This window comes from Thermobia domestica, chromosome 10 (genome assembly GCF_964235325.1).
Source record: "Thermobia domestica chromosome 10, izTheDome1.hap1.1, whole genome shotgun sequence".
NCBI classification, from domain to species: domain Eukaryota; kingdom Metazoa; phylum Arthropoda; class Insecta; order Zygentoma; family Lepismatidae; genus Thermobia; species Thermobia domestica.
Window position 1 is genome coordinate 33,642,329 of NC_137463.1, and position 60,948 is coordinate 33,703,276.

Genomic DNA, 60,948 nt, shown 5'->3' on the forward strand with positions numbered 1-60,948 from the left:
GCTGAATGTTTGAGGGAGAGCGGTCGTTCGAAGTCAATAGGTTTTATTTTACATTTATAATACAAAGGTGAAAATTCTTGTTATAGGTTTTGAGTTGAGTTGAATTTCAGTTTAGCGTCCCTTACAGCAGCGAGCCCATATGAGACATGGACCTACTGATTAACGTGCAATTCGAACCACATGAGCTCCCGCCGGAAATCGAACCCGGGTCTCCCGCGCCAAGGGCGCGTACGCTAACCGCTTAGACACGGATGAGCTGTTATAGGTTTTATTTTTAAAATAAAAAATATCCTATTGTGGAAGGAGGACGATCGAGTCTTGAAGCAGAAAATGTCTTACCATTGGTCTAATTCCTAGCTCTGTCTCTTTCGTGCACATGATCCCGTGTTCAATTTTCGACGGAGAGCATAAAAAATTGATTTCAAATCATTAACTTTCAATACTCATCTGTCTTCTTTAGCCTAAATTGCTGGAATGTTAAACTAATATTATTTTTTTTTTTCATTTTCGAAGGAAAAATCTTAATTTCAATCTTCTTTATAGTAGAACAGCAGATAAAAATACGTGGTTACTGAAAATGGACTCTGTCCCTTATATTCATACAAAGAAATGCTAACAAAATGCATATTGTCGGAGGAGAGAGGTCTTTCTGTACCTTAAAGAAAATAAGCAGAAAATATTTGCGGTAGCGATGCTTTCTATTCAGAAAAACTTGGCGAGCAGCATTTCAGATTTCAATAAAGTCATAGAAAAAATTGAAGCTCGAAAAGAACGAAGGAAGATCTTCCATTTTAAAATAATGCATAGTTTACTTAATTAAATAATTTTGTTTAACTGCGTGCATGAATATATGCAATTTTCTTGCTTTTTCTTCTTTTCGGTTTAACGATATTATTCATGGCTTCAGCACTTGCTATATATTCGATTTATCTCTTGTTCAATGACATGAGTGAAGAAGTTTTGTATATAAATAGAGTATAAACACACATTGATAGTGGTTGTTTGAAAAAAATGAAATAGCTTATATTAAACCAATATTAGAGAATACACTTGAATCAATAAATATACAAATAGAGCTTAAAAGGACTTTCTTCTTCATATTTCCTGAATATTTTTTGGATAAGACTCAAGAATGCTGGGGGAAGGGAACACTTGCGCGTACCTACACACCTTTGATATTGCAACATTGCAACCGATGTTTCTACAGACCACGAACCGCTACTGCTACATATACAGAAATATTTCCCATCAACCAACCGTTGCTTCTGTGAATAGAAATAACGTTATGAATAAAACAATGCAGCGAAATACACAGAAAAAATTTACTAGTGGTAAGTGCAAAAATAGTATAAAGGGAAAGATATTCAGTACTTAGTTTATGTCAACATGGATTACCCCACAGTAGAGTTTATATTGAGAACAATTCACATTCATTTCTACTTGATAGTTTCAGTGCTATGAATATACTTCCAGGCGATATTTTGAGTAAAAAGAACAAAATTGTGAAAGGCACGACTTTTATATACGTAACAGTGGATTCGCAAGAATGCGATCAAATTGCATTAGTTAAATTTAATTTAGAAGTCCAAAATTTCACACATCCTTTCAGAGTTTATAAAAAAAGTTTCGTGTAGCACTACATTGATTAGGATTTTAAAATATCTCACATTAATTGAGCACGACAAAAATTCGTTCAGTTTTGATAAACTTGGGAATCCTCTGAAAATATCATTGTTACTATTCTTATCTCTAGACGAAATTTCTAATCATACTGCTGTTATATCAACCTCAATTTTTAGTAGCACATTCTGTAGTTTCACCTAACTCTTATATGCAAGTAAAACTAAAGAAAGTGCATGACCTTATAGGTAATCGTAATTTGTTTATTTTCAACGAAGTAATTGATTTTCAAGCGGAAATTTTTGTTAACAATAGTAGGTGAAATGAATCCAATAATATCAATTTTCACTTCAACTAAAATAGTACTGCGGATTAGCTAACCTATTGTGCACTTTTTGAAAAAGCACCAAATTTGGCACAGAGGTAGACAGATATAATATGAACAAATTTGGATGTGGAGCCATCGGCCAACTGACCCCTGGCGGACGTGGTAGCCATTTTCCAAAATGGCCGCCAGTGGACACCCGAAAGACAACAGAAATTAGATAAAGTTTGGTGCTGAATGTTTTAGTGAACGTTTATTGAATGTTTTAAATAAAAACATGCCGTCTTGTAATATATATATATATATATATATATATATATATATATATATATATATATATATATATATATATATATATATATATACATATAGGCGCAACATCTACAACAGTAATACTTCACTCTTTCATTTCCATTGCATAACTACAGATACAACCACAATTTTGGAAAAATTATAAAAAACTTTCCCGGAGTGTCACTTGAGATACGATATTACTGGAGTGTAAATTTTGGTGCTTTTATCAGAAAGTGCATAATATGTTGAAATATCCAGCTAAACTGCCGGACTATTATAAACAATCACTAATTTGAGCTAGCTTTGAAATTCCCAAAGATGCTGCTTTTTAATGCTAATTTACATATTTATTCATTCTTCCTTCTCTGTTTCGAGAACAATATCGAAGGTCTTCAAACTCGTGAAGCCTCGTGGTGAAGAAGCAGAAGCAGTACAGTCTACCTCCGGCCGAACAGCAAGAACAGAGACAGACTGGTCATTATGCTTCATATGTCAAGAAGTGACGCAAGATATCTGAAAAGGTTCAATGACCTTGAGCTTCTTCCCAAATCATTTCTTTTTAGCCGACTAGATGAAGGAAGGATGCTTTTAGCCGGTGGCGTTGAAGCAGCATTGCTTGCAAACAATGCACGATACCATAAAACCTGCATCCTGAGGTATAACAAAACGAAGTTAGAGCAGAAAAGAGGCAGCTGAAAATAGGCGAAGATGACGAAGTACAGAAAGCTGCTGACCACAAGTGAAAATGCAGTCTGTCACGACAATCACGTACTCAGCCTAAACAACGAGAAGCGAAATGTTTCTTTTGCGAATAAACTGCTGGTTGTGCCCTTCTTCATAAAGCTGCGACATTCCAACTAGACTCGCGTGTCAGGTCGTGTGCAATGATTCTGGGCGATATGGACCTACAGCCGAAATTCAACGCTGGGGACATGATTGCACAGGATGCGAAGTACCACCGCAATTGTCTCGTGAATTTTTACAACCGCGTTTGGATGATAAAGAAATGTCTCGTAAAAGTTCAAATGATGAACAAGCAATAGAAGGGCTTGCCTTTGCACAACCGGTTGTGTTTATTGAAGAAGTTTTAGCGGAAGGCGAGACGGCTCCGGTTTTCAAACTTGCAGACCTAGCCCAGTTATATGTTTCACGGGTGGAACAAATGTTGGGAATCAAGTATGAAGGCAGAGTGCACACGACCCGTCTTAAACAGAGACTGCTTGCTTACTTTCCTAACATATGTATACAGCATCAGGGGCGCGATGTTCTGCTTGCATTTAATGAAGACCTCGGCGATGCCTTGGCAAAGGCTTGTGAACTGGATACAGATACTGATGCTGTCCATCTGGCGCGCGCTGCCCAAATTGTGCGACGCCACATCTTCGGAGATGATAATATGTTCAACGAATTTCCTCCAGAATGTCAACAGGATTCCGTGCTATCCGTGTTGCTTGCCCTAGTCACTATGATCTTGGAAGGATCAAGTATCGAAAACTTTAGAGAAAGCACTACACAAGCGGCACTGTCTATCATCTAACTCCTCAAATTCAATTGTGTGAAGCACCGAAGAGCCGACATAGGCAGTACATCTCGACCAGTCCGGCACGCCACCACGCAGGAGACGCCACTTCCCATTTATATAGGACTCATGCTACATGCACACACTCGTAAAAGGAAGCTAGTCGACAAGCTGTCACACATGGGAATTTCTATTTCCTACGACCAAGTCCTGTCCCTCTCCGCACAGTTGGGGAACAGGGCCTGCCACCTCTACCATCAGAAGCAAGTAGTCACCCCTCCCAAGATGAGGGGAAAAGTCTTCACCACAGCCGCAGTAGACAACATCGACCATAATCCAAGTTCTACGACCTCAAAACAGTCATGATCTTTCGCTGGTGCAACATCCTGCCTTCCATGGAGCAGGTGTTGACCGCTGCATCAGTATCGTCGGAGGGTCGAACGAAAGAGGCCTCAAATCAGTTGACCGTTTGCCACAATACTATACAGACGTTCCATCCGTCAACAGCAGAATCAAGAACACGCAGGTACCGGTTACCAACGTGACATCCCTGAGAGGCAGCAGCGTCCTCAAGCAACATATTGAAACAGAGTATCTTTGACTACAACACAACCAATTAGCCGTAAAAGAAAGTTTTCCATTAGAAACCACTTCATGGGCTGCATACCACGCAAGTCTACAGTCCAGTAACACAAGTCGGCCTATCTGCCCCACCTCACTACTTCCACTCTTCCTGGAGAGTGCCCATACCGTAGCTATGATCAAGCACTCCATGGATGTCGTCAGGAACGCAGTGGAACATCTTAACCCTGGCCAGATTCCAGTGCTCACATTCGACCAACCGCTTTTTGCACTGGCAAAGCAAATCCAATGGAAGTGGCCACAGGTGTACGGTGAAGAGAAGTTCGTCATCCTCTTCGGAGGTCTTCATATCGAGATGGCAGCGCTGAAGACCATTGGTGACTTGTTGCGAGGGAGCGGATGGGTGAAAGCACTGGTTGAGGTAGAGATCACCAGTACCGGGACTGCGGATTCCTTCTTGCGGGCATCGCATGTCACTTGAACCAGGAGAGCGCATCAAGTAACAGCAGCAGTCCTCTTCACCCTGCAGCAGAACGCATACAACCACTACATTGACCAGTGGCGTGACGCCAGCACCAAGCAACTTGAGTTCGCAGAGTGGTGCCAGCAAAAGGCGGAGACTTGCCTCCAGTTCCACTACTGGGCAACTGTACTGGAATTGGAACTGACGATCTTAGTGTAAGTGCGCTCTCTCCGCCACGCATAGTTTGCTATGTACGTCGATGCCCTCAAAGAACTAGCAGTGTGGTTCCATGCCTTGGATCACACGAACTACGCGCGCTGGATTCCTGTGCATCTGCGAGACATGGTGGAACTGCCGACTAAACACTCTGAAATCGCCGATGATTTCTTTGCAGGGAATTTCACAGTCCACAAAACAACTAGGCCGTTCTCTGCCATCCCTATCGATCAGATCGAACAGAACATTGCAGCCATAAAAGGCGACGGAGGTGCAGTAGGTCTGACTGACAATTCCAGCGCAATGCGACGGTGGATGGTGGCAGGACCAGAGGTTGCCAGGCTCATCGAAGAGTTCCAGGACTCTAACCAAGAACGATCAAAAGACACAAAATATCATGACCAGATATCGAGTGTGCAAACTGCTTTCCAAAAAGATGTACAGTCAATGATCAAAGTGATGGAAGACTTTGGGAATCCATTTGAAGAGGATAGTCAAGATCTGTTGGTACTTGACACCAGTGGCGAAGGGTGATAGTTTCAAGAGGGTAGGCCCAATGTTCTACTGCTACTACTACTACTAATAATAATAATAGTAAAATGAAACAGATTAGACATAAATATTTTACTACAGAAATACAGGAAGACGAATTCACGTAAATTTAATGCAATTGTAGTTCATCGACAGCACTTATTCGATCCGGAACTCAATTTTCATAATGATATTGACGTATGTGACTGATAGATGATCTTAATTCGCCATAATGCAATTTAATTGTTTTAATTGGCGTGATTGGGTGGGGAAGGTGGACTATCACATTATCTGCGCCTCACAAGAAACGTATGTTGTTTAGTCTACATGTACTGAAACAAACTCTGCTTGTAAAATTTTGTCTTTAATTATATTGTTCAAAACACACACACACACACACACACACGCACACACACACACACACACACATATATCACACACACACACACACACACACATATATATATATATATATATATATATATATAGATAGATAGATAGATAGATAGATAGATATAGATAGATAGATAGATAGATAGATAGATAGATATTTCTACCAATGCATGCGGAACTCTCTTTCTCTCTGTTTGTTCTATTTTCAACACAGGCGTTAGTCTTCGTTTCTTAATAACACATTAATTTTCAAAAGACCACTGACATAGAAGGTTCTTTAATACGAATTATATTACGTATATTCATTTTCTCCACTTACTGCACTTACTGACATTTTCTCTCATTCACTTTTGGAAATGAAAAAAAAAAAAACCTTTCTAATGAACTCAACGAGTCTGATTTCGTACAGGTTTGCGTCAAAGCAACGGAATAAAGTGACATTAATAGTTTGCGATAATAGGCGTAGCGCCTTTAGAATTTCTTGTTCCAGTTCTTGCGTTGCGTTAGAGTCTGCAAAATTAAGCAAAGTTGGAACGAAATGGAGCCAACGTTACCTTGCTCTTTATTTGTTTGATATATCGAATCGAAATCGAAGGTCTCGAGAGAAACTAGTAGGTAGAAACGAAAGTCGATAAGCGCTGAGGCCGGTCTCTTTCGCAGATTATACGCTGGTGAAGAAAACGTCATTTCCAACACGTTCTCTCGCGGGATTTTCTGAGTAGCTTGGCAGTAGTTCTACTGCCGCTTGAGACACTGCTCGGTGAGCCTCCCAGCAGTGGTGCCAACCACGATTTCTTTATCGAACAATTTTTTCAACTTAGAAAATATCTTGCATTCGATGCAAGGAAAATGAATTAATTATAAATTATAATTTCTGAAAGTAAATGGGTAGGCCGGGCCTCAGGGCCTCTTACCACCCTTCGCCACTGCTTGACACCAAGGAGATCGCACCATGTCGAGCTGTAGACGACCTTCGTCGTGCATATAAAGTGGGACAGGTGCAGTTTGACAAATTTGTCAGAGAACGCCTGGTGGAGAGAACGAAACCCATACATGATCCTATCAAAAGAAACAATATCAAAATATTTGGTCAACCTACAAAAAAACTCAAGCAGCAAATGAAATCCATCAGAAACGACGTGAACCTCTTCTCTCGTCTGTATATCGGATGCCAGAACCGGGATGGAAATGTAGACCCATTCTTCAAACATGAAAACCAAGCTTTCCCTCCTGCACTACCGGACGGCGGTGGCATCCGGTTTGGTGTAAAGAGTGATCTTCTCAGTTGTCTAGAAGACTTCAGTCAGCCTAGGTCTGAGGTTCCTCCAACAAGCTGCATTGTCCTAGATGGAGCAGTCAGCATCCAGTTGCTGAAGTCTGCTACGGCAAAAACCTTCAAAGAATATGCCCAACAAGTTTTTGTGCCTCACATACTCTCAAAATTTGATCAAGCCACGCGACTGGACCTGGTGTGGGTCCGCTACATAAGAAACTCGTTGAAAGGTGCAGCAAGAGCCAAGTGGGGAAAAGGAGTGAGAAAACGAGTGGTGGGTAATTCAACTATACCCGGGACTGGGCCAGCTTCCTCAGAGTCTTCGAAAACAAGACAGAGCTGTTCATCTTCCTCTCTGACATCCTCTACGACTCATTCCAGCTTGAAGATAAGGAGCTGCTCATCACTAAAGGAGATGATGTCTTGAGAAAGCCAGAGCTTTTGGATACTTCAGCCCTGGCACCTTGTAAAAACGAGGACGCCGATACCCGTATTATGTTGCATGCCGCACACGTAGCTCACAATGGTCACAAGAAGATCCTCATCTGCACGGTAGACACTGATATTGTTGTCCTGGTGGTGGCTCTGGCTGGGAGCTCGTCTCTTGCAAATGCAAAGACTGCATGAAAAAGTGCAAGTGCAAGAAGGCCAGTCTGGAATTCACACCACTGTGTGCTTGAGACGGGTAATGCCCTGAAATGTAAAATTATGAACTAAATATATATAGCTTACAAATTATCTGGCATACTTTTCTTCAAAGCATCTATTAAAACCTTCAGCAACAAACTTTATCTAACTTCTGTTGTCTTTCGGATGTCCAATGGCGGCCATTTTGGAAAATGGCCACCACGGCCGCCAGGGATCAGTTGGCCGATGGCTCCACATCCAAATTTGTTAATCTTACATCTGTATAGCTCTGTGCCAAATTTGGTGCTTTTATCAAAAAGTGCACAATATGTTGAAATATCCTAGCTAAACTGCCGCACTAAAAGCAAACTTCATTTTAAAACAATGTTGTTTTGGGTTCAACGAAACATTTTAAGAACAATAACATTCACTCGGACAGAGACAAAATAGAACGCACGAAAATGTACATCAAATAAACATCGTACACATAAATTCTTTCCCTGAGGGCTATGATAAATCGTGTGGACATAAATCCTGATTTAGTACCGTACCAAAAGGAGAAATTATATCAGTTAATAGAAGAGTTCTATTCCTGGTTTTCTAAAAGATATGAACATAAAATTGAACTAACTGATAATATTCCAATAAATCGTCATTAATTTCTGATTACTTTTCACTTTGAGATGAAGGGAAAAAACAGTTGACATTTTATTTTAAAAAAAAAATGATTATTGAGCCATTGGTAAATCCGTAAAATTTCCCATAATGTTAACAAGAAATAAATCAAATACCATATATATATATATATATATATATATATATATATATATATATATATATATATATATATATATATATATATATATATTGAAGATGTGTGTCATATCAATGTTAAAATCATACCAGACAGCTACCTGGTTCCACTTATACAAAAAGGATTAATCAGGATGTAAGTACGTATATTCGTCTGTGTTTATGGAGCGTTATTCCAAATTCTACTAACTGAAGAGTCAAGTTCTAGGCTTTGGTTAATTTCATTTTAACTTTCTCCCTTAAAGTTTCAAGACAAGCACCAACTGAATGAAGCGCTTAACGAAAGGTACCTTGAAGAGTCTTCCTCCACCAAGAGCTTTACAGTTCTTGATTTTTTTTCGAGGGGGGGGGGCGTCAGATAGTTTCTGTGAAATTATAGAATTAAGTAGAATGTTGTTTCGCAAAATACAAGAAAGAAATTTAAAACTTTCTCCTGAAAATCAATTTAGGAATTTACTTCGACATTAACTCGGTAAGCAGGGCCTGTCTATTTCAACTTGAATTGTTCTAATTGCTAAACTCTACGATCATTTAGATATTTTCTTTTGGATAGTCATTTTTATCTAAAAGCAGACAACAAAAGTTTGGTCTATTTAAGGCAGATGAGAAACGTAATTAAAATTTCAAGATGACTAAATTAAATCGAATCTTTTGACTCTTCAATATCACATGTAAGTGGGTCCTGTTTTAGAGCTCTATTTTTCTGGTGCCGAGTCCAAACTTAACAAAATCATTATATTATATTCTTCTACCTTGGTCTCCATTTTCATTTAAGATACATACACAAGTGAGCCGTCTGTTCCCTGAGCATGACGTGTATAAGGCCAATCCATTAATTGTTCGAAATAGTACCGTTATACACGCCCTCAAATAAAACAATCTATCTCTGGTACTAACTCGACACTTAAGAAAATCATTATTTTTTTACTAGGTCCCTTCTTTCATTGAAGATGTGTATAAAGGTGGACCTATGTTCTTCAAATACGATAGTACTAGAATTCTACCTTAATTTTGCGAATTATAATCAAGAAACTTTTCCTCATATAATGCTTTAATTCTCACAAGTAAACCTTACGTTTGGGTGAATCGAGTTGCTGACTGAGACAAATATGAGAAAGTAGTACTAATTATGGTCAGTATTTCAGTGAAGTTGTAGGTGCGAAGCTCCAGGGGTTTAGGAGATACAGCTACCAGAACATCACATGGAAGTACAGAATAGTCTTCATACAGTTGGAGGTAAAAGCCCTTTAAGACCTCTTGTAACGACAAAAGGTGAATAACAAATATATGGGTACATATTAGGGCTAGGGGGAAGTCATATAGTAAGGGTATACCTGACGGCGGACATCTTGAAATCCGCCATTTTGAATTAAGGTTAAGTTTTTAAAATAGGAATAGGGTCATGTGATACATGATTTAAGGCGCAAATTTAATCAGAAGAACAATGGTAACGACAATTTTGATTTACGCGCAATTGGTAAAAAGTTACAGGGAAATTAAATATTGTTGCAGCATAATTAATAAGGTGTCACTGTTATGCGTTTTGTTTAAAACGTTTGTCTGATTCAAAATGGTGGATTGGAACATGGCCGCCATTAAGGCAACTCTTACCATAGACCTAATATTTATCCACTTGCTTTTCATTTAATTATTATCATTAACACAAAATTTACAAGGTGGGGTAAAGGACTAATACATATGCTGCAACAATATTTAATTTCCCTGTAACTTTTTACGAACTGCGCGTAAATCAAAATTAATGTCACCATTGTTCTTCTGATTATATTTGCGCCTTAAAACATGTATCACATGACCCTATTCATATTTTAAAAACTTAACCTTAATTCAAAATGGCGGATTTCAAGATGGCCGCTGTCAGGTATACCCTTGCTATATGACTACCCCCTAGTCCTAATATGTACCCATATATTTGTTACTCACCTTTTGTCGTTAGAAGAGGTCTTACAGGGCTTTTACCTCCAACTGTATGAAGACTATTCTGTACTTCCATGTGATGTTCTGGTAGCTGTATCTCCTAAACCCCTGGAGCTTCGCACCTACAACTTCACTGAAATACTGACCACATTTAGTACTACTTTCTCATATGTGTCGCAGTCAGCAACTCGATTCACCCAAACGTAAGGTTTACTTGTCAGATGGTAAATTTTGTTCTATCTAGTCTCCTCTTACAGGAAATAAACAAAGGAAGAATAGAATTTTTATTAAATCAGTCGAGAGATTATTGAGCTAAAAAGAAAGAAAACAGAACATAAAGCTACACCAAATTCTTGTTAGTCATTTTAATAAAAATAGCAATAATTTCTTAATACTTAATTGTTGATTACTTTTCTTATTGTTGTTATAGAAACATCATTACGGCTAAGACTACATTGAACGCCATGCAGGCGTTTGATGCTTGTTCAAAATTTACGGTATAATGTTGACATCATAACAATAATTACTTATGCATAACATGATGCTCTTTTAATAGTAGGGACAAACTTCGGGAACAAATGTTCCATTCCAATGAATTCAACTACTTTTTGCCACACGATGATCCTGTTTTAAATTTGATTTCAATCTCACAAGAAATAGCCTGACCAAAAGAACAAAACATAATGGATCCACTAGATTTCAATTTCGATTTGGGTTTTGAATTTGATCCGATTCCTAAAAAGAAAGCTGCGAACATAAATTTTTCATCTCGGGAAGTGATTTGTATGGAACCTGATAAGCGTCTAGCCTTACTGGAGGAGTTTAGCAGATCTTGCGTAGCAGATAGAAATATTCATCCTCTTCGCTATGTGTATGAAATATTAGAAATGGTATCTTTGATAAGAATTTTCTTGCTTCAAAAAGAATACGAAAATGCCTTCATTCTCTCCTGTAAAGTGCTTGAACTTCAAGACAAACTTAATAAACATCCATGTTTTGAAGATAGTGGAAAAATACAGTCGAAGATTAATCCACCGTTGTCTGCTCTTGCAGAAGAGTTAAAGAAGTCACTCCGAGGAACGTATGAGCAAGAATATGAATCTTGTACATTCGGAAAAGATGTCAAAACTATCCTTCAGAGTAGACAATACCAGGATGTATCATCTGAAGTAGCAAATAAATTTGAAACCATGTTTCGGAACTACATTGCTGGTACCATATTCAGGACAAAATCGTATGGGCGGATTCTGGCAATACAAGCAAATCCCAATTACAACAAAGAAGCTTTATACTTGGTGCATGGGAAAGATGAAAAGCTAACTCTGAAAATTTCATCTAAACTTCTAAAACAGTTCTTGTTGCATGCTGCTGAGAGTACTCGAAACAACTTGAGAACTATGGCATATTTATTTGGCACGAAAGACAATTGCGGTTGTCAGCCTACAGTTGCTGTCAAACATCTTATGTTTCCCCCACAAGAACAGACGCCCGAATATTTTACTCTGCTTGAAGAATCAGAAGAAACTGCAGAGTTTTTCGGTCAAAACAGTCAAACTAATGTGGTGGGTATGATCTACACCTATCCTGGAGACGCAGCGTACATACCAAGCGATGATTTACATAAGTTATACAACATTCAACAGCAGTGTCCATCTGCTATCGCTATAGCTTGTGCTCCTAAGTTCAACAAAGTTAAAATCTACAACCTAACTCAATACGGAATGGACGTTATTGATAAATGCTCAAAACCAAGCATTAAACATCACCATGACTCCAAAAAGCCGTTGACGGAAGAAGCAGCACATTGTGTCCTGGATAAGAAAACGCCAGTGAAAGTAATGGATCTGCGTGTGCCAATTGAAACAGGTCTTACCATAGAGGAAGCGCAAAATTAAGTGAAAAGCTGTGCGATATTCTAGTACATATTCATGAACTTTAGTGCTTAATAGGTAATACATTTAGTTTATAATCACAATTTATCATTATCTTTGTAAACATCCACATTCCGGCAAATAAAATAATTGAGATTTGAACTTCTAAAATGATTAATAATCCTTTATTTATCCTCAAGTGCAAAGAGGTATTTACAGGGGACGAACCCTTTCCGAAATACCTTTCATAGTTCTAAGAATTATCTCTTATTGGTAAATAAAAGAATTTTTGCTAGTCCGCTATAAACATATTAGTTGAAAAGAACTCTACTCAAAAATAAAAGACGGAAAATATGTTTCTTGTTGAAGTTTGTTGTGTTATCTTATGGAAAAGATTTCCTTTGCTATCACGATATACACCTGCAGGACCCGTGTTGGCCTCAGTTATTCTTAAACTTTTCTAGAAGCGTAAACACGTTACGAAGCGATTATGGAATTTGGTCAATATTTCATTGCGTTTCATCATGTCTTGTTTAAAATTGATAATAGGAATTTCTTCTTTGTGGCATTTAGAAGATCCTTTTTGATTTCGGTAATATCAATTATGCTAGTTGATAATGACAAGTCTTATGGATCATCAAAAAGATTTCTTCAACTGCTCTCCATTATTAAAGAAGTGACTGCACATCCTTTTCATATTTTTGTATCCTAGGAGGTTCGAGATCAGCATGTGATAAGCCCCTCTTTTTATATCAGTCATTATTCTTATATTTATAATGCACGCGCGCCTGGATTCTGCTGTTACGTAATAGCTGGTCACCGCACCTGGACGAAGATTATACCCAGTCACTCCACCGGCGGTTCGAATGTTTATGTTAACTGTTTCTTCTATGGCGTGGTCAACTGAAATTCTTGCAAATGGATTGCTTTCTCTTAGCTTTGTAGAGAATCCTCTGTCGAAGTGATCACACAACTGAGTGTGGTCAATTTGCATCCTAATTATTTCTAGGTAGTAAACTAGTAGGTATCTTGAGTAATTTTCTTATCATGTGCAAAACAATATTGTGTTATCTCCTTAATCATATCAATATAAAGGAACTAGGTTTCTTCTCTCGAGGTTCTGACTAGGCCCAGGACAATATCACATTACTATAGCTAATCCAAAGTGATAGTAAATCACCATTTTCGTTTCTAAGTAATTCTTGCTGGTTCTAGAAGAGATACAATTTCTAATACACCTAGTAACTACTCATGACACACATGATCATGAAGTAATTCAATGTGTGTAATAGCGTTCTTAAGTTGCGGTATTTCTTTTTCATTTACGAAAACCCTTCCATGTCCAGTACATTCTCGACAATGAAGCAAAGATTAAGTTTCTATCTTGCAGAAAAGTGGAGTTATTACCTTTTAAAGTCGCTATTGTGAACTCAGTAGGCGGCCATATTCATGTCGTACTTGGCACAAAGCTATACCTGACGGAATTTTGAACCAAATTTTCAACCAATTATTGTTACCAAAATGTTGTCTGGCTCATGGACTACCGGTACCAGCCAATCAGAGAACGGTACCTCTCGGGGAGTAAAGAACTAGGGTGTAATCTAAAATCTCTCATTATCGATAGCAAGCAAATTAGCTGTAAAAGCACGAGTTAAAGTGAGGTGAGTATTAGTATAAGGTGAACCAGGGAAACAAGAAATTTGGAAGTACCGGTAATGTAATTTGAACGAATAAACACAGGAAAGACATCTTTTATTGACGAAAGTACATGTATATAGTATACGATTTATGTTTTCAAAATGTTATAAATTGTCTCTTTACTTCTTAAAGATGACATCGGAAAGATGTACTCCCTTTCAGTGTTCACATTCTAATAGCTTGCTATGGTCGGTGTAGCATATTTCGGGGAATAGCAGTGATTTCGTCTTTAATCTTCTGTTTAAGTTTATGAATAGTTGCAGGATGTGTGCGGTACACCTTGCTTTTAAGATGTCCAAACAGGAAGAAGTCACACATTAAGATCAGGAAATCTTGCACGCCATGAAATGTCACCATTACGTGAAATGACGCGCCTTCCAAACAATTAGCCAACGGCTTTCATCGATTATCGAGCAGTATGTGACATGGTTCCGTCCTGCTGAAACCATATGTTTTCGATGTTAAGATTAAGATCGTGGAATCTCGGTGTAAATAATGTTCAAGCATATTAACATACCGAGTGGATGTTACTAGGGTTGCAATGCCATCCTCATGTTAAAAAAGAGTAAGAGCCCATGACACCATGACTTAATACAACCCATCATACTATACCGCTGACCAGTGGCGTAACTACTATGGCGCGAAACCCCGCAACTTACAAGGGGGCCCTCACCCTAGTCTCCTAATAGGTCGAATCGACATGCTTTTTAGTTTTGTATTAGTCGTTAACGTTCCTCCACCCTCCCTTTTCTTCGGCTATCTTTGGCAGGCTTGACGTGTAGGTGAAGCACCGCAAACAAAAAGGAGGGAAATTCGGTTCGGTCGGCTTTTATAGGCTCTTATATTTTTGTTCGGGAAATATTGAATCACACTTTAGAATTAACATCTATATTAAACTATTTGACATACTAAATTCACAGTTCCATTGTCGTTTTACATCTTTGCGTGATACAGTATCCAAATTTTCTTTTTTGTTTCCTGCCAATATAATTTATCTCACCGATGATGAAAAGAAGGGCGCAGATACTTCAAACAACTTACAATTGTGATATTGTTTCTTTGTTTCCGATGGAAGTAATTTGCTTTGTGAAACAGCTGAAATCTGAAGTACGTGCTCTGAATTCTGTTTGACCTACAAGGCTTTTAATTGTGAAATATAAGTCATTGGCCTCTAGCTTTTCAGAACTTATTGCCGCGTATTTGCTGTTTTTGACGCTCCCTGTCTCTGTTAGTTCTGCGGAGAGGTAGTTCTCAAAATTGAAATTGATATAAAACGATGTGAGAAGCCTGTGAACATTGCAATTAAAAAAATAACGAAATAGACTTTGTAAACTCAACTAGGTTCTTAGGAATTTGGATAGATAAAAATCTCTCCTGGGATGTGCAAATAATTAAGCTTAGTGAAAAATTAAATCAAATGTTTTTCGCAAATAAAGTACTTAAAATGTTTTAAGAGAGTCTACTTTAAAAACAATTTACTTTGGATTATTCCAGTCGAATTTAACATATGGTATTATATTTTGGGGAAATACACACAAGGCCAAAGTAATATTTACAATACAGAAACGAATAATAAGTGTGATGACAACTGCTAAACCAAAAGATCACTGCAAACCAATATTAAAAAAAAAATCGTATACTTCCAGTACTGTGTTTGTATATTTTAAATCTATTGATATTTGTAAAGAGACACTTACAAGGTGTTTTTACGCGAGTAGAACAACATGATCATGATACAAGAAACAAACAAAACTTTTCAATTGTAGAACACAGAACAGTATTATATGAAAAAGGGTGTAAATACGCGGGTATCATGGTTTACCATAAACTTCCCAAGATTTAAAGACTCAGGACTCTGTTGCTAAATTTAAAAAAGAACTCCAGAAATATTTATTACAACACTGCTTTTACTCGGTAGAGGAATACATGAATTGCAAAGTGGATAAAAATATTACATGATGTACAGTAAATCAGTGTAATTACTTGCTTTTAGCATTAAATATTTGTTTGAGGATTTATAAATACACTGCGAGTAATAATTGCTTACTCTAACTTTATTTTTAATAATGATGTCATGTAAAATGTAATGTGTAACAAGTTGTATATGTAAGGCATAATTATTAACCTAGTGTGTGTAATTTTCATTATTACTGTTTCCTTTACTTTCGTATTTATATATAAATGACGTGTCCACTTCAGATGCATCGTAATACAGTGCTAAATGTATGAAACATGGATGAAATAAATACAACACAATACAATGGGCCAAAATAGCTTAAGTAATCTAGCACTGCTTTCAATAAATGCGGACGAAGCTGATAAAATGTATGTACGGGAAATAGTAAAGCAAGAAGGAAACCAGTCAATTACTTCCTGCTACTCTTCATGATGACAAACGTCACTGACTGCAAAGAGGAAAGTCCATCTGTCATTGTGAAGCTTATTGAGTAAATTACTTGTATAGCAAAGTGGTTTCCATTTATGAATATTTAAGTCTAGTAGTTACATGCATTTAACTTATTATTCACAGATGCAGGAAAGTATCTATATATTAATAGCGGTGTCTGTGAACCAAAAACTTCAGATCCAAATTGAAAGTGACTATGTTTATGACTCTTAATCTCTTGAACCACCCGACCGATCTTGATCAAATTTTTTACGTAGATACGGTTCTGGCCTGGGGGTGATTTTAGCTATTCACTTTGACAGTAGAACTTAGGGGTGAGGAGGAGGAGAATTATAAAAAGAATAAAACTTAATAACTCTTGAACCAAACGACAAATCTCGATCAAATTTTCAACACAGATGACGTTCATGCTTGAGATGGATTTTACCATTTCACTTTGACGGAACAACGTAGGGGTTGAGAAGGAGGGGGAGATATACAAAAAACAATAAATATAAAAATAAAAGTGACTATGTTTGTGAGTTAATAACTCCCAGACAACACGTACGTGTACGACACATATGCACTATCCGTGCATAAGCCGTACATTTGCACATGTGCATTTGTGTGGATGATGAACACATACATAACCCGTGCATAAGCCGTACACGTGAATTTGCGTGGGTGAAGCACACATACATAACCCGTGTATGTGCACATGTGCATTTACGTGGGTTATGCACACGTACATAACCAGTGATTAAGTCGTGCATGTGCACATGTGCATTTGCATGGATAAAGTACACATTTACATAACCCGTGCCTAAGCCGTTACATACACATGTGCATATGCGTGAATGAAACACAAGTACAGAACCCGAGTTTAAAGCAGCTATGTGCACATGTGCATTTGCATGGATGAAATACACATTTATATAATCCGTGCTGTAGCCGTTATATACACATGTGCATTTGTGCGGATGCAGCGCACGCACGTAACCCCTGCTTAAGCCGTTATGTACACATGTGCATTTGCGTGAATGCAGCGCATGTACGGAACCCGTACTTAAGCCGTTATGTGCACACCTGCATTTGCATGGATGAAGCACACATTTATATAACCCGTGCTGTAGCCGTTATGTACACATGTGCATTTGCGTGGATGCAGCGCACGTACGGAACCCGTACTTAAGCCGTTATGTGCACATGTGCATTTCCATGGATGAAGCACATATTTATACAACCCGTGCTTAAGCCGTTATGTACGCATGTGCATTTGCATGAACGCAGCGCACGTACGTAACCCGTGCTTAAGCCGTTATGTGCACATGTGCATTTGCATGGATGAAGCACACATTTATATAACCCGTGTTGTAGCCGTTATGTACACATGTGCTTTTGCGTGGATGCAGCTCATGTGCATAACCCATGCTTGAGCAGTGGATGTGCACATGTGCATTTGCGTGGATGAAGCACATTTAAATTACCGGTGCTTAAGCCGTTGTGTGCACATGAGTATTTGCACGGCTACTGCACGTGTGTATGAGACGTCCATAATACCCTGCAAGTGTATAGTTTTACTTTCATTCTTTTACTCTCATTCTCATCAACAGAAAGTAACCTCCATTTTTGGTAGGTGTCGTTTTCCTCCAAGCGGTGTTATAGAGACTTTTCGACGAATAACAGCTGAATGATTGTAAAAAGTCCATAACGTCCACTGAGCTAGGATACAAAATCAACAGGTGGCAGCATTGTACTGATGTAACTAGTGTCAGACAGTTCATAGGTTTACAAAATTATTTTCGTGACCGATTACAGTAGAATATGTTGCGTTATTTGTTACTTGGCAAACATGTCAAAGATACTACCTAAAGCTTTGCTCGTTGCAAATAATAAACTCCAAAACTAAAATTCTCACTGACAATTATTAGTTACTTGTTATATACTTTGAAAGTGATGTTTTTGCAATTATAGATTGTGTTACTGCTAAGACACCAAATACATAAACTTCTTTTTTTCGTTGCATCTCGAATTTGCTTTTACATCACCTCTGTACTACGAGGAAATCACCTGTGCACTACATGTAAGTCATCTGGGTACTGTTTCAAATCACCTCTATCGTACATGTAAATCATCTGGGTACTGCATGTAAGTCACCTCTGTCCTACATGTAAATCACCTGTGTGTTACGTGTAAATCATCTCTGTCTTACATGTAAATCATATGGGTACTGCGTGTAAATCACCTATGTGCTACGTGTAAATCACCTCTGTCCTACATGTAAATCACCTGGGTACTGCGTGTAAATCACCTTTGTGTTACGTGTAAATCATCTCTGTCCTACATGTAAATCACCTGGGAACTGCGTGTAAATCACCTGTGTGTTACGTGTAAATCATCTCTGTCCTACATGTAAATCACCTATGTGCTACATGTATGCTACGTGTAAATCACCGCTGTCCTACATGTAAATCACCTGTGTGCTACGTGTAAATCACTGCTGTCCTACATGTAAATCACCTGTGAACTACATGTAAATCGAATACGTGCTACTTGTAAATCACCTGCGCGGTAGGTGTAAATCACTTGTGCAGGACGTGTACGTTGCACATGTTCTGTGCACGTGAAGATGTTGAATAGGACCTGGCATGTATATGTGCATCACATGTACAGGCGTGCATTTATACAGATGATGCACATGTTGCATCCGTGCAATTGTGCATGTACTATACGGATACTGTACGTGCATTGTGCTGTCTGGGCTCTTGAACCACCCGATCGATCTCAATCAAATTTTCAACATAGATGAAGTTCGAACCTGCGAAGACTTTATTATTTCATTTTGATGGTAGAACTTAGAGAAGGGAAGTCGAGGAGGGTAAATATATGAAAATGAATAAAACTTAATCACTCTTGAATCACCCGACCGATCTCAATCAAACTTTCAATTTAGATAAGGTTCGGACCTGGGATGTTTTCGTCATTTTACTTTGACGGCAAAATGTAGGAGAGGTGAAGGGGGACATATATGTAAAAGAAAATAAAAATAAGTGACTGTCTTTTTGACTTCATCACGCTTAAACCACCGAACCGATCTTAATCAAATCAACATAGTTGAGGTTTGGACCAGGGTTGGTTTTCGTCATATCTCTTTGCCGGTAGAACTTAGGGTAGGAGGACGAGAGTGGAGAGATATATGAAAATAAATAAAAAAATAACTCTTGAACCACCTGACCGATCTCGATAAAATTTTCAACATAGATGACGTTCGAGCCTGGAAAGTTTTTTTAAAAAATATTTTCACTTTGACGGTAGAACCTAGGGAAGGGGAGGAGAAATTAATATATAAAAATAAATAGAACTTCACTCTTCAACCACCCAACCGATCTCAATCAAATTTTCAACATACATGACATTCGGGCCTGGGATAATTTTTATCATGCCGTGCCGCGTAACATGGGGAGGGGAGGGGAGAGGGATATATAAAACTCATCGAAAATGACCAATATCAAAGAGGGAACATATATAATAGTAAAAACAACATATTACTATTTTTCCTTAATTTAACCCAGCGAAATCCAGGTGCGTCTTAGATTCGAAGACGTCTTAAATTCGAGTAATTATCGGAAATTCTTAATTAAAGATATTCAGAAAACAATAGTGTCCTGCCTTGCACAGGACGTAAGGCTTTGTTAGTGGTTATTTATTATGTTATCTATCATTCCTAAAAATGTTATTGAGGCGGGGGCCCTGGGTATCTCTTGTGGGGGCCAAAAAACCTAGTTGCGCCACTACCACTGACTCTATGTAATAGACGCTCATGAAGCTACAAGAATTTTCCTGTGCACAGTAACGGAAATTATGTTTGTTAATGTATCTGTTAAAATAGAAGTATGCTTCATCTGACATCCATGTGTTGTTAAGGAAATTGTAGTATTCGTTGGTCTTACAAGGAGAAAGCAGACTTTGGTAAATTAACTTCGGGGCCAGTTTTTACAAGGTGATAGTGCACATTTAAAGTGTTCATATTACAAACTGGGGGAGCGCAATGGCCTCATATAGCACAGAAAAAGCGTCTTAAAGTTTTCGATTCGTCGCATATATCGTACGTTGCGCAAATTTATTAAGTGACGGTGTGGCAGAATCGGTAGCATCTGTGACTCAGTTGAGAAAGGTCACGGGTTCGATTCCCACTGGAGTCAACTTTTTTGTTTTTTACTTCAACCAAAAAATAGTCACTTGTAGCTACAAGTAAAATGTTACTTCACCAAATGTTTATAATGAATTAAAAAATAAAAATATTCAAAGCAGTTGTAAAATCTTTCAATGTTCTATGTTAACTAGCAACGAAATGTAATCTATTTCGTAAATATATTCATATTACGAGTTATATTATTGTTACCATAGTCGTTGTGTAAAAAAAAATTCTTGACACTTCGTATCTACATCTGTTGACAGTGTGAGAATTACAAGGGGGATGAGAAGGAAATTCCGTTTGGTAATACTGGATATTACTATAACCAAAGTAATTTCCCTGTTATTCCCCTTGAATCTGTCTCCAACATTGGAAGGGGAGGACGGGTAAGACCGTTCCCATATTTTTTTTAAAGCGATGTTCAAAATATTTATGAAGTTGATAAACAATACTATGTAGGATCAGAGTTGTCTTTAACATTGGGAGGCGGGCACATTTAAGGCTTATTCTGGGGGATATCAATTTCATCTCACTTTCCTTTGTGGCAATCGGACACAAATCACCACATTTCTACCCCAAAAAAACATTTCAAATCGGATTATTGGGAGACAGTTCCTCAATTCCAAAATTGGAGGGGACATATCCTCCTCATCCCCTGTGCCATTTGCGCCAGTGCTTGTAATACAAACACTGTCAACAGATGTAGACACGAAGCGTCAAGGTCATTTTTTTTTTTACACAACGACTGTGGTAACCACAAGATAACTCATGAAATCAATATATTTACGAAATAGATTACATTTCGTTGCTAGTTAACAAGGAACATAGAAAGATTTTACAACTGATTTGAATATTTCTATTGGTTTAATTCATTATAAACATATGGTGAAGTAACATTTTACTTGTAGCTACAAGTGACTACTTTAAGCAAAAGACAAAAACAAAAACAGTTGGGAATCGAACTCGTGACCCTTCACACATGAGTCACAGATGCCACTGATGCTGCCACGCTGTTACTTCATAAATTTGAGCAACGTACGGCATATACGGCGAGTCGAAAACTTCAAGACGTTTTTTCTCTTCTACATTAGGCCATTGCGCTCTTTTAGTTTGTAATATGAACACTTCAAATATGCACTAACACCTTGCAAAAACTGGCTCCGAAGTTCATTTACCAAAGTCTGCTTCGTGCAGTATTCTTTGTACACTTCGTTGCCCAATCTCTAGCGCAGATGCATTGTCGAATGGAGCGACGAGGACTCTTCTAGATGGAAACTCAAACAGCTGCATGTTTTCTGGGGTACGTACCGTTCAAACGCCACTTGAGGCACCTTGCTCAAGGCTGAACCAGTTTCTTCAAACTTACCCACCCACGTTGTAGTCGCATGAGCAGATGGGACACGTCCTTAACGTGCTAGCTGGATGCTGTAAAATACACTTTGCGCAGCAGTCACACTATCACTCTGCTTGTAAAAGGCTCTCACAGTGATAGCACGTTTTGCATCACCATAATGGTGCGTGACCACTAAATAGCAACGTGTTTTCAACAGCCTCGCATTGGTTCTGAACAACTGCCGGCACTACAGTGTTGCAAACTATAACGTTCAAAATTTACTATTTCCCTGCGCCACTCTGTATAACAACATATTAATGAGAACTGAGAAACTACTCCTATCGATGTTGGATGCCCCCAACCTAAAGCAAAATCTAAAATGACATTACTGCTTTAAAATATGAACAAAAGTATACAAAACAATGGAAAATGGACCCCGAATTCAAGGATTGATTGTGTCCTGTAGACCGAGGCATGCCTAAAACACATTTGATGCAATACTAGTAGCAGCAGTAGTAATAGTATCGAATACTAATATTTATATACATTGACATATTATATACATATATAAATTTTTATATACATTTATATTTATATATGTATATACATTTATATACATTGTAATATTTATATATACATATTGTTGAAAACATAAAAGCCAGATAAGTTACACCTGAAAGTTTAAAACAGTGCATATAGGCATGGAATTTCACTGATGATTCTTTAGCAACTTTTTGTGTCGTCGTTTTGACAACACTGCTGGGAATAACGAAGAGGCGTTAGAGCTCTCGTGCATGGTTTCAATCTCAAAAGAGCATATATATGATGTGTGGAATGTTCTTATTTCTATTGATGCAAATCGCTAAAGTCATATATAACAGAATTATAAAATTGTAAATTAAATTATATTCGCAATATAAAAATTTCAACGTAATCTTTTCTAATAACTCAACTTCTAAAACAACCCCTGCCTCCTCAAAAAGCAATTATGATGTATTTCTAATTTAATTCACCACATTAGGTGAATTTTATGCTTATGCTTCCCAGGCATTTTACTCTTCCTGGGTTCATATCAATTAAACATGTCAAATTAACATATACTTGCATTATTGTTGATAATAATAATAAAATATTGTACATTATCATGGAAACAATCATAGGCTCTACAATGATTTCAAAATTTTCAGTGTTAAAATTTCTTCTTTGTAGTCATGTGAAATGTTATTTGTGATTTCCTTCAAAAATGTTGTATATAAGCAAATAGAAGAAGTCTCACTTCTTTAAGAATTGACATTATAAACTATTTATAGGACAGAGTTAAGTTTAAAACAGAAGAAGTGAGAATAAATTCCTCACCAAAATGAATAGTAAAAGTGTTTCCAGTGGCACCAACACCAACTACAGTAATTCGGCAGATATTTTGAAAGTTAATTTTTCATCTCGCAATATTGTTGAAATGATGCCTGAAAAGAGACTCTCCCTTTTGGAAGAATTTAGCCACAGCATGAGTGTAGATGATAACATCCCGATGCGCCGTTATTATTTCTCAGGGGCTGAAATGATTGCTTTGGCCCGGATCTACTTACAAGAACTAGAATATGATAACGCGTACATGCTGTTTTCAAGATTTATAGATATATTTAGGCACAAACTTCGACGGCACCCAAATTATCAAGATTATACATTTTCAGACGAAGTCTTCCTTACTATTGATGCTCTGTCAAAGCTTTTGAAACACGTTCTTTTACGAAACTATGAAGTAGAATACTTAAATTTCTGTAAGTTGGGCGATGCAAATTTTTTACAAGAAGATAAGTTACGTGTACCAGTAAAAACTATGGAGAGATTTGAAGCCATGTTTCAAAATCATTTTGCGCCTTTGCTTGTGAAGACGTTCACACTTGAACGAGCTAGAACTTCGCTCTCAACTTCAGATTACAAGCTTGATACTCCTTATCTGACCCACGATAAAAATAAAAGATATCCAATCATTATTCCGGCCAAACTCTGCAAGAAGTTTTTGTTTTACGCTGCAGAAAGTACAGCTAACAATTTAAGGACAATGGCATACATATGTGGAATGCTACAAACCGACGAGACCATTTCTGTGAAGAATCTTCTGTTTCCACCTCAACAACAAACAGACAAAACTGTTCACATTGATAATGATAAAAAGAAGATTGTGATTAAGTACCTCAGCGTCAGCCAAACTAAGATCCTCGGCTGGATTTATACTTTCCCCACTGATATGAGCAAAATACCAGGGGAAGACATACATTTTCAATGTCATTTGCAGCAAATGTGCCCTTCTGCTGTTGGAATTGGATGTACTCCGAGATACAATAAGACCATCTTCAATGTGTTGACTACTCACGGGATGAAGGTGATTGGTGCTTGTAAGAATAGAGATAGAGATCATTACCATGAAGAGAACGAGATCCACCCTTTGATCACAGAAGCAACCCACTGCAAAGTTTCTCAAAAAGATTTCTTGCGAGTAATTGATATTCGTGAGTCAGTGTCGCGGAAGGCTGCATTGCATGAAGGAGTACCATCTTTCGCCTAACAATAATTTTTGTACCTATTAATTGACACTGTATTGACATTTAAAAAATAGTAAATCGTTGGACAATCCCGTACACTTGCATTCTATTGTTTTAATATTACTTTTCAAAGTTTATAGTTAGGTTATAGTTTATATTAATTAGGTATATCAATTAGAAAAGGATTTATGGTAGTTACTGCTCATGTATATTTTTCTATCTATCAATAGTGTTAAATTAATAAATTTATAGTATTATTAAGTTGCTCCAAATAAAATATTCGCCTTGAAGTCTGGTGGGAAGCTCACCTCTGCAATACAGGACAGGAATAACTAACTTCAAACGCAGTGGCGGCGTAAGGCAAACTGGGGCCCGGGGCCAGTGAAGTAGATCGGACCCCTTCTCGAACAATCATGATTTATGCATTGCTATTTTTGACATTCATTTGCATACTTATTCTTTCTGTTTATTCCTCCTCCCCCTTTCCCGTTGGTGTGTGTGTGATTAAACCATCTTAATTTGAGATATGTTAAATAAATGGGGGTGACATTCAGCATATATATCATATATATACAGTATATATTCATTTTTAAACAAGGGGCATGACAGAAAAAGGATTAGTATAACGGATTATTGTAAAGGACGAGTGTAACGGAAACTACAACCCATGACAGAAATGACATAATCTTAAGAACAAACAAAACATAACAAAGAATCCAGAATTTATCCGACACCTAAGTTATACTATTCTAGTTTAAAAGCGTATTGTAATTAGATAGAATAGTTTAAGTAATGCTCCTAATAGTATATTTAGAGACAAATTTATGTACAAAATGTAACAATGAGCTGATATTGAAAAATATTCAAATAATAATATAACCGATGAGGTTTCTAAATGTAAGTTCTCAGTTTTCTATAGAATTTTCTTCTTCGGTTCTCGGCTTTGGTGTTTGTCCTGTGCAATTTCTCATGTGATAAGTTTATTCATAGTCTCTCACCTGCAAGGGCGCTCATGTTGTGGTTTCCAAGGGGGGAGGCAAGTATAAGCGGCGTTTCAAAAATAGTTTCAGAACTAACTAATGTGAATAGATTTTGCTGTAACTAATGTAAAAATTCTATTGGATTTTCAATATTCTTAAGCCCAATTTCCTTTAGGGGGCGAGCGCCCCATCTTGCCCCCCCCTGATGGGTGCCCTTGCTCACCTATCTGAGTTTACGCTACATGGGCTTTAGTTGATTAGATTTTTCTCATACAATTAGCCCCATTCACTTTAACATTCGTTTCCTCTCCAGTGATAATACATGATAATTAAACCATTTTTTACCTAGATTTCTCTCTAGTGCGTGTCTTCTTCATTTATCTTTTACTAGATTTCTCCCCAGTGATAATATACGATCTATTTAGTGCTACTGCTTTTGCCGAAATATCAATAAATAGTTAAACATTAGAATCTTTCTCTCCTGTTTGTTCTTTTAACTATTGTTTCCAGATTTCACACTTGTTTTATGATTCCATTACGAGTATTTTGTATTTAATAATTCAGTCATATTTATATTCTGCCACTTATGACTGTTTCCATTACCACTTACTAACACACTTAGTATTAGAATATACTGTAACAAAAAATCCTGAATGTATTGAATAATTGGGGATAGGGCTACATCATAGATTACATATGTAAGCACTGAATTCTACCATCCTACTTTTCATTATCAACCATTACCAGTCAATTGACAGATCTTGACGACTTTTTATTATTCTTTTGCTACTTTTGTATTTTTATTGTCTTAAGTTGAAACCTGAAACTACTTTCGGCAATAGTTCCACTACCTTAGCCTGTGTTCCGCCAGCATTCAGAATGCTACCTTCCTTGCTTTAGTAGCTGCGAAAGTATAACTATATTATCAAAATCCAAAGTAGATGCTATTCCATTATCGATAGAAAGAATGTCCGGATTCGTGTCTTTCTTGACTCGTAGTGGAGCATAAGTATGGTCTTATCAGCTTCATTTTGCTGAAAGACCTTTCAAATGATGCGACAAATACCGGTAGTGTTATCAAAATCTGAAGAGCGGTTACCAAACTTTTGTAAGCTTCAAGTCCCATTGAAAATACCTATTTCAGTATATCTTGTGGGGAAAAGTCAAGTTCTTCTTTAGGTTTCTAAGCACAAACTTAGTGAACGGATTATATATAAATAATTCTATGTAATCCAGATCATTCGGTTAGAACAAAGCCAAATCAGAGCAACAAACATGGTTTTAACCTTTCCTCGCTCTCATCATTTAGCTGCTGCACAAAGTTGGCAAAGTAAGAAAATAGTTCTATTTTATTTCTATCTAAATATAGAAGGGAGCAATATAACATAATTCACGTTTTTTTCTTTTGAACATTTGAACACTTGCTTTCTTATTGAACATCTTATTCACTCTAAATTTGTGGGCTGAAGTGTAAATTTATACGCCAAGAAACAAGAGCAAAAAAAGAGAAACCAGCTAAGCAAAAGGGTTTCGCTCGCTGAAAATTCGACTTGTAAAGGACGAAAGAAAAAAGACAGAAGGAAAACAAGCGAATCAGCAACTATAGCGTCTGCACCAAAGAGCTTTTAGTTAGGAACAGAATGCTAGTACCCTAATATAAAGGTAACCAAGAAAGTTCTGTCACTCTTTCACCAACCACACTGAACATCGATATGTCACCTAAGACGTACCTGGAAAATCAAAAATAGTCCCCATCAGCATTGACGACCTTCTGCCAACGTTTTGGAAGGCCATGGATTTCGTCGCGGTAGAACTTGGTGGGCCGTGCAGCGAAGAAGGTATCAAGTGCATTTTGCACCTTTACTAGAGATTTGAACAGGCGTCCTCTAAGGTGATTGTCCAAGGAATGGAACAAGTAATAATCGGACGATCCAATGTCCGGGGAGTGTGGCGGATGCAATAGTGTTTTCCATCTAAGGCGTGGAATGGTGTTCAGGGTCATCCTAGCCACGTGGAGCTTAGCGATGTTCTGTAACAAGGAGAAAACCTTTGCGATTCAGAAGTGCTTTCTCCAGAGTTTTGAGTTTTTTAAAACACTTCTCAACTGCTGACAGTACACAGTTCCGTTGATGCTTTGACCAGCTGGTAGCATTTCCCGATGCGCGATGCCGCGAGCAGTCCACCAAACACACAGGAGGACCACTTATTTTTCACCTACATTTAGCTTCTTTCTTTAATTATTTTGGGGGACCTCCAAGAGAGTAAACGTTTGTATTATTATTTTTTCACCTACATTCAGCTTTTCCTTTAAATTTCTTTGGGAGCCCACAAGATAATAAAACTTATTTTTAATCTACATTCAGTTTTTCTTTAAATTTCTTTGCAGGTCTCCAAGAGAGTGAGGCCCTAACCTATATGTTGTTTAGCTTATACGGAAATCCGGCACTGATTAGTTTTATTAGACAGATGTTTTTGTTGTTTCATCTGTTATTTGCTGTAATATTGATTGACAACTAATCAATATTTACCTTTACTTTTAGGGAAGCTGTGAATTATAAACCTTGACGGCCCTTGTACCTCACGCTAACAAGTTTCTTCAGTAATTATTTTTTACCTACCGTCCGGGGCCCCCACAAAGTGGGGCCCGGGGCGGGAGCACCGCTCGCCCTGCCCTTACGCCACCACTGGTCAAACGTTTAACATTAAACTTTGTGCATATCTAGCAAACAGATCGGGGTACCCAGACAAAGAGAAGGCGTGTTTCGTTGAACAGGGTCATGTGCAGGGACGGATCTAGAAGGTAAAGACGCAGGGGCACCCAGAATCCAAACTTAACAACAAAGAATAATAATTGTTGTTTTATTGAAAAAACTGGGGGGCCTAGGACCCTGGCCCTGTGTTAAATCCGCCAATGGTAGTATGTAAGTGCATCATGAGAATACACAATTGCTAATTACATTTCTTTATGAATTCAAACTTGGAATATTCAGCACAGCAAACGAAAAAAAAAATTAACAGCGCATTTCGTTGGTTTATCAAATTTCGTTCGTGCCACACAGCATTGCAAAATGAGCCCCTTGGGTACTGTGTACCCATCAAGTACACTGTGAAAGTGGATCCTTAGGAAAATGTTCGTGGAAGAGATTATGTAATATCTTTCGGGACACGGTCCTTTTAAGCCACACGTTAAGAGACTAAATATCGATAGTAATGACCGTGTGAATGTGAGAATATTCAGTATTCACAACATATTGTATGGGATTGTGAACTATAGAATCGGAAGAAATTAAAACTGAAAGGAACAGACTGAAGGTATTGAATTTGAATAAAAAAGATTTATTTTTAATAGACGAAAACATATTAAAACTATAACAAGAATAACATAGGAGAAAAGGAAATACTATCCACAAACTGAAACTGATTGTTAAGAAATTTTAGTGAAGTCGTCATAAGTTCCAGAACAAACAAGAAAACATTTCTGATAATAATCAAGAGTTCGATGATAAATGCTTTTTAAGTATTGATAACTGTCTTGTAAAAAGAATTTAGAGTTTCTGTGTTATGTATGATCAGTGGTGTTTGCTTTTGAATTTATGTGTGAAAAACTAGAAATAGAAAAATGGAATGCTGGTGGAAAATAAGGTCCTTTCAATGATAATTTTAAGGGTTTTTGTCGTTGAAAAATTTGCGAGCATTTACCTTACAACACTGTCAATTTCCGTTATTATGTTGACAGACGTGGATGCACGGACGCAACGCAGCATATTTGCACTGGCTGACTGACAGAGGGCGCATAGCGCAACTTAAGACATTCATACCGGGAGTGAGAACATAGTGTTTACGGTAGTATTTTTGTTTTTATTAAAAACTATTTTAACGTGCTGTGACATTTAAACTAAAAGTGAATGTTAGTATTAAAGCTTACTGCACAAATTAATTATAATCCGTAGTTGTAACATTTTTAATTATAAGAAATTTATTTTGAAAATGACGTGGATCATTAACATTGGTAAAAAATAGCTTCACAACCTGCTAAAGTAGATATGTTGCCAGTTGACCGCATGAATGTAATATTGATTTACCAAAATTTGGTTAGTTGTACAGGTAAAGAATATTGGTGTAATTACATCATAAGTTCAAATGTGGTGCCTTTGGATAAAATCAACTGTAATATTTTAACAGTTAATATTTTGATGCAGGTGTAGAATAGTCCGTCAAACAATAATGATAATAAGAAAAACTTTCCTTGCTTTAGATCATTCCTTAATACGTTAGGAACTGTTATTATTCTGACGCACTCCGAAGTAATTACATACATATTGATTGGTATTATTTAGTTCCTCCCTCAAATCGTTTGGTAGTGGTTCTGGCTCACTTGGTAGTGATTACGGTTCGTTATTTGTAACTGTGATGAATTGAACGTATAACATAAAAACTACAGTTCAGTAGCCAATTTGTGCTAGGTGGCCACGGAAAATCACGAATGCTATCTAACCGTGTCAGATCAGGAGTACAGCAGGGGAGCCTGAGTGGCTGCAAGGAGGTGCGTCCATAGGGAATAAGTGTGTCAGCCATTTAGTTTACAACGGCTCACTATAAGTCACAGTACGGGTACCGGCCCCCGAGCCTTCGATGGTTTGGGAGATAATGCTAAATGTCATATTGATAATATGCGCGCAAACTGATGTGCTTTCCCTTACGAGCATAAGTTTGCATCTCACGTACGCCTTAAAAACTATGTGCAAAACATACAAAGCAACACGTGCTAGGTTGCCCCTTAAAGAGAAAGCCCGGCAGGGGTTTGTTGGGTTCTGTTCTCTACATAAAATGGACAAATTAAAGACTTCCCCAAATTTCCGTACACTTTACAATCTGTGGATCCGTATAGTGAAACTGCAGCGAGAATGCTATCTAACCATCAGGGCACAAGCGCAACAGAAAGGCCCGGGCGGGGGATACGTTCGTAAGGAGCAAGCACATAAGTGACGAAGGCTTTGCATATAAACGAGGATAGTCTAAAATCATATGATACCGTATTAAAACACATACGTTAGATTACATGTAACGGTTTCACACTAGTGCAGGAAGCAATGGCGTAACAATAGCCTTTGGCTCCCCTAGGCAAAATCCGTAGTGGCACCCCCTCAACCATCGAATGACCATCTATTAGGGTTGGCTGGTTTAAAACATATTTTAAACCAAAAACCGAAAAATGTTCGTAAACGTGTAAGTGTTTGTAAGATCTTGATGAACACACATTTGTGGGTTATCACGTTTCACTCCCGTATATTATTCGTATTATATTCAGACCTAAATTCCCCATTCATTACTCAAAAAGATTATACTACAAAAGCAACTTTTTATATATATATATATGTATAAGTTTATGAATGTATGTTTTGTGATTTTTTTATAGTTTGTTATTGTTGTTATGTAATTGCAGTCAAAGAAAAATTCTAAATATTGTTTCGTTCCAATAATGTTTACTATTGATACTTTTCTTTTTTGGGTGTATGGGTCATACGAACCCCACGAGAGGCCTTTAGTGAAATGAGAAGTATCTTTGGTATCTATTTATGTATAAATGTCTGAGCCAAAGTGGACTCAAATAATTCGTATCTTTATTCACTTTTCTTACTGATATGCAAATTAAGTCTTTTTTTTTTTTTAACGGAGTAATAGAAGTCGTTGTTAACCAGGGTTGGCAAAAGCCATGGTTTTTATTGAAAAAACCAAAAAACCCGGGTTTTTTGGTTTAAATAATTTGCATTATGTATTTATATCACATATGGACAGAAATAAGTTCGTTCCGCTTTGGTGTTATTATGCAACAACCGGGTTATGCTGGAAGGGGTCACATAAGCTTAAAGCGGAATCCAAACCGCTTTTCGGCTTACATCCAGGAAAAATTGTCCTCCATTTGAACTCGAAACCGGGAGTATTTGGCCACAAATGCTATGCGTCTGCTGACTCACTCACGAAGGATTCCTGATAAAAGTACGTTGTATTGATCTTTACATACTTGTTAATATAATTGTTAAGAGTCATTTCAGAAGGACAATAAGATAAACTGTTGCCCAAGTTTCTAAATACTGCAGAGTACTAAAGAACTAAGTTAGTCCAAGTTAGTTCACTACAACTTTTATTAGTACAAGTTAAAAAATACGACGACTTAATTTGCATATGAGTAAGAAAAGGACTAAAAATACGAATTATTTGAGTCTACTTTGGCTCTGACCCACTTATACATAAAGAGATACCAAACAAATATTTTTGATTTCAATAAATGCCCCTCGTGGAGGTTTGTATGACCCCCTCCCCCCAAAAAGTACATTTCCATGTATTTTATCAATAGCAAACATGATTAAAACGAAACAATATTTAGAATTTTTCTTTGCAGTTGGATAACAATAATAACCATAAAAAAATCAGAAAAGAAACATAAAAAACACAGAAGTTGCTTTTGTAGTATAATCCCTTTGAGTAATGAATGGGGAATTTAGGTCTAAATACAATACAATTATATACGGAAATGAAACGTCATAGCCACAAATGTGTGTTCATCAAGATTTTAAGAACACTTACACTTTTATGAACATTTTTCGTTTTTTGCTTTAAACCATTTTTTTTTTTTTCAAACAGCTGGTGTAAACCAGCCAACCCTTTTGTTAACTAACTTGGACAAAATTAGTTCTTCTGTACTCTGTAGTACTTTGAAATTGTCCATGTGTAATTCTGTATAATGGTTTCACTTCTGCAACTCTTTGTCTTTTTGTTCTTTCATTTATGGATGCCTTAAAATATCAGATAATATTTTCAAATATTTAGAATCAATATTAACAGATTGTGTGTAACAAAATACGTCGAATCCATACCCAGGAGGCCGGTGTACAGAGCTTTTGTAAAAATAAAATATTTGAGTTTTACGTCCCACGCATATGGCGGCTAGGCTAAAGGAGACGGTGGTGAGGACGAATGAAGAAAATGAGAGAACTCCAAGGAAACTCACGCACATGGTATTTGTCCACCACAAAGTTCACTTGGCGCACTGGGATCGAACCAGGTATCCCAAGCACCAGAGGTGAACACTCTACCCCTGAGCCACCGCGACCCTCTACAGAACTTTTGTATATGTTTGTGTGGAGGGGGGAGTGTAATCATACTGTACGTCTCGCTCCACCAGATACACAAGAAAAATTCGGGAGTTTCACGATCTTCTTTCTAATGCAACTCTTTTTCGTTCTTATTTGTGTAATTATCCAAGTATAGTCAGAGTGGAGAGCATCGACTGCAGGAGTGAGAGAGTGTTTGGCTGTTCTGGGTGGCGTCGGCAGGGTATGCCGAAGATCCCGGTCCAGTCAAGTCACTTTTTCACTCTTTGTAAGCAACTACTCATAAAGCAACAAGAGGACCCGTGCTGAGGACATGATGACTATTTGCCGAAACGTACACAGTTAAATTTTTTTTTTTTTGGGATAAGTACAATTTTAATAGGTATCTCATAATACGCGTCCTATTGAGTCAAGTAACAATTACGTTGCTAGAATTTACTTTGTTTTCGTATCATGTTTCGATTTCATAAGATTACATTTCCATATAAACGTCAGGGGTTTATGTTCTAGATGTGATCATACAATGAGCGGCAAGATAAACATTACAGTGAAAGGACGAATATTAAACCTAACCTAATCTGACTTTTGCGGGGGAGGGGGAAGCTAATAGAAAATATCCAAAATATAAGCACATTGTTAAAATTATCTTCCTGTTTTGAAGGAGTCTTTAAACGAAATGTAATCTTCATCGACATTGACGATGATCTTCCGAACTAACCACATTAACGTTACTTTATTTACTAAGCGTTAACGACTAGAGCTGACATTTTGTTTTTCTAATCAGAAATATCAAAGGTAATAGTAGTAACGTATTTTATTCTGTGAAAGTTGAAAAGCTAATATTTCTTTTACCTCTCCAGTTTCAGAATGCCGAAGTTAAATCTTCGTGACAAATTTGAAGATGGTCAGCTGGATTTGAGCATGTTAGATCTGGAGGAGGTTCCAGTTAGAGATATTGTAGGTATATTTTTAAGAAAGCTCACAGAAGTAGTTTAAATTTTTTTAGACTCCTCTTTAACTAGTTTTATCAGTTTGATTAGTAATGGAAACTATAGGGTACATACTATATAAGAAATATACTGTACTTACCTGTGTACCTTTGTAATTTTCTTGTCTATGCATTAAGTAATATAAATATTTCAATCCTCAGAGACCTTCTTTGGAAGGTCTCCAGTGAAACTGAGTGAAGTTATCGCGAAGATCCTCCTGAGGATTGAAGTATTGATGGTATTAAGTACATAGACAAGAACACAGCGGTACAAAGGTGAGACTATTATTTCTTGTATCAATATAATCAGTTTTATAGATATGCTGTCAATAGACCAAAGAAGAGAAATTTCCAGTTTCACAAGCCGTAGACTTACTATTTTAGATGTTCACAACTAGAAACAAGAGATTGTGCACTAAAATCATGCAAAATAAGTCCTAAAATTTAACTAATAATAATAAGGACAAACATTCAAGAATTGAAATGAAGTTACGTATTGTATTGAAATAATCTAGAAAACTATATGTTCGTTGTTTGTAAAGAATATCTTTTAAAGAAAGAAACATTAAATTTTCCCTAGGGTCATTCCACGTTAGTTCATCCAAGCCATGTCACCAGCCGACTTGGATTTTGATTATATTTGGTGCACTTAGTCTACAACAACTTGTGCAAAATTTCAGACCTCTCGCTTAACCCGTTCCCAAGTTAATGGTCCATCAAAATTTGGACATGGTAGGCAAAAACTTCTCGCGGCAGCCGGAAATGGTGCATCGAGGTTTAAAATTGCCGTAGTAGCATGCTGACATGAATCCTTTGAAGCAACAGACCTATCCATTCTGTAGAATCTGTAGATTTCAAATCTGCGGTCAGATTTGACATAGCATCAACCTAAAGTACACTTTTGTACAAAAAACTTTTAAAAGGTATGCTTGAGAAGCGAGCCTCAAATAGGAGCACAAAAATGGTTCTATTTCAGAAAGTACCATATTCGTAGAAATAATTCCTAGATATTCTGAAAAAGCATGAAATGTCCTATAAAATGAAATGAAAATCTTTTTGGTTCTTTGGCTTAGTGCTAAACAAGAAATAAAAATGCAGTTTTCCACAACGTACAGGTAATTGTAGTATTTCCCAGGACTCAAAAACACTTACGTAGCCCTTTACTTTTTTTTCAGGTTTTCCATTTCTGTTCAATTAATAATTTGCATTTATGACTCAGTTGGTATTGCCTGGAGTCTCAATAACAGATATGTGCTCTACTGGGACCCAACATATGTCATCTCTGCTAGGCCAATAAAAGGATGCTGCAGGCCAAGCTGGATGCATGAATTTTATATTTATATCTGCATTGTCAACATCTACTTCTACTACTAGTCCGATATACCATTTATTATCATAGATGCATGCTACAAGTCAATTAACTTTAATATCCTGGCAAGCCAATTGTTCCAACTGATCATATTCTGGTGCAAAGTTAAACTCTAACTCTGGTGTTTTATCTGCACTCAATCGTGTTGCTGTTATAACTGTATTTGACAGTGGCACAAACCTATCAAAAGCTCTTGTGCGTGCTACAGTCGGAGCAATCTAGAAACGATTTGCTAAGACACTTCTTACATTGTTAATCTCGGATATAATTTTCGAAGACTGACGCTTGTAAAAATCTACGTTTATTCGTTGCCTGGTTTTGAAATGGCTTCTGCAGATTTGGCTTTGTAATGCAGCGTTTCACACTGCCACCGATGCTATCACGAGGTAATTTGGCATGGCTGGTGGCAGTAAAAGACCAACAAGCAAGATATTCAAAAGTCTTAGAGATGATGGCACAGAGTATCAAGCTCTTACAGTCTTTGTACTGTGCATCACATCCATCTGTTACATATTCGACATTTTTTTAATATGTGGATAGTTACTCTTTAAGAATGACATGGTTGCAGATTGGACTTCATACACAAAAGGCACGTCGTGATGTAAGACATCAGATAAACGTCGAGATTTCTCAGTTAAACGGTTAGTTTCAATAAAATAAAGTACAACAGGGTGTAAGGTACTTGACACATGTAAGTCTGTATCTCATTTTGTAATATAAAACCCTAATTCTCTGCAAAGTCCATCAATATAATGGCTTCATCATGAGAGAGATTTTGTTTACGTCCCTTTAGATAAGTTGCCTTTTAGCAATGAAAGAATGGGGTATTATTCTTTGGAGCTTCTGAACAAAATGAGCAATGAACTCTGGAATTGGTAGTGTTCTTTCTACTAACTACGATCAGCATTGACCCACTCTTCAAAGCTCACCTGCTCGTCATCCCAGTACTCTTCGATTTTGTTTTTAGAGATATTGTTATTTTACTGCTGTCCTGGGGAAATTTCACACACTCCTAACATATAATTTCTCTTACCTTTATCACACACCATCAGTGAAATTGCATAATCAAGATCTTCCTTTTTAAACTGATGACAAGCAACAATAAATCTACATTTTGATGAGTAGTACACAAACAGACATTGTGTGTACCTGTTGAATTTGCAACAACACACCATTTAGGCATTAATAAGCAGAATTGGAAAACCCAATTTTAATGTCAGGATATGTTTTTCTTTGAAAGCAACATAAAGTTCACTTAGATTGCACAATATTAGTCGTTTTTGCATATAGAGATTTCTTTTAATACTCACAAAATATTTTCTTCTAGGAAGTATCCGACTAAATTTGTCATCTTGATAGAAATTTTGAACTAAAGTTAGTTTCTTCAGGTAGTATTTCTTTAATCGGTGTTCTGCTAAGGAGCATCTACCTTTGTTTTCACTTAATGCTCCAGCCTGCCTAACCATGTATTCACTAACATTAAAGGCATCAGATACTTTGCGGGACCATGGCTCTGAAGCAATAGTGAGAATTTGAAGTCTTTCACGTCTATTTGCTATTGCTATCATCCGCTTCATTAACAGAACTAGGCGATCCAGGTTTGTTGCTTTTTCTTTTACTTCATTTGCACTGTTTTTTAAGTCCGAATCAGTAGTATCAGTAACAAGTGGTCTTTATCATCAAGCTGTAAACTGCTTGGCTCTTGGCTGCTTCGTGCACTTTTTTTTTTTTTTTTTTTTTTTTTAACGCCCAACTGCTACACTCTGATGTGCAGGAACAGCATGCAGTTTTAAAGGTGAAAGACCTAAATATGTTAAACTTGCATCAAGCTTTGCTTTTTCTTCTTCCACTGCAGCTTCTGTTGTATCTTGATGAAATTTGAATTCGCTGTTAACGTTTGTGTGGAGATGCTGACTCTGGTGTGTCTGAAGATAATTTCCCTTGTTTGACAGTGGCAATTTCTTTCTTCACTTTTGGGCAGTTCAGGCACGTAGCCAGGATTTCGCAATAGGAAGGGGAGGGGGTCCGTAACGAGATACTGTGGTTATCATACCAGGGGCTCGATCGTTCTAAACTATTTTACTGGCAACATATATTCGTTCGTTTATCCAGGATTTCGTAATGAGGGGTCGTGACATGAAATACTGTGGTTACACACCAGGGGATCGATCAATCTAAACTATTTTACTGGCAACATGTCCATATTGGTTTGTTAGGACAATAAAATGAGGATATGTTAGTAAGTATCTTAATAAAAAATAAAAAACTATGAAGAAATCTTGAGCAAAAGAATAAAAAAAAGTATTGAAAAAGATAATCATCCAAGGTGATTCGAACTCGGTTCTACTTGTTTTCTTTCTTCTTCTTTTTCTTATCTTCGTTTAATGACGTCAAGGATAGCAAAGAGATTTCTTTCGGGAGTAAAGACATCCTATAAAATGGATTAGTGTTGCCGTGAAATTCAAAATGGTTGATATTATTGATGATTCTGGGCATTTCTTAAGTACTACCTGAGAGTCTGTCTGATCGAACCGGTTTATCGATCGTCATTTGTAGTCCATAGGATTAGCATGAAGCTAAGATGGAATTCAGAATGCTTCGTTACAATAATATCCATTTTCAACTTGACCCCTCCCCGTTTCCTCCACACAAAGCTCTTCATAAGAAAGAGTAACCAAACCCTTGCTATAGCTTTATATTTTTGACGCTGATTCATCTATTGCTCGTTTGTTTTTGTTTCATCCTTCCTTAATATTTTTCATTTCTAGATCCGAAGGGGGGGGGGATCCGGATCCCCCGGACCCACCCCTTGGCTACGTGTCTGGGGCAGTTGGAACACATTTTGTGACCTCGGATAACGGTAATATCCAGATGTTTCTTGACGGTTTTCGCAAGTTCCAGTGTCACTGTCCGCAAATCACGTCGCACTGTTTTCTTGTGCCTTGTAAAAGGATCACAACATTTCTTGTAAGCTAATCCATAGTGATGCAAATACCACTATGATGAAAACAAATAGTCACGTTTTCATTGGTGCTTTGTAATTTAGACGTCCACAAATCAGTTCAATTTCACTCTCTGTGAAAGTTTCATTATTAACTGGCAGAATTTCTTTCGTAGAACCATATGTAATCTGGTGGCATTTTGAGTCTGGATGTGCACAACCTCTGCTGCAAGGAGGTAGGTCAGTCTCAGTAACTTCAGATGACATTAATTAATTTATAAATGTTAGTGATTACAAATCGCAATATTTCAGATAATGCAGCCACTGGTGCTATTTTGTAATTAAAAATGTGCCACAAACTATGAAACTTTTGCCTTCCAAATTCTCTCCTTTGTTGTACCCCACTCTTTATTCACCCAGGGTACTTCTAATTGCTGCCAGATAGTAACAGCCATTTCGACTAAAAGAGGCAAGAGGGGAAACTTTGACAATTCATTTCATTCATCTTGATATTTTTGAATGTAGTACATTACATGCTCAAATACCCAACATGATATTCACTTCATTTTATAGGAAATTTCATCCTCTTTGAGTATATCTAGGAATTATTTCTGTGAATTTGGTACTTTCGAAATAAAGCCAGTTTTGTACTTTTAGTGGAGACTCGCTTTTCAAGCATGCTTTTTACTAGGGTTTTTTTTTTTTTTTTTTTTTTTTTTTTTGTACAAAAGTGCACTTTAGGTTGACGCTATGTCAAATCTGACCACAGATTTGAAATCTACAGATAATTCTGCATCAGAATGGATAGGTCTGTTGCCTTAAAGGATTCATGTCGGCATGTTACTATTGCAACTTTAAACCTCGATTCACCATTTTCGCTGTCGCGAGTAGAATTTTTTTGTCTACCATGTCGAAATTTCGATGGATCATAAATGGAAAGTGGTTGAGCGAGAGCTCTGAACTTTTGCACAAGTTAGCTTTGGTTTTTGTAAATCAAGTGTACCAAATAACATTAATATCTGAGTCGGTGGGTGACATTTCGGTTTTTCACTGGATGAACTGATGTGGAATGACCCCCTATACTTGTAATAAATTAATTAGTTATAGCATATTATTTCATACACACTTTACATTCAGCAAACCGAAAAAAGAAATTATTGCACATTTTCGAATGAGAAAAATTTATTAAGTATATTTTTAATTTAAATCATTTTAGCATTTTACCATAAGAAAGTACTGCTTATAATTTCACATAAGATATTTCTACTAGTTGTAATTTGATAAATTAGGTCTTTTGTGGTACAGTGTATTTTTTTTTTTTTTTTTTTTTATCTTTCTGTTTGTACGGCTGTAATTTGGGGTATAATTTAAGCACACAAGAGCTTAGAATCGAACTTGGTACATTTTTACCTGTTAGCACTTCTGTGTATATAATCCTTTCCTTATTAGCCGCAGTAACTCACATTTCTTGCGGCTGCGTTCTTTTTATCAGGGGTGGAGCTTGACATTAACCTGAAGATAAATTTATACAGAGTGTTTCAAAACAACACCGACAACGTTTGGGAGGTGATTCCTGACACCAAGATAAGGCAAAAAGTATAGACCAACCTGGGTGCACAAATGTTTCCTTTCGGAGTTATAGGCTGCCGAAAACACCAAAAAATGAAATTTAAAGGTCCATAGATCCAAAACTATGGGACCTGCCTTAGTCGGGTCAAGACTTCACTTAGGAACTATTATGTGCTCTATCCAAAAATCCATGTTTCAGAATCCTAAGGTACTCACGCAACAATTTTTATAGAGGCAGTTTTGCTACTGGCATATAATTTAAAGTACTCACCAACTACCTCCATTGGGTGACCAGTCTTTTCAAGTGACAATACACTGAGAAAAGTCCGTTATTCGGACAGCGACATATTGTACAAATATACGGAATACATATGTTTACTACGGAAATCTGTACGGAGCACACATTATCCAAATGCTACATACGTACTGACTTTTTCGTCTTAGATATATATATAGATAGATACAGGATGATTATAATTAAAGTCCCAGTTTTAAGATGCTATAGAAAAACGAACCACTGGTCAGAATGACGTCGAATTTGAACTGAGTATATTTGAAGAAGGGGTAAACAGTATGACATAAAAAAACAAAAGTTCCCAAGTGTATCAATAGGTGGCGCTGTAAGCGGCATAACGAAAGTGGATTCGGCTAAAAGTGACATTCTGAATCAAAATACGGCGGCTTTGGCATTAGTTGCACATTAAATTAAGCCGTACTGTTCAACGTACTTGATTGTTTCGTTTTTGTAACGGAAAAAATGACTTCCAAGTCATTCAACAGTTGTGGCTCTATTGGTGGAAAGCCCATCCACGAAGGCAAGGTCGTACCATTGGATGGGAAAATTCGGTTTCTAATTATCCTGGAGATAGAAATGGGCTACGTCTGTCCACAAAATGTTCCACGGCCATTGATTGTCCACTTCCATGCGCAACAAATTCTAGAGCAAAAGTGTGGCTTACAGCGCCATCTATTGATATACTTTGGAACTTTTGTTTTCTTATGCCGTACTGTGTCTCCGTTCTTCAAGTTTAAATTTGAAGTCATTTTAACCGGTGGTTGTTTTACAGCGTTTTAAAAGCGGGGCTTTAATTATATATATATATATATATATATATATATATATATATATATATATATATATATATATATATATATATATATATATATATATATATATATATATATATATATACAATCTTGAAACCGATGGAAAGATCTGTTTAGTTACGCTAATGAAACCCTTGGTTTTGAAGAAAATGCAAAGAATAGGCAATTTTATGGCATTTAAGTAATAATGTTGGCAGTATAGAATGAAATGGGGAAAATAAATTTTGAAGGCAAAGTCTTCCAATCTCCCTCCAAATTAAATTCTTAAACTCAGGACATACATTTTTATGTCTCTGACATTAAGAAATAGGCATTTAGCCTAACATTCGGTCTTCTTTATTGATAATCATGATAATTGAGAGTTCATGTCTGTCCAGTTAAATTTTCAGGAATATATATATATATTTTTTTCCTTTTTTCTGCAGATGACCATCAAAAAGGCAACTGTTCTGGATTTGTCGAATAATCGTTTGACGTCTTTGGGGGTAAGTGTTTCTAAAACAAATTCAGTGAGATTTTTATTTTACTTACGTATTTTCTCATGTAATGTATTTCAGGAGAATTTACATCTAAGGAAAATTATTTTATTCTCAGTGGCATTTCCTTCCTTAAATGTACACAAATTGTAACTTTAGTTATTTGTAGAGGTTTAGGCTGGAAGAAGCATAATTGTTTCTTCTTTTCCTTCATTTGCTTATCAATAATGAGGTAAACATTTTGTTTGATATTCAGACAATTAATTTATTTATATATATATATATATATATATATATATATATATATATATATATATCATCAAAGAAGCGAAAAGAAGGTAAACGAGAGGAAAATAATAAGTTCTAGAGAGTAAATAAATGGAAACTTGATAATTGAAGTATTCCCCGCCGATCCAGTGGCTAGCGCATGTCTTTGGTGCATGTAGTTCCGGGTTCGATTCCCGGTAGGTAAACACAAAAAATCAGAACCACTCACTTTCATTAATCATTCGTCTCGTCTTGAGCCTAAAGAGTATAACGTGGGGCGTTAAACTGAATAATAATAATAATAATAGTTTCGTTTGATAGTTCAACTAAGAAAATAATATAGGTGTGCTTCCATTACAAACTCAATAAAGTCTTTTTCTTGGCTATACTATTTATGGATGAAAGTTGAGCATACGACATGAGTCTCTAATTGTTTAGTGTACAGGCAAGATAGTAGTGATGTTGCATGATCTGCTGTCTATCTTCCTGCTTCACTGGTTTCAAGACCCAGCGGGGTTAGGAGTCTATTTGGACAATAGATCTCGCTCTCTATAAACTAGGTGTTGTATAAGGACATACAACAAAATTTAGCTATTAGTTTTATAAATACTAGAGTGAGTATGAAACTCATCGAAATGTACTATATTGTTCCGTTCCTGTGCGTGATTTTGCCAGGTAAGCATTTCCCGTTACTGTAATCTAATGTGACGTGGAGCACATGCCCATCGTTAACTGTTCCTTTTCCACATTACAACCAGACAGAGGGTCAAACATGTACCGGAACTCGCTTAAGTGCCAGTTTGTAGTACTGTTGAAATATTATTGGAAGACAGGGATGAAAACTGCTAAAGCTGGAAAGAAACTCTGTTCTATAAAAGGAAAGATGACTGTGAATATTCGCACAGCCCAAATGGTTCATTTGACTTAAACCAAGCGACACAATCTTTGAAGACGAACTTCCGGCCGGTAAGCCAGTTGCCATGAACATGAATTTCCTATATCTAACTGTAACAACCAATTCATGCATTAATACAGTTAATTAGGAACACAGAAGTAACATCTTAAAACACCGTGAGTCGTCATGAACAGGTTTGTCTCTAAACAGCCTCATCTCATTTTGCCACACGACCTGATACCAGAACAGGCAGATAGACAGCTTACTCTGTGTCAACAATTGCTACAAAATCCTTGTTACACCAGATGTTGGTTGGTGTGTCGTGGCAGGTGAGGAGAACTATCTTTCTGCGATATTGCCGGTGGTCATGAGTGATTATGACCAAGTCAAGTGACACTTTCGATTATCCAAAGTTGGAGGTTTAAAGCAAAGGATAGTCATGCTGTGAATGGGAAAGATTACACTGAACAATTACGGCAGATTCGTGATATTATGGCTCCAGCTTTAATCATCAGGAAGAGAGTTTTACTTCAGAAAAGAGGGTCATTAAAAACATTCGATCACCGGTCACTGGTAATTATCTGAAATTCAAGGATTCAAATTGGTAGAACATCTCGCATACATCTTAGAGTTCGTCTCTTCGTACTATTATGTTTTTCTCCGTCGCGTATTTCCGACAAGGATGACTGCTTTGAAATAGGGGTTCATGTGGAGAATAGGGTGCGAGAGTTTTTGGCCTTCAAATCTTACGAGCAAAATTGCATTAGATTGTGTCACTCATAAAACGTTGGCAAGGAACCGACCAACATAGTCGTCTTTACTTTGCAGAATAAGATAATTTTCATTCTTTTCTACAGAGTTTCATACCAAAAGACGAACAAAATTATGACTCACCTTCGTACAGTAGAATAGTATATACAAGATTTTAATCAATGTAAATATTGGATCTCATAAGCAATAATATAGTAGCAATGTTTTTAAAATTCTCTTTTGTCGATATTTGTGTGTGTTGAGGCACTGTGGTATGAAAATTCTGAAGTTCTGTACGTCGCCGTCTTAACAGATCTCCCACCTACTTTTAAAAGCATTCTACATGAAGATATTGATGATATAGTTTTGTGTGTAAGTTAGTGAGGATGTTTAAAGACGTACGAGTATTTATCACAATGCCAACTATGAGCATCAGGGTAGAGTTCCTAAACGAGGATGAGTATTGAAATATTTTTAAACTTACATATAGAAAAAGAGAACTGCTTACATCAAGAAATATGTCGTTAGACGTTCGAAAACGATTTATTAAGACCCTGATGTGGAACGTGACTCTTACGTGTCAGAAACATAGACATTGAGGAAAGCTGAAATATCCAAGCTGAAAGCATTTAATATGTGGTGTTGGCGCAGAATGCTGCGCATGTCATGGATCGAAAGGAAAAGGAATGAGGACGTACTAAAGGAAGCTAATGAAGGACGACAGATCATGAAGATAATAGAAAAAAGAAGAAACAGCTTGCTTGGCCATCTTATTCGGCATTCCGATTGGATCACCGTGTTGATAGAGGGAAAGGCAGAAGGAAAACCAGTAAGAGAAAGACCAAGGATAGAATATCTAGATGCAGTTACGAAGAAGAGACCTTTTCAAAGTATAAAACAACTCTCCCAAAGGAGAGAAAAGTTCTAAAATTTCCATGTTGCCCACCAATCTATGATTGAGATGAGAAAAAAGATATAGAAGCGGTAGCGATTTATACTGTATTACAATTACGTAAACTGTACGAAATTTTAGTAACTTATTACTTTCTGTCGTAAGCTAGTGACCTGACGGGACCTACAGTCTTCGTTCTAATGGTTCAAAGAAAAGCCACAATTTGCCAGGAGGTGGCTGTGTGACTAATATAATTTCGCGCGTTTGGATTACGTTGTTTTTGACAAGTAATCGTGTTGGCTGATATTTGGACATTGTTTTCTGTATTATTTGGAGCTCCAAATATACATGTTTTTTTTTTTTTTTTCATATTTCATCAGGTAATTTAAGATTAATAAAAATAGTAACTACAAATATTTATATATTATTGTGTGTGTTATGGGAAAAAATTGCAGGTGGATCACGAAGTCCCGTCAGGCTTTTACGCAGTGGCGGGGGTGTTAGGATTTTCCTTCGAACCTACGCGTTGTTTGTTATATTTTCATTATAGATTGTTAGTAGTGATATCTTTAACTAATTTATATACTTCATTTAGAACATATGTTTAGGTAGGTGGCACAGCCCCCTAGAATAATTCTAACATATGAGGGTGTACATTATTGGGGCTCTATGGTAGAGCCTTAGCACCCTATATTTCATGTAAATGATATAGAGGTCTCGAATATTGCCGGACGTTTATTCATACACTTCATACTTCCTGGTGTTGCCATCAACAATTGGGTAACCGATCAAGAGAGAGAGAGGGGCAAAAAAGCACCACTTTCAGTAAGCAGTGATATCAGACTCCAAAATCGAGGGGCACATTCGCCTCAATTCGTAGACAAAAGGGATAGATGTGAACTATATTTTTCGAAGTTTGAATCCAGACCGCACTCGAAATGTATAATCAGTGGTAGAGCGTTCACCTCTGGTGCTTGGGGTCCCGGGTTCGATCCCAGCCCCCGCCAAGTAAACTTTGTGGTGGACAAACACCGTGCTCGTGGGTTTTCCGGGGTTCTCCCGTTTCCTCCCACTTTATTCATTCCACCATTTCACTCATCACTCATCATCACCGTCTCCTTTAGGCTAACCGGCATAACCGTGGGACGTAAAACTCAAAGATTTCATTTCATTTTTTCGAAATGTATGTTTTCTATGTGTAAATGAAAAGAAAAACTGTTTCTTTGAATTCCATCATAAGGGACTGAAGCAGCGTAGATTGCTTTCCAAATTTGGGTTCAAGCACACTAAATTATCATTTTGTTTGTATTCAGATATTGTTAAGGGAAACAAATAATCAGGAATTTGAGTACAAAAAATGTGAATTATCAAACAAATTTCTTTTAATGTCATATGAGAGTGTAATGGTGTATGCTGCCTTGAAATTCAAGTAATATCATTTTTTCAACTAATATTTTATCAGGGTGTCTATCGGTCACGAAAAAGTCACGAAATTAGAAAACGGTCCCGAAAGTCACGAAAAAGTCACGAAATTTAGCTTTTGGGTCACGATTTTTTTTAACTGTGCAAATGTAAGTACAGATGTAACATAATTTCTAATCTTCAATGTATATTAAAAACTTCTAAAATTAAAGATAAAAGAAACAAACAGGCTGAGGTTCCGTAAACTCACTTTCAAGGAAGTGAAATTTAAAAATTGAAAGTGAAATTGTCAATAAATAAAAACAAAATAAGAAACTGCATATAGGTGAAAAGTCAAAAACAGAGTATATAAACGTAAGAAATTGTAAACAATGGGGCAGTTATTGGTCATTCATTGGCAGTCAGTCAGAACAGCACAGAGTCGACCATTAGAACCTCATCAGGATGGACCTCAGCCTGTACCGCTATAACCTTCTGTAAGTACTTATTAATTATACATAAGAAGTTCGTGCGTGGAGGTCTTCCTCCATGACAGGCATTTTTATTAAATCTGTAACTTCTATATTATTGTCATGATCTTTTTTATGTACTACATATTATTGTCATAACCTTTCTTTATGTAACTACCTTCATTAAATTATCAAAATGCATCAAAATAGTATTATCCTACTACCAAGTATAACAATAAACAATCTCCCATAATCACTTATTCCAAATAGTAAACAAAAAAACATTTTTAAAGTTACGAAACACAGATTGGAAAATTTTGTTTTGTAAAACATCAGAATTCAACACCAAAAATGTGTATTTCGGCTTTAGACGCTACCAAATCGCAAGCAAAGTACGTTTGTATCACATGGATGAAAATTCGGCCTAATTCGCACCCAAATTCGCTCTTGAAAATGTTAGAAAATTTTATGATTTGGTAAAGGAAAGGTTACGAAAAAGTCACGAAATTTCATTGTTGAATTTTAGTAAACACCATGTTTATGTTCATTTAAATAATAATAGAAAGTAAAATTATCACAAATGACGTGAAATGAATTGAATAATAAATTCCAATACTATAAATAACCCAAAAGTTTTAAATTATTACAATTACATCCGTAACTTTACCTATATAAGGCATGGAAATAAAAATATATTACTATTATACTATGTTAGTCAAATTCTATCTGACGAGACTTCTTAAGTCCCAGACCCCCAAAATCTACGTACTAAAATAAAACACTGACTTTGCTAGTTTTTTTCTTAAAGTATGCTATTTGTGACTAAAAGAAAGAAAAATAAAAAATATTGGCCGAGAACAAAAAATTCAGGTTATAAAGGGTTAAATTAATCCAAAGAAGTGCCGTAGGGATAGTGGGAGAGGTCGACGTGGAGAAGAGAAAAGAGAAGTCACTTCTTCTATCGGCTCAGCACGATTTATAGGACAACAGCACAATGAAAACCAATACAGCGGAATAAGACCAAACACGTTGTGATTCTTTTGCTGTTAGGTGGGTGTCTCGCGTATAGAAGAAAAGTTGGTTTATTGCTTCTCAGTAGTTTTTCCCTCTTCATACTAATTTTTGCAGTCAGAAGTTTCCTCACTGTATAGGATGATTTGTATTACGTTAAATAATAACGGAGAGTGACTTCTCTATAGTGTCGCTGGAGTAGAGTAACATTCCTTCAAAAGAAGGAAATGTTTGTTGAACCTGAGAAATTTTCTCTTTGAAATCCATTTCAGTAAAATACTAGTCACTGGTACGAATTGTTAACATAATTAATAGCTCTTAGTAGAAATAACCATTGCTTAATGTTTAAATAAAAACAATACAAAGTGAAATTCAAATGTGTCAGTAAAATAGTTCTATCTTATTAACAATTGCAAACAATTTTATAATCTGTTTGGGGAAATATTTCTTGGTATTCAACCGTTCAGGTAAAAGTTTAGAAGACGTCAGTTTTTAGTATTTCTCGTGTGGACTGTATAATACACAACCATGCAACCATGACCGCTGCTCACTTAATACGACTAGCAAGTTGACATCATAACACAAACTCAAGGACACCAACTTTACATATTGGAGCTAGAGTATTACTCTCGTGTATGGAATAACAAAAGTTATAATTATACAAATTTCGCCTAGATGGCGTGTGAAACCCATCATCATCAATCGAGTGAGGGGACTAGAAGAATTACTGATAACTTCTAATTGATTAAAAAGACTGTCAATTATTATTATTATTATTATTATTATTATTATTATTATTATTATTATTATTATTATTATTATTATTATTATTATTATTATTATTATTATTATCAATTCTTTTCAGAACAACTTCGTCCAATTGACTCATATAGTCAAATTGGATCTCAGCAAAAATATGCTGACAGGACTGCCAGACGAGTTTGGAAATATGGTCCAGCTAAAACATTTGGATCTTTACAGTAACCAGGTAAGTGAAGTATTGCACATGTTTGCAAAACAAGTTGTTTTTCTTTGTAATCTAGTCACTATTTATGGACATACCGATCAAAACTACCTGGAGTTTCTACTGGAAACCTATTGTGAGCTTCTTATAATTTTGGCATGAGAACTTTGTGTGCAGAGGTTCTCTTTCTAATGTAAAACATTTGACAACAGTTGAATCAGCAACAGATCTATAAGATACTGCAAATATGACTAATTATAGTTCTTAAAATGAAGAAGAAACAATTTGATTTAGTGTAGATATTGCATGGTATAAACAAAAGTTTGGAAAGTGAGGCAAGATATTAGTTTTGTTGAAAGATACGGCCATTTGGGGAAGGAGGTAGGCAATGCAGTTAAAAAAAAATGAAAGAAAAGCAAGTTTTGTATATTTCGTAGTTCATATTACTTGTTAAAGCCAAAATTACTATATTAAAAAAATACGAGATATATGTACGGCATTCTGTGCTCAATTGTCACTCAGTAGGGCCGTATAAATGGTGCTCGTCGTTTCTATTCCAACAACAAACAAGTGAGCATTCTAAATATTTTTCAAAATACGGTATTTTTGACTATTAAAAACATAAACTTATCAGCAAGATATGAAGGGTAACAAAGCGTGTAAAACTTGCTTTCCTTTTGAACTTTCGCCACTGTATTGACTCTATATGTCGATATTTTTCAAACCTAACTAATGTGTTACGGTGGCAAAATTCGTCCATAATAGATGCTTACTTAAATTCGGGGTGTTTGAAAACTTTTGACCGGTACTGTATTTATGTTATTATTATTCTGAGTTTTTTTCCTTAAAATATCTCCATCTGTTGGTAAATGGCCTTGAAATATTAAGAAAGTAGTTATGTCTCAGTTGCTGATTTTATTTATACATAAATAAATTGTGACATTTGCAATCCATGAAAGGTCTCTTGCCAGCCATTTTCCAGACTTTGAACTGAGTGATAAGTTTGTAAGTCCATTGACACCCAACGTCGTTGTTTTCTATTTTCTTGATGGGGGCCGCGGTGGCTCTGTGGTAGAGCGTTCACCTCTGGTGCGTGGGGTTCCGGGTTCAAACCCTGCTCCCGCCAAGTGAACTTTGGTGGACAAACACCGTGTACGTGGGTTCCCTCGGGGTTCTCCCGTTTCCTCCCACTTTCTTCATTCCACCATTTCATTCATTATTCATCATCACCGTCTCCTTTAGCCTAACCGGCATAAGTGTGGGACGTAAAACTCAAAAATTTCATTTCTATTTTCTTGACCTATAATGTGATACTTAAAAAGAGTGCTTCACAACAGTGAGTTTGGCAATCCAGTGAGTACACACTCGTCATTATTCCACGTAGAGTTGTGTATTGTGGAAATAAAATTTCTATACTGAAATACAACCTTTGAAACTAGTAAGATAGAGTTTGGAGACTAGTAAAATAATTGCAAATATATTGTACGCAGCAATTATTTATCCTGGATATCTTCAAAGTAGGCTCCTTTGGGATCGCCTCATACTTTGCCAATGCTTCTGCTGCTCCTGATGGGTGTCATGTAGATAAAATTTCTTATGTGATACTACGTAGCTTTGCGAACTTGTGAATGGATTCAATGTGTCTATATCACATTCCATTCAGTGCACTGTCACTTAGTTTTTGGATCGAATTCATATCTACGTTTTATTCTCTGACAATGATGCACCGCTCGAAAGTGATACTTTGACTCCTCTTTAACAGGTTGAAGCCGCTAATGCTCGGGGTTCCTTCTGTTATGAGCACGTAAGGAATAGTTCATGAGTTAGTTTCCTTTTCTCAAAATCATGCCATAAAATCTTGTGATATATCGTCTTCCTGATTTCTAATCTTCTTGTTGGAAATAGGACTACGAAAAATAAGTTATAATATTGTTAAGAATTAGTAGTGTCAATAAATTTCTTACATCCAGTCTGTTAAATTAGTATAATTAGATAAACAAAGAAAAATGTTTGAAATCAACATTCCTGAAACTGACACAATTGTGGACAAATGCGTTGGACTACCTTTATTTTCTAGGTTGATTGCGTTAAATATTATATTTTCGTATTACGTATTATTACCAAAAGTTTCCAAAGTTGTAAACAAATTTTAGCTTAATTTAGGAGCTATTACATGGATAAAAATTAGTTGTCTATGGATTTATGCTAGTAACAAACAGAAATTCTAAAAATAGATGTCAAAGAGCATGCATGGATACAAAACCAGACATGCGGTTATCAGATTTCTTGAATATTTAAAAGAAATACAATACATTTAAATAGACTCAGGAGTTTTGTAAGAAGCCAAAGATAAAACAAACTGTTTCCGAGTAGTTGTTTATTCTTTTAAAAACAACCAAGACTTGATATTGGTAAACCTTGGTTATACAATAAACGGGAAGCCGTGATTAAAATTAATACCAACATAACATGGCTGCGAAGCTTTTACTAAGTAGTGAAATAAACACATCCTGAGCGTGCCATCCTTCAGCGACCCACAGTGTCATTTGAAAGGGCACTTTAGCAATACATGGAACATGGTGCTCTTTGCTGATGAGTCCGTTTTATTTTTCATTGGTTTTACTTCAGTTTCTATTCTACATAACCAAGCCTTCAAGGAAAAGCCCGAAGCTCGGAAGTGCAAAGATTATTGAAGAATAATATTTCGAAGTGTAGGGTAGCTGAAAGGTTATATTCCTGAGCGTGATATCATATCGTCTAAAGTAAACAAATTTATAAAGGTAACCAAGAAAGTTCTGTCGTTTTTGTGGAGGTCCGTGTCCAATTAGCCCTCACACCGTCAGTTGAATGCGAATGGAGATTAGGCGAAGGTCAGTTGTTGGTGTGGGTATATCCAACATATTACCTGGTTGTAACAGTTCAGTTACACCGTGAATTTACGTAAGGACAGAGTGATCATGGGACATCCACAGAGCATCATATGGGCGTGTACGCTGTATGAGTTCAAACTGCGGTCGAACGCCACTGCAGCGGGGCGGAAAATATCAAACTGCGGTCGAACGCCACTGCAGCGGGGCGGAAAATATGCTAGGCTTTTGGTGAGGGTGTTGTGACTATGCGGACAGTGGAGCGGTGACGAAACACTCGAACACGCACTACGTGCCGGAAGACCAACAAATGTACAAAATAAAGATTTTCAGGCAGCAATTGAGGCGACATGTTAGGAACTGGGACTACAATTCAGTGTGAGTGGAGAAATCATTCGGCTGCATTTCCATCAACTTGGAAAGCACTACAAGTTGGGTCGATGGGTCCCACATAATTTGACTCCGGGTCAGAAGGCAACGCGAGCAGACACCTGTGTTTCTTTGCTGTCTCATCTGAGGAAGGAGCCATTTCTGAACCGAGTATTGACATGTGATGAGAAGTGGGTCCTGTAAGAAACTCCACGGCGCCGTCATCATTGATTAGCATCCCATGAACTGGTTCCAAAACAGCCGAAACCAATACTGCACTAGAAGGTCCTCCTTTGTGTTTGCTGGACTGCTCGCAGCACCGTGCATCGGGAACTGCTACCAGCTGGTCAGAACATAATGCAACTGTGTACTTTCAGGAGTTGAGCCATGTTCAAGAAAAACTCAAAATTCTGGAGCCAGCACTTCTGAATCGCAAAACTGTGCTGCTGTTAGAGGACAACGCTGAACCCCATGTGGCTAGGATGATCCGGACACCATTTTACGCCTTGAATGGGAAACACTATTGCATCCGCCATACTCCCCAGACATTGCACCGTCCGGTTATCACCTGTTCCATTCCTTGGACAATCGCCGTAGAGGACGCCAGTTCAAATCCCTAGTAGAGGTGCAAAATGCACCTGATACTTTCTTCGCTTCACGGCCCACCAAGTTCTACCGCGATGGAATCCATGATCTTACAGAACGTTGGCAGAAGGTCGTCGATGCTGATGGGGACTATTTTTGATCTTCCAGATACGTCTTAGGGGACGGTGTTCGAAGGTGGTGGGTAAAAAAGCGACAGAACTTCCTTGGTTACCTTTATAACATGCAATCTACTCCTAACCAACATGCTTATCGTTGTAACCCAGAAGACTAATCTAGTCTGCTTTTTAGTTAATAAAAAGAGACTACCGAAAATGGCTGAAGTCATATGTGCTCATAGGACCAGTAGTTACTTTGGCTTCCAATACCACATCCTGGAAGACACAAGAATTCTCAGAAGAATTCAAGCATATGTGTGATTCCAAATGCAAAATTTTGGTTTGATGGAAAAATACTTCCATTATTTATTTAATATAAGTAATTGATGTATTTTTTTTAACACAATTTAGAAATCGGTAGTATGTATCTACCTTATTTATTACTTATTTAAGAGTTGAGTGTTGTTCTACCAATTGTGAGCTCTAGACTTTGCGGGAGAAACAGTATAAGTCAGGAATTGGTCAGAATTGGAAATCTATGTGTCATACTCCACTTCCGGTTAACGTAGTATAAGTCAATTCTAAACGTGGAGTTGAATAATCGCGTCTTGGTATAGTTAGTATAAGTAATTCCTACTTATGCTTGGTAGAATAAAACTAGCCTCCTGAAAGTCCTAGCCTCCTTTTTTTTTTTTTTTTTTTTAACTTATGTTGTTTCTCCCGCGCAGTCTAGAATTTATCTTGTTTGTGTTAAGCTTTGTTACAAATTGGAATACAAAGAACGGGAAATCATTTTGAGTGGAAAAATCTTAAGTAACATCTAATGAATAAGGTGAAAAGATGTTATATGTTATTTGTAAAATTATCTTGAGGACAAATAGTATTGTCCAAGTGAAACTCTACTTTTGAAGATTTGTAAAATTTCCCGTCTTCCATCACGGAATATCTCCATTAATTCTTTTGTACAAAACCAAGAGGTCAGTTGAACCCTTTCATCTAAGGAACAATTGATTCGATCTTCATGTGTGATTCATACGTTGAGAAAGATCGCAGTAGGTGATTGAAACCGTTCAGTTAAACTCGTAAAGACCCAATAAACAAGATAGATAGTAAATCCATTGCAACTTGAACCATTTGAACAGCAATCTTATCAAGGGTCTCAAAGGTCCTTGTATTTTTCTTCCTACAAATTCTTATATATCGTTCAAAAAATTCGATATTTACTATAATTTTTTTGATCAGTGTATTAGAATTTGGAGGAGCAAAAGTGAATATTTTTGAGTTTAGAAAGGTAGATCTGTACTACCACTTTTTAAAGTGCTTCCATTAAGTTTTGTGCTCAATGATTTATTAATGTCAGGATTCTTAATTATAGAATTTGATTACTAATATTATTATTATTATTATTAGACTAAAGAATTTGTCATTTACATCTATGTCTATTACTATGCAAGCTCCTGTTTGTTAATAGATTGAAAGGCTACCTCTCAGTTTTGGAGAATTGAAAAACCTGAAGTGGTTAGACCTCAAAAATAACCCTTTGACACCAGCGTTGGCTGAAGTTGCTGGACCATGTTTGGATTCTCCTCAGTGCCAACAGTGTGCTCGTAAAATCGTCCAGTTTCTGCAGGATCTCAAAGCTCGAATAGAGGAAGAACGCTTGAGAAAACAGCAAGAAAAGCTTGCTGAAGGTAAGTTCGCATTTTATTTCCGATACTCGGTTGTCAATTCGGAATGGTCGTAAAGAAAAACGGCTTCATGCAGTTGAATAGATGTTTAGAATACTGCTACCATTTTTTGTTTCATTAACATAAATTGGTATCTGACACGCAAGTAATATATATATAAATATAAAATATCATTTCAGCACCGAGACTGAGTTGTGGCTATATGAGATGAGGCGTAATGTGGAATTCGAATATGAGCTCCCACCGAGACTTGAACTCTGGTCATGTTCAAGGAAAGCTTTAACCTTTGGGAAACTAAGTAACTTTATAGCTTACTTGATCTAAATGCATTAATATATTAATATCGCTGATATTTTTCGATCAGAGTGTATGCTTTTGGTCTCATTTACTGGTTAATACGTGCCTGTTACTGTTTTAATCGTTTTCCACACAGAAAAAGTTATCTTAAATAAGGGAGCGAGGATTTTTTTTTTTTTTTTTTAAATCGTGCTACTCATTAATTTTTCAGAGTTGTAAATGCAAGTTTTTGAGAGGAAATACTTTTAATGTTTTTTTCTTTTCTTCTCTTCCCAATGTACTAAAGCGTTTAGCGAAGGAGCTTGTAATGTAATTAGTGTGAATTTTATTATTTCTGTATGTGGTCATACTAGCGAGATGGGCTTACTATTGGTTCTGCTTATCAATCAAAATATACCGACTCGCGAAAGCAGTTTTGATGTGTACTCGGTGTGTTTAATACAATAGCATTTCTTGAGTTTAACTTGATGTGCCGTATTACAAAAGACTGTACGGTTTAAATCAAACCAATTTTGAATATACTCAACGTATGAGAAATTTCACCGCCACCACCGATATTGTTCTATTGGACTCCCAGCACTTGCACTATAGCCCGACATAAAAGATTTCATTGAGCAGAACACAGACAAGAAAATTCGGTTGCACTTCTGCAAGCTTTCCAGAGGCCAGCAAGGGTACGTGAACACCGATGTTGGAGATGTCTTTTCAACAGATCAGAACCACAGAAGTCCATTGGACTGGCATCAGGCCTTTTCACTCGAATATCTTGAAACGGAATGACAGATTCCTAATTCCCGTTTCATTTTTTCTCATAAAAACGTAGAGATGTTCTAGTAGTATGACTGGAAGCCTTGTCTATATGGATTCTCGCTCGTGCGATGTTCATACGAAAGATAGATATATATTAGATTCTGGAAATATCTTACACTCAGTTTTTATTTATTTATTTATTTATTTATTTATTTATTTATTTATTATTATTATTATTATTATTATTATTATTATTATTATTATTATTATTATTATTATTATTATTATTATTATTATTATTATTTAACTTTGCTTATCTGCAAATTCCTTGCATAACTGAATTACGTATCAACCTTAAATCTACTCGGAAATTTTCCCTACAGTGACGAACAAATTTGCAGAGACGCTTGTCATATCTCTGTTACAGTATATCAATGCGACCATCGTCAGTGAGATGGATACATGCTTCATCTAGTGTGAGAACTGTCTGTCATTTGGGATGCTCCAGTTGCTTTTCACACAGTTTCCTGCAGTTAGTTTTTCATTCTCCAATGTGATGTGGAAGCAGGTAGTGTACTCGGGCTTACGGGCGCACCTCAACCAGAGCCACTTACGAATGTGTTCGCAGTTGAAGATGTATAATTGAATCAGTGGCCTATCACATGTTGAGTCAGTGGGCTTTCCTGGTACGCCAATTGTGGATCCGCTGCAGCACTGTGAATGTCACTTTCCTCTTGAGCCCTCTTCGTGGGCGACTGTTTCGGTTCGCGCTCCTGGTTTATGTAGCGATTCTCAATAGCTCTTGGAGTAGTTACCCTAAATATGAACCTCGATACTGTTTCAGTATGCGTATGTTGAGGAAAGGGAGCATGGGAAAGAAACGTAACATACCTTTCCCAGTAAAGGTTGAATGTAGGTGCCATTTACGACAATCACCCACGTACAACTTCAGAACACTACTATTCACAATAGACGCATCGTTCTAGCATCATTTTCGGATGGCAGAGGCGGTCCTAATTCAGTCCAATATAAACCGAACAATCTTCTATGACCGAACATAAATTAACTCCTTGAATATAAAAATATGCTTTATTAGCTATATTAATATTATTAGCTATATCTGAATTCACATTTCTAGCATTTGTATATTTAATTATTTTAATAATATTAAAAAAATATGTTGAATATTTCAGAAGCCCGGTTGGCAGCACTAGCTCAGAAAAGGAAGGAAAAGAAGAAGAGGAAACAGGCGAAAGCAGAAGCCAAATTACAAAATGGTTTGGAGCACACAGGAACAGATGGAATAGAGAATATTCCAAATAAAGAATCACATCCAGCTAGGCAATCAGACCATATCACAACAACGGAGAAGCCAGTGAAAAGAAGAAGAAGTTGTAAGTGGATTTCTAATTAACAAATAGTAGACATATATTTAAGCAAATATGATTACATTGGTACAGGGCGAAAGAGTACAGAGAGAAGATAAAATATGCTTTATGGTAATGATTTAAAATTTGTATCTACCACGATTCACATTAGCAAGGTACTATTGTAGTGGCGTGTTTCATTCTAGTGTAAAATACTCATAAGTACTCATTGAGTAAAATACTCAATTACAAAAGCCTAGTATGGGTTTAAATACTGTAAGGTTGTTTCAACATGTTGGTACGTAATATTATTTGTACATTTAACAGTGAACTCCCTTTGATAATTTTTCAATTTTGTTATGTTTATTCTGTTAATGAAAGAGAAAGTTATTGAACTTACTAGACAGAGAACGTTCATATACTTCATATATCAGAAGTTACAGATGAATCTGTAGAGTAATTCTGTTTTGAACATGATTATATAAATGTTTAAATTATTTTCGTTAAAGCAAGTGTGTATCGTGTCCCTATAAAAGTGAATATGGAGCGTAGAGTTGTGGCAGCAACGGTATGTTTATCTACAACATCCAATTGTAGAACTTAGATCTTCTTACCTACAATCTGTGAAGCGTAAGAAAAAGAAAGAAAAAAGTTGAAAAATTGCAAGGGGTTCTTCATGTAGTATTGTTGTTAAATTTTCAATTGTAATGTCACGTGTTTATGTATTTTGTTTCGATTAAAATTCATTATATAATGATCAGTATATTGTTCAGTGTTAGTTGACGCTAGCAAATTTAGGAAGTGGTATCTGGTCCCTTCTTTCATCGCTGAAAGAATTTTCAGATTAGTGACAGCACCGTATGAATTTTCCCTGTCTTTCCTGAAGAAAAACGGAGCACTGGTTCAAACGGTTCCTTAATTTAAAATATCTTCTTTGTATGTCCGCGTACTTCGGGGCTTATTAGTGTAACGGAACATATTACAACAACAGAAAACATATCAACAGCAGTAATAATCCCTGTAATTAAAAAAAGAGAAACATATCAGGCGGTGCGTCACGCTATCCTGGCATGTTATACAACCTTGCTTAAGAGAATGTAATGTTTTTTATTGAAATACGAGGGCACAATGAAATTGCCTGATAATAAACGCCAAAACGTTTAGTGCGTCACGCCAAACCCAAATAATAAAGATTTAGGTATAGTAATAATTGTCGTTACGTGTACTCTCACTTGTCCGCCTGATTCTAATATGTGTCTGCGTAATTGTGTATAATGAAATCCTTGATAATTGCATAAAAATATGGTATGAAATTTATGGTGATTAATGAGGAAACTTAAAAATAAATAAATTTATTATATTTGAATAATTAGAGCTTTTTAATTGGTGTACAGCGCGCTGAAATCTTGGGTGCAACAGCTACATAGTGTCTCAAAAGAAATGCAGCCCAAACTTTGATCAAGTATATTTGAAGTAAGAATGATAGAGACATGACTTTTGTGATAAAAGTTAGCGTTGTCTATGAAGATATTTTGAGAATAAAACCAATGAGATAAATCGTAACGTTGAATTTTAGTAATGTTTGAATGACCAAAAGTATAATTCAAAGTAAATAAATAAAATAGAAATGAAAATTGCTTATAATAAATTGCGAGGAAGAGAAAAAAGAATTATTATCGGTAATTCGTAATGTAAATATGTAGTAAGCATCAGTATTTATCGGATGTGACAAAAACTGCATTGTTTTGCAGCATTGTCAGTTGTAAAGGCTATTTTGTACGTATTCAGGAAAAAAAAAAACTTAAATAAAATAACGTATTCTGGCAACAATGTTCCAGCAAAAATATTACCACAGGTGTAACTCATTCTCGCACATATTGGGCAATGTGATTTATGAATAAATTAATAAACTGATTTTTTTACGATACGAGAAAAATACTCACCTCAGGACGTTGGAAGGAATATTAAGGTAACGAGCCTCTTGCAGTTCACAGGGCTTCATAGAATCAAACAGCTAGCCTTCTGTTGGGCACACCCCTTCAAAGATCCAAACAACCAGCTTCTTGCTGGCCACAGCTCTTCGCAGAATCAAGCAATCAGCTTGTGGTTGGTTGGCTACAGTCCTTCGTTAAATCAAACAGCAATCTTGTTGTTAAACACAGTCCTTCGTAAAATAAAACATTCAGCCTTTGCTGGCTACATCCCTTCGTTAAATCAAACAGCCATCCTGTTACTGGCCCCAGCCCTTTGTAGAATCAAATAACCAGCTTCTAGCCTGTAGCACATGCGCAAAAACGCCAAGTTCCGAGTATACACACCTTGGTGCATATGATACTTCATGTAAAACAGGTATTATTGGTGCACATTGCAAAACTTTATTAGCTACATTAAATGTCTTAAATACTGTTCTGAATGAGTAAGCAAATCTTAATGTTTTAACGTATATTTCAAAGAACTGAACTACTTGCAAAATCCAGGAGGGCTGGGAGCAATTTATCTTTTTTACCGCTGCTGCGGACTCCCATACACATGGAAGTTCTAATTTTAGTGATTGATAAGAAAGATATTTGAATAATAACTAATTTTTGTGTTTATTTTTAAAGATATTTGAATAATAATTCATTTTTGTGTTATTTTTCTTCTTTAGTTTTCTCCTTCATTGGCTGGTTGCTGTACATGATGTTCGTTTGTGCATCAATCATGGCATTGGCATGCATAACACTGTACATCGTCGACAGAGAGAAATTTAAGATGGTTCAGGTGAAACTGGAAGGTGCATGCAATGCAACGGTGGCCTCTTTACCACCCATCATTGTTGACAAGGGAAGAGCTACGATAGCGTATGTAAGCCCAACGCTGACAGTGATGTGGAACCGAGCTTGTACGATAGGAAGTACGTTGTCGAAGGAGATCAACCGTGGATATGTCACAATCATGTCTAACAAATCAGTGAAGAAAGGTGTTGAAAACTTCAGGATTTTGTTCGATTCTTTGTGTGCCAAAGTTAGTGATACGTATAAGACGTTAAGTAAAGAAGTACCTGTGTATGTGGATACTGTGAAAAAGAAACTGTTTTCTGCTTAGTCCCTGGTTCTTATGAACTTACGAAACAGAACCTGAGAGAACAGATCATTCCTTGTTGTTTGTTGGATATTTGTTATTTTTAGAACAAAGATGGATTTAATCCAATTGTTGTTCATTCCTGAATATTTCTCTGGTCTGTGTGGATTGAAATGATGCTCATAGCGAAACTTTGTGGGATTTACATTAATGAAAGGTAATATATGTATATAAAAATTGACCTGATAATGAAAACCTATAAAATAAAGGAAAAAAAAAACATGTATACGTATACATCGTTGAAAAAATAATGTAATTTTGCTTCTTGCAATTGAACACTGTAAGGTAAAGTGTTTGTTCAATAAGCTGCTGAAAGACTTACATATTAAAACGTGTATTAAAATTTTATTTACAAGTATGAAAGCCAGTTTTATTATAGCTAATACTGTATTATTTCTTTCTTTCAGTGAATTAGAACTCTCCCTTCGTAATCAGATATATGAAGTTGTTAATAATAATTAGACGTGGACGTACAAAAAATAAATAAATATAATAATAATAATAATATATCGGAGCATTCGATATATTTGAAGTGATGTTACAATTTCTAACCTATTTTCTCCAATTTCAATTCTGGACAAATTTCCATCGAATAGCTTTTCATTTCAGCACTAATACTCTTTCTCTGCAACATCGAAAGATTCTTAAATGTGAAAGAACATGCAAATACTAGTATTAGAGGAAATTAGCTCTTTTGTATTTTTTAATCCTACTTTTTAAGAACATGGAAATTATGTAATAGGTAACAAGCTTCTTTGGTTTTAGACTACATGTTTTCATATTACTTATACGTAATATTAATCAATAAGAGAACCCAAGTTCGTTTGCCCGCCGGTTTTAGTGGAAGATAAATCACCATACCAGGATAAGTTCCCATTGAAATTATGATTAGATTTAATGCATTGATCTTACGAAAATTTTAATTGTAATCATTATGAAAAGTAAATATGTATCAGCTATTAAAATACTAAAATCATATATTGCAAGTATTCTTAAGCTAATTTTAATGTTTTATCTGTATCTCAATGTTACCTGTATAGTACGAAATAGTTAGCTTAAACATTTTTTCTTTCTTTGAAGTAGGAAGATAACACGAAAAATTAGTTTATATATTTATCATCTCGTATGCCTAAAACGACCTTTAAAAATACTATTTCAGAAATATTTTAGCGTCTGTTGAAAATGAAATTTATAATGCTGCACATATTGCTAATTTCGACACAAAATTGTTTCCTATCTAATTCATCCCGTGTGATGTATGGTTATTCAAGACAATTTCTTTGTTAATATAATTTAATGATATCGCCTTCTGAGAGATCTCATTTACTAGCAGTTTCTGATTCACCTGCGGCAAGTGACCTGCCAATAAAGGCAGGATACCTATGATGATGATGATGATGATGATGATACTCTACCATTTTTTTAAGTCGTGTATAAACCTTAATGTTTTAGACATTGGCTTATTCGATATTTGAAAAGGACTTTATATTATATCAATTCTATGATAAACCACCAATTACATTAAAACGCTTCTCGAACATACATATGGCTTACTGAATTGATAATTGTAGTTACAGATGAATTATTGGGTTGGTGTGATTGAAATGTCCAACTGATTTGTGACTCTCAAAGGCCAAGAAATGAGAACACAGTACCTGGTTTATCAGTGTAGTCTTTTGTGAACCCACATACTTATGCCATCTCTCAGCGAACAATTAAGATTCCATGATGAAAGAAACCTGGCATCTACGATGCGAAGAAGTCATCAATCGCACGTTGCACTGCCCGATTTCTGCTAAAACGTAGTCGAGATGCCGAAGGCGGTGGGAGAAAGTCCGGAGAATACGCTGGTTGAGGAAGGATCCCATACTTCAAGTCGTGGAAAGTCTTCATCGTTCTTGGGCGCCATGTAGGCTTGCATTTCGTACAACATGAAGACAGCATGTCTGTTGACCATTGCTGGATGCTTGTGAACATGTT

General features: G+C 36.5%; 3 protein-coding genes across 5 annotated transcripts; all 3 read left to right on the forward strand.

The window, feature by feature from the left end:
• Positions 1-11,025: 11,025 nt before the first annotated feature.
• LOC145662419 (AMSH-like protease) lies at positions 11,026-12,560 on the forward strand. The gene has a single exon (XM_081727976.1). It carries the CDS (start codon positions 11,275-11,277, stop codon positions 12,484-12,486), a length of 1,212 nt encoding a protein of 403 aa, XP_081584102.1. The 5' UTR covers positions 11,026-11,274; the 3' UTR covers positions 12,487-12,560.
• A 10,668-nt stretch (positions 12,561-23,228) lies between these two features.
• On the forward strand, positions 23,229-24,713 carry LOC145662420 (STAM-binding protein-like). The gene has a single exon (XM_081727977.1). The coding sequence runs from the start codon at positions 23,435-23,437 to the stop codon at positions 24,638-24,640; it is 1,206 nt and encodes a 401-aa protein (XP_081584103.1). The 5' UTR covers positions 23,229-23,434; the 3' UTR covers positions 24,641-24,713.
• Positions 24,714-29,294: 4,581 nt separating this feature from the next.
• LOC145662421 (uncharacterized) lies at positions 29,295-59,331 on the forward strand. Of its 3 annotated transcripts, none has more exons than XM_081727978.1 (7): positions 29,295-29,440; positions 33,570-33,666; positions 41,109-41,168; positions 47,711-47,833; positions 53,218-53,437; positions 55,675-55,875; positions 58,496-59,331. In XM_081727978.1, the coding sequence occupies exons 2-7, from the start codon at positions 33,577-33,579 to the stop codon at positions 58,930-58,932; spliced, it is 1,131 nt and encodes a 376-aa protein (XP_081584104.1). In that variant the 5' UTR covers positions 29,295-29,440; positions 33,570-33,576; the 3' UTR covers positions 58,933-59,331. The 3 variants fall into 3 exon arrangements, with proteins under 3 accessions (XP_081584104.1, XP_081584106.1, XP_081584105.1); XM_081727980.1 differs by having other exon boundaries at positions 55,675-55,872; XM_081727979.1 differs by having other exon boundaries at positions 29,357-29,504.
• The last annotated feature ends 1,617 nt before the right edge of the window (positions 59,332-60,948 follow it).

Excerpts from the sequence above, each read along its gene's own strand:
- LOC145662419 (XM_081727976.1), top strand. The coding sequence starts at position 11,275 with ATGGATCCACTAGATTTCAATTTCGATTTGGGTTTTGAATTTGATCCG.
- LOC145662420 (XM_081727977.1), top strand. The coding sequence starts at position 23,435 with ATGAATAGTAAAAGTGTTTCCAGTGGCACCAACACCAACTACAGTAAT.
- LOC145662421 (XM_081727978.1), top strand. The coding sequence starts at position 33,577 with ATGCCGAAGTTAAATCTTCGTGACAAATTTGAAGATGGTCAGCTGGAT. Across the intron at positions 41,169-47,710 it reads ATCGTTTGACGTCTTTGGGG|AACAACTTCGTCCAATTGAC; the intron begins GTAAGTGTTTCT and ends AATTCTTTTCAG. Across the intron at positions 53,438-55,674 it reads GCAAGAAAAGCTTGCTGAAG|AAGCCCGGTTGGCAGCACTA; the intron begins GTAAGTTCGCAT and ends TGAATATTTCAG.